Genomic DNA, 72,089 nt, shown 5'->3' with positions numbered 1-72,089 from the left:
AAATTAAATGTTGAAGGAATACTTAGTTTTCTTCCTCCTAGCATAGGAGTGAATCAGTTGATATTATTGGTTCTCAGTTGTATGTAAAAACTGTAGATATTATATAGCATAATCTTTTATTCATTTCAAGCAACTGAACAATAGAGGTGAAAAGTATTCTTTTAATGGTTGGTTCAAAAGGAAGATACTCATACCTTTGGTACATGCTAGTTAGGGAAACACAAGAGGATGTGTGGGGCGTAGTGCTATGGGGTTTTTTTGGCATAAAAGGCATATTGCTACTAGGAGAAGGAGGGAATAGGGAATCAGAAGGCAGCATGTAACATGCACCTATTTGAGAGCTCACTGGCTTTTGATTCCTCCCATTTATATTTTGCTTCTAGATTACAACACATGTAAAACATCCCAGAAAAGCAACACACATTTTATCATTTCCACTACTCCCCAAATTTGGGAATGCCAGAGAAACAGGTGGCAAGGAGACATGTCAGGATGGGCTACCATGACGACTACATTTACCTAGCTGAAGTCAAGCGAAGCAGTTCTTCTCATGTGCCAAGGACTGAGGCATGGCCATTGAATCCAGTGTGCCAGGGCATCACTGCAGGGCTTAAGCAAGAAGGAACTTTGCTAACTCAGCCCTGCATGGGGCAGGAGCTGTGGCAGGAGGGGCGCTCTGTCTGCAGTGGCCTGCTTATATCCCCACTGCAAAATCCAGGGGCTGCCCAGGAGTCGATGGGATCTTCTCCTCTGGCCTTGGGATTTGCAAGGTGCATTGGGTCGCCCTGTGATAAGACCAAGGGGACATGATGCTCCCTATTAGTGCTGCTGTGCTTCAATTAGCCTCACTGGTGACTTCTGTGGGGACTTGCTGCCTTTTGAACACCCCATGGCTGGTTCATGTCAGTGTTTGATTTGGGAACTTATTACTGCTTATTAATCTGCAAAGTAAATCACATCCTGGTGTATGGTTACACTCACTATATTATGAAATATTCTTTTTTATGAGATTCAAAACATGCATATTTTTCATTAAGGTACCTGTTACATTAGATAAAAAACTATTTTGTTTCAATGAGCTACACCTGGTACTTCATACTTATTTAGAGCTTTTTCCCAGTATAAGATTAGCTGCACATATACAGTGCCTCCTGAGACTCTTAAAGAAACATTAAAAACATAAAAATAACAGTTCCTAGGGGGCACACAGAAGCATACTGCATTCAGCCCTCCCCTCAATTTTCTTTTAAGGGGTCTTCACTGTTAATAAGATTTTTCTCTAATGAACTGTCAGGGCTAGACTCTGCTTGTCTATGCGGATGACTAAATGAGGAGCAGATTTTAATAATTTTGATGGAGATGGAAATACATTTATTCCTTCTCATCTACTTGGTCTCAGTTTTCAAAGTGACAGCAAATATTTCTGAAAGATTTTACTGGGTTTCACCTGAATGACAAGTGATACCTCAGCCCAGACCATTTATGTTTGCAAGAAGGAAGTGGTTCACATCAGACAGAAATGTGGATATGAGTAAGGCAGATACAGAGCTTTGCCAAGCCAGGACAAGAACAGTGGTGAGTGCCACATGCCAGCCTTATGTGCTGTTTCAACATCTTAGGTGCTGCCAGCTGTCTCCCTGCTTATGGCATGATGGGAGCAGCAATAGTTTGTTGGCTGTCACTCAATGAGACTGTGCTTTTATCACTAGCCAGGCCATAAGGTTGGAAATAACTTTAAAAGTACCTCGTACAGTGCTGTCAGTGCTCATCCATTTTAGTGGTGCCACATCACAGGCAGTATAAGCCTAATGGGCTCACAGCATTCTCCTTCTGCCCTGAATGAAGAGAAGCCTCTTGCCTTGCTAGCTGTGTGGCTCCTGCAGGAAATAACAAGAAAGGCATGGAAAACGTCATTTACACAGTCACATTTTGCATATGGAGTGCAGGCACCATCTCTGTTGGTATGAGCCTGCTCTGCTGCACAGTTTCCTCTGAGGAGGAGGCAGGGTGACCAGTGAGCCAGCTTTTGGAATCACGTGCACTAGGTCAACAGCTCTCCAGGGCTTCTATAAACATGGGCATTTGGGCATATTGCCATTCCTGTTTGGCCTCTCTTGCAAAGCTTCCTGACTTTGCAGGACACAGGGAGTCAGATTGCTATGAGTGCTTGTGCAACTCAGGGAAAGCACCTGAATTAGACCCACAGGTTGTCGTAACTGCTTTGAAATCAGCTGACGTCTTCTTCCAGACTCTTTGCACACAACTTTTTTCTCTAATAGGCAGTGATGTTAAGTAAGGAAAACAAGTGGTTACAGACCAGACCAAGAGATGAACTCCAGATGAGCCTGGAATTGTTTCTACTTAAGTTCCCAGCCCTAGTGCTTGCGCTGATTTCCCTGGGAGCACTCAGAGCATTTAGATCTGACCAGCAGAAGGGAAAAATTGCTAGTGTCATCTTAATTTACTTTTGGCCTTGACCCTTTAAGCCTAACAAACAAACAAACAGGCAAACAAGCAGGCAAACAAACAATTCCCCAAACCCCCACACCAGGAAAAAAGGTAGTAGAAATATTCAGACTCCAAACATAAATGTGAACTTTTCTTTGCATGCTGGCGAAAAGGAATTCTCTTCAGGGACATAGAGCCAGAAAACATTCAAAGGATGTCATCAAAGAGAGTGGCTTGAGGAAACTCACCTGCCACGTTTGATGTTTCTTGTCAAACACAGAGTAGCCCCGTTTGAAGTGTCAGGAAACAGGGAAAAGTGTGATGTGATGTGATGTGATGTGATGTGATGTGATGTGATGTGATGTGATGTGATGTGATGGACAGGGCCTGCAACCTCATGCCTGCAGACCTGCAGGTACAGGGGCCAGCAGCTGCCAGCTCTACCCTCCCCTACTCTGGCTTCCCATCTGGTCAGAAATTGCCACCCAAGTCTTCCCATAAAAGACTGCTCTGGAATTCACGGCTGGAAGTGGGAATCCTAGAGAGGTGGTGTTTCTGATTCAAAGCACCAGGGGATGCTGAAAAAAATTCTGTGTAGGGCTGAGGGAAAGGAAGGGTGTAGGGGAAATCTCTGACCTGACAATCCACTGCCTCTGACTGCGTGTGCATTTAGGGAAAGCAAAACACCAAACTATTTAGTTTCCATGTTATCTGCAAGGACTTCTGCCAACCAGGTGTCAGAAAAGGCCCCTCTAGTGTAAATGTGACACACCTACCAGCTGACATCTGCTGCAGTAAAGGAAGGTTGTGTTCAAACACAAGTGGGCATGCACTAATTTGAAATCAAATCTTTGAAGCTTGGAGCCTACACACCTGTGATTAGTTTAACTCTAGGTCATGAAGTTTAGGGTACAGGATTACTTTTCCTAATGCCATGCCTAAAATCACTGCTGATGTACTGTGCAGAGGAGTATGAATGAAACCTGAAGGCTCTGAGTCTTCATTTTTATGTTTGCAAGGTACTTGAATGAGATTATATAATATGGCATATGTGGCTGTCTGCTTTACACTAGGAACTTCAGGTAATTTATGGTCATGAAAATATTTCTTAACAAATCCTTGCAAAGGGAAGCAGTGGTATTTTTAGCTTTTAGAAAAACATGTAAGGCCTACTTTTTCTTTTTTTTTCCATTTTTAATGTTCATGAGCACTTGCTTAATCCATGTAGAGGGTGTCTTTCAAGTTTCTTTTTTTTCCCCTTTTCTTCATTTACTTTTACTTTGAATGGGGATTTCCATGTTCCTGCAATTATGTACTGTTTCTAAAACATTTTAAGTAAAGCTTTCTAAAACAACTCCTGAGAATAAAAGCTATAGGGTTATGAGAGGCAAATTTGGAAGGAGGATACAAAGATACATTTACTCATACTTATGATGTCAAAAGTCAGACTAAGAAGCAGATTTTTGGAAGTGTTCAAAGATCTAACCAATCTAAAAGTTTGGGAAGAGCAGCTTTAACAAAATGCTTGATCACCTCTGAACTAACTAATCTTTGGACTTGGAAGTTCTTGGAACTATTGCTTCCAATAAATATTAATTAAAAAAAGATTTCTATATCTGATTTATTTAATAAAGATGAAAAACAGCTGATGGCTTAGCACTTAAAAATTTCAGAATGAGCTGCTAAGGGACTATTTGCACAGTAATTGAAAATAATTATGAGTGTGTGCTTGCATTGCTTATTATTGCTTTTATGGTAAGGAGTAGTATTAACATGTTTCTTATTATTAAACTAGAGAGCTGGCCCCACAATTAATGCACTTCCACTGCCTGAGATCTCTGTGGCCACCTGCTGTAAGCCAATGTATGAGTTCAGGAATTATTACAGGACTCAGAGTATTAGCCTTGGGCTAAGAAGCCTGTCAGAGCATGATTAAATGTTCCTTTAATTTTCTGTCTTTTAACAAAAGGCGTGTTTCTGTGCAATCCATCTGTAAGAGCAGGGCTTGTGCCTTTGACATCTGTGAAATCTGCAGCTGTCAGAATCTTTCTTTCTTGTGGATTTCCAAGTTGGGGAAAAAGAATAATGCTGGATTTTCTGTCAAAAGACTGGGTATTTTGCTGTGAAATGTAGGCCTGAGTAGTATTTTATTAGCTTACTGCATTTAAAAAAAAAAGCCTGTGTATACATTCTCTTTTGCCTGCACAAGAGGTCTGTGTCCTGTGGCACTGATTTCATGATGATTCCCTTGCCCTGATGGCAAGTGATCGTAGAGACCCACAGGAACACCTTAGATATGTGCCTCTAAATCAACACTCCCCGTAATTGTTAGTGGCTTATCATGCTGGAAGCTTGGGAATGTCTGCCCTGGTTCCTCTGGATGCCCTGCATCTGGATCCCCACTGAGACAGGGAAAGCACTGAGTTCACAACATCACTCCTGGGATGCCCAGTTGCAAGCTGAGTTTTTGGCATGGAAATGTAATCCTGTTTCTCTGCATACACTTTGTGCCTTCCCCTCATGTGATGATCACAGGTTTGTGATGAACAGCAGCTCCATGTAGTAAACTGCACTGATCGCAACTTAATGCTTATTCGAACTGGGACTATGCCATAGTAAAAGTAAATCTTCCTCTCTGCAGGGAGACAGCTGATTTTAGAAAGATACTATTATTTTTATTTTCATGTGGAAGGTTAATTCAAAGAAAGTAAACAATTTTAATCACTTGAAATATAAATACTCTATTTTCAAACATAAAATCCCCTGTACTATCACTGGCAGACCATAGACTTCACTTTGTAATTAGGCGATAGTTGTCCAAAAGGTTTTCCCTTCACTAAGCACTGTGATCTGCAGCCAAACACCTTCATTTCTTATATTGGAACATTTTAAGGAGCTTGGTGATTTCACCTGGAGTTCAAATGACAATCATCTGTGCCACATATTCACAGGCACATTGCTGGTACTCCATGAGTAGGAGGCTTGAAGGAATAGGGTGGCAGTGGAACAGGGTGGCAGCATGCCCTTCAGAGGGGAGTGTGCTGGCAGATTGTCCAGGCCAGCTGGAGAGCACTCTCTGTACTCATTCTGGCATTCGGTTTCAGGAGCTTAGAGATAAACAAGATCAAATAAAAATCAGTTTTTATTTATTTCTGCAACCTGCAGTGATGTTTTATTCTCTAAACCTGTTTTTATTTCTGTTTTTGTTTCTTTTCCTGAGTCAAGAAGCATTTGCCATGGCCATGTGCTGTTGAGGGGAAAGGAGGTAGATTGCCTCCCTCTTGGAGGGAGGCATGTGCATGGCAAAGCAGTTTGAAATGGGAGTTTGAAAAAACAGTATTGTCTTACTTCTCTTTGCAGTCAGTAAAAAAAATCAGATAGAACGACAGAATAGTTTGGGTTGAAAGAGACCTTAATGATCATCTAGTCCAACCCCACTGCCATAGGAAGGAGCATCTTCCACTAACCAGGTTGCTCAGAGCCCCGTCTAACCTGGCCTTGAACATCTCCAGGGATGGGACATCCACAACTTCTCTGTGTGTGCCAGTGCCTCTCCAACACAACATTAGAGAATTTGTTCTGAAAGTTTTATCTAATCTAATCTAACCTAACCTAAGGTGAAATCACCTTCTTTCACCATTATAGGTTTTGTTGAATGCAATCTCTAAAGCCAATTATTTGTAATAAACAAATAGCAGAATTACAGAAGTTCCAACAAGCTTCAAATATTAAATCAATCTGATACTGTCAAGAAGTAACAGCTCTCTAAACTGACATGCATTCTAATTAATTGTGATTGCTGTATAAGAGAAGACAATGCATTCATTTTTACTTCTAAAATCTTGAAGAATGTGTAGTCAGTGTAAGTACAGCCGAGTATGTTACTACCATTGTCAAAGATAAAAGTGATGCTGCTCTTGATTTGATGGAGTGCTTTTCAGGATTATTGAAAAGGGGTCCATTTATCCAGCAACAAAATGCAGTACTTTCTAGGACAAAAGGTGACCACTATGACTGCTAAAGGGAACATGGTTTGGGTGCTTCAGGAAATCAGCCCTTGAGGGAAATCAGACCTCTACCACACTTTCTTTACCTCATTACTCCCAGGTGCAATATCAGCACCTGAATAGACAGAAATCTTTCTGTCAGGGTCAGGGTCTAGACCACAAAGTGAAGAAGTTTTCTGCACACAGTTGACTGTGCAGGAAAAACACAAGTCAGATGACAGGATAGTTTCCAAAGTGGCACATGGCCAGGTTGCTGGAGTTAATAAACTTACTTTGGCTAGAGAAGAAAAAAGCACTACAGGAACCTTTAAAGGAAGTATTTATTCATTAATTGCCTGAATTCCCCTGTTGCTGCGTGATGGCAGATGGCAGTGCAGGGGACAAGCCTGCCACGTGTTACCCGTACGGCACGGCCAGCCTAGCTGGTGCCTTCCGGAGAGGAGCTGCCCCTTCACTCCACTTCTCAGGCAGCTGTCAAAGCTGTTAAGTGTTTCAGTTCACCAGCAGAGTTTCTGAGGTATGGACAGGTATTTTTCAATCATTTTCCAGGGATGCAGGACCACCTGCTTCCCAGCAATAGAAAGGTTCTGTACCTGGCACTTTTAGAGATGTGATTTTTGACCTTTATGAGGGGACACTGGCAAAACATTACTTTGGTATTCAGATAAAAGCTATTTAGACAAACTAATAATTGCAGGGCCTTGGTATTTTGCTCAGCCTGCTTATTTTTCTATAGTCCAAAGAGGAATGACCAGAAATCAAGCCTTTAAAAATATTATTCAGGAAATGGGAGCATATAAATTAAATATAACTAACACAAGGACATGAAAGTAGTTATCTAATAAAACCCAATTTTTGGTGTGAGCAAATAATAAATAGGCCCTCTTGCAAATCTGAAGAAGGTGACAAGAAATCAATTTTTTTTTTCATTTATAATAAGCTCATAAAGTTCACTGCTCCTGACAACTAAACTGATTTTTCTTGTGAGGAACACTGTGGTATTTTATTTAGGTGGTAATTTTAGCACATGTGCAGACAAGTACTATTGAAAAACAGAAATGGCAGGCTGTATTTTTTTTTGTTAGTATGAAAATACATAAACAAGAAAAAAAAGTTAAACATTCCCCTGGTTAGCAAAAACCCCACTCCTTTCTACACTGAAGAAAAATGACATGTATATGTTTCTTGAAGTCTTACCACAGCAGATGAATTTGCAATTTCTAGTCTTGAAACTTTTAATTCCCCATTTGCAGGGAGGAGGAAGATATCAATTTGCTTCTTTTCAGAAGTGCCCCAGAGCTGTTCTCAGGCTGTGTTTGATGTCTGTTTATCTACCAGTCTCCTAAAAAAGCACAATCCACTTCAGCTGGACTGAGGTTTGCAAATGAGCACTCCCTTTGGAGCATCAGGCCTGTTTTCAATTGACTTATGCCTTAGAGACACAGTCAGTCAGAAGGCACAGCTTTAAAGTCCCTAACCACATCAGAAGGAGACTAAATACATGTACATAGTTTTATCACTTTTGTGAGATGCACAGACTTTTGATAGTGCCAGACAGCTTCTCTTTTACACTCTGGCTCACCAGCCCAATTTGGATCAGCAGGTATGTATGATGAACAAAAATGCCACAAGGCTAGTTTGGCTATCTTGGACTAGTATGGTTTTGAAGTTGATGGGAAGATTTTTGCATGGTGAGATGCCGTCGTGTCTTTTGTGTGGTGTAGGGCAAGGAAGGGCTGATGTGGGAGGGAGAAGAACCTATTGACCAAAGTATATTGGGGTAGAAGTGAACTGTATTTTATGTCTGAGGACTACTTGATGTGAAAGATGGGAGAAGTACCCAAGAACACAGGTCCTTTTCTCATGGAATTTCAGTTGAGAGGGATGAAAGATCAAAGAACAACAACATGCTAATATTTGTGGTGAGAATGTTTGGTACAAGACTGACTTATAGGGGAGGTAGGAAAATAATGCAAAGCCAGCAGGCTTTTGGACAGCCAGACAATAGTGTGCTTGGAAAATACACAAGAATGATCACATAGAAAATTTGTTTAAAGGTGAAAATAAAAATGCTAGTGAGAGTTAATAATCCCATAAGACAAATATAATGCTGATTCAAACTGTGGCAGTTTGGGAGGCTGGAAGTTGTAGCAACTAAATAAATCTAAATATTTACTATGAAATTGGAGATAGAAGAGATGCAAATGTTCAGGCTACTAAGAATAGGTATGAGGGAAAAGCATGAAGAGTTAGGGATGAATTGAAGGTGGTCAAGTGTGGACTGACATGAGAGTATTGAGCAGACTTCTATAAGGGCAGTGTTAGTAACAGGCAGAGTGAGAGAAGTTGTAACCCATCACTGGGTGGAAAGGGAAAGCTAGATGGTGCTAACAAGGCTAAAATGTCTGATGCTTGTTATGGTTTACTTTTTACCAGAAAGGCCAGCTGACTCAGCAGTAGAGAAGTAAGAGTTGAGGACAGACTAAAACAGAAAATATTTAGCTAAGGCAGAGATTTCCAGTTTGTCTGGACCTGACTTGAACCTGAGGACTGGCTGTGCCCAGCCTTGAGCCGCACCTTCAGTAGTGTCTGTCCTTTTTGCAGAAGGCAGGGGGCTCTAACAGGTAATGAAAGTCCACAGCTTTAAAAAAAAACACAAATGAAGAGGAGACTGATGTTATCGGCTCTGACTACAATTTCACTTCCTAGAAAAGTGCTGGAACAAATACTCAGACTGAAATACCAAGAAGATAAATACGGGATGAACAACAGACAAAATGAATGTTCTCAGGACAAACGATTTCAAATCTGTCTAATTTTCTGCCCTGGCAGCATGTCAGGCTCTGTGCACAGCAGTCAGTTTTCTTGATCTCTCAGTAGGACTGAGAGGTGACAAGCAGGTGACATCCTGATAGACAAGTTGAAGGGACAGAATCTGGAAAAATTACTCCAAAGGGAGTATTCAGCTAGGAAGCCAAGTTCTAAGTGTATTGATTAGCTGCATTGTGTCAAGCCAGAAGGGTGTGATATTGTTGCAGCCCACCCTTCTTTGCATTCTCTCGGTGTTTTTCCAAATCACTTGTAAAGTCAAGTCAAGAGCATGTTGGACAGGTTCAATTACTATTCCAGTGACAAGAGTCAGAATTCCACCTAGGAATGTGGTTAGAGCTTGCTATGATTGTGGTAAACTGGATATGGTTTTGAAAAATAATATGCAGTTTATTAAGGGAACTGCAGCAGAAAACCTTTGGAAGGAGTCATATGGAATAAATCCAGTATTTATATCACATGAGTAAAACCAGTTACAAAAAAATTCTTTGGAAAAGTCCTATCTTTTACAGCAGATCACACACTGAAGATGAGTCAACGATGTCACCCTGTTGTATAAAAGGTAAACATCCCATGGAGATATCTGACCACATCTGTTTGTTTTAAGATGCATTGTGTTCAACCCACAGCTGTCCTGAATTAGACACTGGACTTCCAGAAATAGATAACTATCTAAATAAAATCCAAAGTAAAGAAATTAGAAATAACACATGTGAGGACAAATTTATGGTACTGGAAACTGTAAAGGGAAAAAAGACCGAAGGAAGAGTAGATAATGATCCTCAAGCACAGAGTGTATGTATCTTCATAACAGAGGATATTTTTTCTTTAGAATAAGAAAGAATTGTGCTAGAAAACACGTTAAAATTGTAGTAGACAATTGACAGGAACAACTGCTAGCAAAGTCTTACTGCCAGTATGAGAGAGGAGTTGCATGGGGTATTAAAGAATGTCACAAATCTCTTTGTGCCTGGAAGAAGAGAGGAGATGGTTTGCAAGATCAATTAATACCTTTGAAACAAATGAAACAAATTTGTGAACTCAAACTGTGGATTGACAGATAAATACACACAGTTTCTTCATTATCAGAAGACTGAAGATAGCCCTCTTCACTAGAAACTTCTTTTTGACATCACTTGCAGCCTTTTTCTCTATGTTAAGAATTTTCCAACCATATGACTCTAAAGAAAAGTAAAACAGATAGAGGCTTTCCAAAGGTTTTTCACTTACCTGTTTAATCATCCTTCTTTCTGTGTTTGGTGACTATATGGACACCACACGAGTATGAGAATTTGTACTCTGCAATCTCATTGTTGTTTTCCGGAGGTTCCCTGCTGACTGCAGGATATAGTAAAATGGTTTACTGGTTTATGTATTCTTACAGAAAGACATAAATGAGATAATATGTATAACTGGCTGTGTGCTCAGAGCTATGAATAGCAGATTTGCTGACTAATAAGTTTTCAGCTACTCTTGTCTTGATGAACCAGAATAAACCAGATTAACCCAGAAATTTTGCTATACCTCTAGATTCAGCTATTAATACTTACATTGCCACATTATCACTAAGTTTCAATGAAAAGCACATATAGAAAAAGTATGAAATGTGGGCTTAACATATGAGAAGTTGATGTGCTGTATCCCCAGGTCATCAAAACACTATAGGATTTGCAGGTCTAGTGATTAAAAGTGTTCGATAAAGGCAGAGGTCAATCTTTCATAGGCTTTCAGAGCATCACTTCTGAAACTAGTCTGGTTGGTTATCTTATCTGATTTTTACAGATTTGGTTGTGCTACTCATGAGAGTTTGCACTAGGCTAAGACAGATGTACAGATTATTTTTATTTTCTTTATTAGAAGACAAAATATTGAGACAGACTTAGCCTGTTTTTCCAAGACATTCCCCACCTGAAACAGCTCCCCTTCTGGCTCTTGCTGAGGAATTGGGAGATCAGAGTGAGCAGGGTCATGCTTATTTATGCTGAATTTAAACCTCAGATAGCTTCTGTGTGCAAAACCATCAAGTTCTTGTCCATTCCAAGTCTGATGGGTTTTTTCCTGCATCTCTCTTTTTTTCTTAGGAGAGGTATAGAAAAGGTTTTATAAAAGAGCAAGGAACTTCAAGTGTTTTCTCCCTGACTCTTACCCTCAGCAGGGCTTCTCCTTCCTTGTGAGCAACTATGAGGATTCCTTCTGAATTGCATAATGTGTTACCTAGGCCTTGGTTCAGCTGATAACTAGGGTAAGGTCACTGGAAGGCTCCCAGAAGGCTTGCTTAGAGGAAGTCTTTGCTGTGCTAATACAGTTCCAAGCAGCTGCAGATTTAATTAGAAAATTTGCAAGGGAGCTGTTATTTCTGGTGGAAATAGTTCATTAGCCCCATGAAGACAATTGTCAAGTAAAGCTGTCCTGAAGATGTGTTTCCTGTCAATTCAATAAGCATCTTTAAAGTCTTGGAGATGGCTACAGTTTTATTTACAAGCTATTGCATCCCTTGCAGTCAAAGGGATGGTGTGGTAGGTGTGGTCTAGTGCATATGAAAAATTTCTGTCTTTACCTCAGGTCAAGTAATGAGATATGTATATTAAATAAGCAAGATAATTTATCTTAGGGGCAGTTGCAGCATGAGATGCAGCAAACAGGAAGAGTTTGGACTAAGCTGTCATACATTGAACAACCTCTCTCATCAAAGCCTATGAATTTTATTGGTGCAATTAATTGCTTCGGAATACATAGCCTTGCTGTTATGAGTAAAATGAGGTCAATATTTCATCTAGGACACCGAGATCTTGTGTTTTCGAGATGTGTTTAAAACATGTAGCAAGTTTGCCCTTTCTGATTTGACTTGTGTTGAAGCTCAGTTCAAAGTCCAGTAATGTAAAGAGGTTCATTTATGTTATTGTCCTGTGGCTGACAACCAAAAACTAAAAAAAGACTATGCAGACAGGAATATGTACATTCTTAAAAAGAATTTATCTATGCTGCAAGGAGTTTTCATTAAGTACTTTGCCTTTGTTATCGAGGGAGAGCCCTGATCTGCTTCCCATGGCAGATCATTAGAGTTTAGTTCTGCTGCAGCATAGGGGCTTAATCCTAAACCACTAATCTCCCTAACCTCCCCTCAGATAAATTTAAACTGAAAAAGAACAAAGAACACAGGCCAAAAAGTATGTGAGTAGGAGTGGAGGTTAATAGCTGGGTGCACTTACGATTGCAAAGCAATCATATAGACTGGCTTGCACAAGAGAGATGTCCTAGTAAATTTTAAGTTAACCTCAAAATTTTCTTAAGGGTGACTAAACATGGAAATCTGATTTTTTCATTTTAGCTCTACTTACTGTTATCTTCGGTCACTTTGCTATGCTGTTACATGGTGTGGGTGATGTAATTGGAATTGCATCAGGATCACATGAGGCAGGAGATGCACCAGCCACACATACTGTAGGAAAAGAGGGTTGGACTGAGTCATGCTGTGTACTATCTTCTGCATGGGAATGGCAGGGCTGAGCACCAGCCCCAGGCCTGGCCCTCCTGCAGCTCCAGGTCATCTTCCCTAAAGACAACCAAGTTCACACATACCCTTCCCAGCAGCCTGTCAGGGCTGTGAAATCTGAAGTGTTTCATGAGTCATCAGCACCCAATCCACTCAAAACCTAACTTCCCCTGAGAGCTTTAGGACTCTGAAAGACAAAATACCATGGGTAGCACTCCATGCTGCCATGGTTAATGCCCTCTTTTTCTATCAATATTCATTTGCATCATAGTTCTTGTAGGATTTTGATGAAGTTCAGGTAGATAATTGAGAACTTGGAGGACTTAAATCTATGGAATGAATGGGCTGGTTGCAGGCTGAAAGGAGCTATAGGAAACATGTTTCCTGAAATATATATTTAAAGGGGGAAAAAAAGAAGTGTGAATTCTTGAGATGGAAAGGAAATCACAATTCCACAATAAGTTTGGAAGTTATCCAGTGGAATATAATAATAAAGTTCAAGGAATCATCAAAAAGTTCATTATATTTGTTATTAACTGTAAGGAAAAATATTTTGCTGTTTTATAGCTCTGAGGGGAAGCATCAGCACTTTACACACAACACCAGACAGACACTTACTAAAGGCTGTAAAAGGAGTGGGCCACATCCTCATTAACACTGGCAGGTGGGTGAGGAGGTGGTGGCCATGGCAAGCCCAGGCAGCTCCTTCACTGACAATGGGTTAATCCCAAAGAGGAAGGCTCAGCAAAGAGCTTTCAACCAACATTTCAGCCATAGCAACTGCAGGCAAATTATAAAGCTGGGATGGAGGACAGAAGTTTCAACAGAAGAGGCATCATCCATCTGGGCAATGTTAAGCCATAGTGGCTTGGAATGTCTAAAAGGATAGATAAAATGATAGCTGTAACATTTGTAAAGAAGAAAGGCTAAGTATTTCTGAATCCATTAACATCTTGCCAAGATGAAGGAGGAAGAGCCAAGTTTGGTAAACATGAAAAAAGAAATCCTTTTTTTTTTTTTTTTTTTTTTACTAGAGAGGGCCCTTTTAGGAAAATGAAATTGCTTTCAAGGACAGATTTGTTAAGATCTGTGTGTTTAAAATAGGGTTTTGGGGTTGTTGTATTTTGATGGGTTTGTTTTTGGCTTTGTTATTTTGTGGGTGGATTTTTGTTTAAAAGCCTTTTAAAGCATATGGCTTTTACACTATATAGATTATCTGTTTTGAAAATTTTCTTAAGACATAATCAGAAGTCCAAATGTCAAAAATTAAACATGTTTTGTGAAGTAAAAAAAAAAAAAAAAGGATTTTACTTTTAATTTTTAGTTGCTCTAGTTTGGTATTTTCCACACGATCTGTTCATGAATTTTTCAAGATTTTAATTTTCTGCTTCCATTTCTGGCCAGGGCACTTCTTGATGTCTCAAAATCTTGTTGTCTCAAAAGAGCTGTAGGCATGCACTTGTGCTGCTAGAAAATTTTGTTGCCTTTAATAACAGCATGAAATACTGTTACAGTGTGAAATATTGTAACAGGGAACAGGAGAATTACACTATGCAAAATTTTAGATTTCTGCAAGGGCAAAGGAGACAAAGTGACAATCTGTAGTTTTAAAGATGAGGGAAAAAACATATTTTATCTGTTTAGTTTTGGATAGACTGGAGAGAAAGTTTGAGTGAGAATGGGAAAACACATACACAGACATGACTTGTCTGTGTAAAATAAACCCTGTAAGGCGCTTGATGCTGAAAAGTTTTGCTATAAGGAATGGGCTATCAGACTACAGGTTGTGAAGAATTCTTTCATACCCTTGTGAAGCTGCTGCTGCTAGGTGCCACCAAAAGGAGAAGCTGGAATAGACTCTTCTTCTCTGTCAGGCTGAGTGTGGTCTGTAACAAATAGAGAAGATACATATCATAAAGGTCAGTTTCACTGTGGACACTGCTTTTTAAATGGACTAATTACTTCAGCAGCCCAAGGAACAAACATTTTGATAATTCAGCCCTTCAATCTGGGCCTCCTGCAACAGCAGCAGTCCTCCCTCTGTCTTTGTGTGGTCTCTGGCTCTCTCCTGCCAGACCACATTGACTTTTTGTGATCAATCCATTAATCACTGCATATGTTGTACAATATTCTTATCAGCTTGAGAAGCAGCACAGCTTTTTCCAGGAAGCGCTTTGGAGGGGCCCCACATTCCATGTGAAGTCTCCTAGTACCAATATGCTCTGGTATGGAATGACATCAAACAAACTAGTGATTTCCTTGGAATGTGTCCCAGAAACTTGAGTTCTTGATGGCATCTGACATCCCATTTGCCTTGAAGTTAATATTTTGATGATGTCTAGCCTGGCTCTACCTTTATATAATTATAAGCTATGGATTTTAAGCTGTCTAAAAGAGATTAAACTGTTTTCCAACCAGCTGCTGCAGTCTGATGCTTGGCATATGGGTAATGGATAGAGTTACTAATTTGGAAATATGTGTAAAATCAGTAAACACCTTCTTAGAAAAAAGGGTAGAGAGATCAGTGAATTTTTCAGAAAACTAGGAGACAAATGCTGTTTTCTGGTAGCCATAAAAATTTTAAAGAGGAACATTTACTTCTTGCTTTCAATTTAAATTTCCATTGCATATAGCACCAGCATTGAGGGGGGACAGAAAAAAAGCTGCTGCAGGGCTATAAGGCCATACCTACACCTTGCATAATTTGTAAAGCATCTCTCAAATCAGTGGAAGGCTGCCATCTCACATGAAATGAAGTTCTGTCACACAGTCATGAGATTTTCCTGCTCTTGCAAGGGTTTCACATGGTCATTATGTGTATGCTGGTTATTTAAAATACAGGTATGACTCTCCCTTAGTTGATACTACAGCATCTCCAGCACTCAATTCTGAAAGCCATTCTTGGTGCAACAGTCATATCTGCAGAGTCTGGAACCACTTTCTATAAAATATTTTGTGCTTCTGTTTTCTGGGGGTGGGAGGGGTGGGCTCTGCATGCTTGGAAAGCAGCATTGCCTTCCCAGGGTGAGTTTCTGGGTTGGCTGCCACAGCTGGTGAAATGCAGCTGCTGGGTGGGCTGGCACCAAAGCCAGGCATGTCAGGTAGGATACTGCCTGGTGCTCTGGCACAGCTGTCTCGCAGTTTCTGTTGATGTCTTCAGAAGGACTCATATTGCTAGTTCAGAACACTCAGCATAGTTTGGAAAAGTGCTGTTCTACTCCAGAACTAGGTCACTGGGGGAAATGAGAGCAAACGGAAAAGATCAGTTTCTCAGAGGGGTGATTTCTGTTAAGGCAGTACGTGGTCTGTTTTGAAATGGCTTAGGAGAATTATTTATGCCTGTTGAGCACTACAAGCAGGTCATCATTTGCAACACATTTAGGCTTTACAAGTGACTGACAGATCGTGCTGTGACCCAGTTAGGAAAAATATAATCTCCGGTACCTGATGGTAGTTTAAATAGTTCAACACTTCAATATGAGCAATATTTTTCTTTCCTTATTAAAATATGAGTTGGCACTCACAGCTTTTCTGAGGTTCCCTGTCCCACTCTATTTCCAAAGTATTGTTTGAAGGTAGTTGCTGACAAAATGTCTGGAGAAGTTAAAATATTTTATTATCTTATTAGAGAGGAAGGAGATAAAAATGTGTTGGATGCCTGTTGGAGAGCCACCTAAACTAGGAGTTTCTTCCTGTATGCCTCCCCAAGAGGTATCCTGTGTTATGACCGTGGTATTTTCACTTCATTCTTTGTGACCTTGTCATTTGAAGGTAGGTCTGAGTCAAGGCCTTGGAGTTTAATTTGTCTGACTAATAGGTAATCCAAATCTAGTCAGCTTGAATGAAACCATGAACTAGTTGAAGCAATACTCCCACTCCCAGTCTGTTCATTGTCCTTCCCAAAGACACTGAAAACCAAAAAAACCCCTGCACAAACTAAAAGAAAACCATCCCATTGGAGGAAAATAAGTGAAGGGATGTGAGGAGCCCTACAGACCTGCATTGATGGTGACGTCTTGCATGTTCTGAAAATTCAGGTTGCAGTTCACAGTCTGCAGGTGACCCTATGCTGCTCATTCCTGCTGCAGGCAGAGCACCTGGACTCTCCACCCATCCAAGTGTGCAGGCCACATCTGCACCTCAGTGCTGAGGTTCATGTGTGATGAGGTGAGAACTGACAGTCCCAGACCCAAAACCCTTGTCCATGCATCTGATGGTTCACAGAAATGGAAAGCTGACCACAGCAAGATAGATATTTTAGAAACATAGGAATTGCTGCAGCAGTTACCAAAGCTTCTAAGAAGCTGACAAAAATCTTTGTGTAGGTTGAAATAATGACACTATGTCATACTGAATGGAAGGACAGAGGGAAGAAGTAATTTTATTTTTTTCCAGTAGAGATTGTTGAAAAGGTCCCATGAACAGAGATGGTGTTTCCTTTATAGCACTTACAGCTAAATTAAGCTAAACTTAGATAATGAGGGTATTTCTTCTCTATTTGGGGTGTAAAAAGCATGTCTATTTAACATTTAAAAATAAAAAATGGCATCAAAACACCAATTTGTGAATTATGCTACTCTGGAATTGTGCCATTTACTTCAATGGGAAATTAAATGTGATGTTAGAATAAATACTTATTAAAAAATCTGAATGTTAACAGTCATAAATATCCTATTGTTAAGAGAGCTGCAGAAAATTTCAGTCGTTTGTCTAAGGGATTCAATTAAGAGATCTGAAGTGCAACAAATGAATAAAAGAAAAGTAAGAGTCTGTAGACACAGGGGCACTCTGAAATTTACCTCTGAAGATGCAGAGACACATAACTAAAATTATTTCTATCACCTACCGTGTCTGAGAAGTTTATCATTAAAATAAGTTTTTCTGCAAACTCTGTATACCAGGCTGTGATATTGCTGGTTCTGATCCTCATTTCAACTGTCAATTAAAAGTAATTCTAGTCAGCTTCTTGTAAAATATATGCAAAAGTGAAATGAGACTTGTGGTTTCTGCTGTTGTAAAATTTCCTTGACTTTTATTAACTCTTTTACCAAGGCCTTTCACTCATTACTACCTGAATTAATGGGAAAATGTTACACATACTGTTTGAATAGTGTTTCAGGAGTCATGTTTAGACCTTTTCCATATAGCAAATCTTTCCTGTACATCAGTGTGATTGTCGAGCTCCTACTGGTTTGCATAAGAGCTGTTTGATAAGACTGTGAAATATGGTATTTCAGTATTTTGGATTTTTTTTCTGTTGAAGTGACCAGGTGGAAAACCAGCTTTTTTCTCTGTAGGTGCTGACTGAGCTCTGGAGAAGAAAGTTGCTACAGACAGATGCTTATCTCACAGGTACCCCTGCCCATGGCTTCAACCCTGGGAGCACATGGGGCACCTCAATTTTCATCCACATCAAGTTCTGCTGTATGCAATTTATGGCAGTAACTTCTGTTAGGGCCACAAGGAAGAAGAGAATCTGCACTGTGCAGGAACTCATGCCCCCCTCCTAAGTGTGTCAGTCTTGGCAGCCCAGATGTCATTCAGATGGAGATACACCAGCGGCAGCTGGGTGAACTAGTCCTTGGCGACTGAAGGGCAGCCCACCTGAACTAGTGGCAGATTGTCATACTGTAAGCTAGGTTTTCAGTCTGTCCTTTAAAGATTATGATCATTGACATCATTCAGTTGTGTACACCCTAAGGAATACATTAAAAATATTGGGGAAGATTAATTTACCTTTTTAGGAGTGAATCTGCATGGATTAATTGACTTCACTGGAATTTTTGTTCCTCTGCAACAAGCTGAGGGAAATAACATGGTTGTATGAATCAGCTGCAGCTGGACTAAAAATGAAAAATAAATCTCTGCTGTATTACAGGTTCCAGGCTGCAAGAGCCAACAAACATTTTCAGTATAGCTCATCCTTGTTCTCCTGGCACCAAACAACTCCTAAAAATCCAGATGCTGCAACTCAATCCAGCCTGCTTCTGGAATGAAGCCAAAACTCTCTTTTCAGATTGACAAGTTCCTGTTAATTTTGAAGGCTATCCCGTAGACATTGTAGACCACCAGAAGAAGTAAACCTTGCCTGTAGAAATCCATAGGATCACTAGGTTCTCAACTGATGCTGACTTCTCCATAAAATGTCATTGATCTTGGAGGGTCACTAAATCCTAGAATCATTAAGGTTGGAAAAGATCTTTAAGATCAGCTAGTCCAGTCATTGACCTAGTATGACCACCACGTTCACCATTAAACCATGTCCTCATGTTCCGTATCCATGTGTTTTTTGAACACTTCCATGGATGGTGACCCCACCATAGGCTCTGAGCAGCCTATTCTAATAATTGAGAATCCTTTCTATGGAAAAATTTTTTCCAATATTTGATGTAAAACTACCCCAGTTTAAGTATGGTGTTCTATCCATAGGTCCCTTTCTTGGCTGTGGACCCAAGGAGAAATCAGATATTTTTGTCTGTCAAAGAGGTGTCAAGGGTATGACAGCTGAGGGGCAGAACTGACAACATGCATACTGACAAGATAATTTTAATGGCCTTTTTTCATTCGGGTTGAAGAACTCAAATTTGTAGTTGACTGTTTTGCTTTGTGCCTGAGTAGACATACTAGGGATTGAGGAGGGATACCCTGAGTATGCCAAGGAGGGACTGGTGTGGGTCTGCCAAAAAGAATCTGCCGTACACTGGTGCACATTTCCATATGGAACTCCCTTCTCTGTCAAAGTACAAGATGCCTTCTCACCACCACTGTTCAGGGGGAAAGCAACTTCTGCTACATGACTAGTTTTTATTGTCTTTTCAGCTATATCACATTTCCTTCACTTGCAATATGGTCTTTTATTCTTCTGTGAGGCTTCTGTAAATTTCACATTAAAAATATATTTAATTTCCCTTCCATATATAAAACAGCTGAAAAAAATTATTTTAGCTTCTATTATTTGCACTTGCTAATGAAAATTTTCCCTTAAGTTTCCAGTAAGTGTGATAGTTCTTGATGGTAATGCTTGGCCACAAAGGTTTTGAGAATAGGATATTGCTGTCTGGTGAGTGAATAGGAGCTCCTGAAGAGATACTGCAGACTCAATGGTCAATGCCTGCAAACATTTCCTTGGCTTAATAATTTTTTAACCAATTTATTTCCTGGGTGTTGCTGCTTTTTCAGTTAGGTATGCAAAACAAGAACAACAAGGATGTGTTGTTTAAGTATTTTAACAGTGCTATTTATAGGCTTTCTGCATCAATTAATGGGAACAGATGTATTGCAAATGAAGTTTGAGAAAAGCTGTATGAGCTATGAAAAAGAGAAATCTTTTAATTAATTGTAAATTTTTCTTAGTTGTGTTTAGATGATACTTTTTTGAAGGGTCTCAATAACTCAAGTAAATAGAGATAAAAATGCTTGACTGCACTTCTACATGTACAAAATGTTGTATTTTTAGTGACTGCAAATACCTCTCCTAGGTTTTTCCTTACTTGCCTTTGAGAATAACCAATTTTTTAATGCTGTGGCATGGTTCACAAGAAGGGCATTACCTTCAAGCTGGTGACATAATTCACTTGCCTAAGGTCTTAATATTTCTTGCCAAATGAAAACATTCAGTCCTCTACAATTTTATGAGAGATGAAAATTACAAATTTTTCATTTTTCAGTATTAAGAAGGAGATGTTGCTCATGCAGGGAACACATACATTTAAAAGAAATAATCCATGATGACATTAACCTAGTCATCCATTGCTACTGCTGAACTGAAGATCTGGACCAAAACTCAGTATTTGGTCCTTTCATACTACTTTTGCAGGGATAGCTGCTCATTCTGTTAGGTTTCAAAGTAAAAAAACAAGTGAGTTAGGATCTTCTAAAGCAGTATAGGCGCTTGCATAAAGGCATGTATACTACTGCATCTGCCTATTGCCAAAGGAGAAGGTATTAGGTATTGTGGAGACCCACTTTTCTCTTGCTAACTTTCAGTCAAATTCTATATTATGTTCTGATTGAAAGAAACATTCTGTCTTCTTAACTCAAGTTAATGAGTTTGTGCAAAACTTTGTTTCATTCTGAAAGCTTTGATAAAAAGAAAACATGAAAGATTATTCCAGGGATCGATGAGTTTGTGGTGCGAGAAACTCAGATTCTCCCTCCAATCGAGATGAGAGCCAGGTACACACTGGTGTGCAAATACAGCCCTGTAATTGCAGGACGTGAGTGTGCTGTCTGCAGAGTATTGAAAAATACCCAAGAAGTAGTCTAGACACACAGATGTTTGTTCTAAAACATCATTCTGAGTCTGGACTCCTCTAAGTATGTGACACACAAACATTTAGGGTCTGAATCATGAAAATGCTGAAATCACAGGTATTGCAGAGGGATTGCATCTTTTGCTGGATATTTTCTTACCTAGAGAAATCTCCTGAGCTCTTCCTGCACCAAAAGTACGCATGGGCACCCAGGAATAGCCTGGGAAGGGGGTCTCTGCTTGTTCTACCAGCAGTTTATTATGTAGGTTGTGGAGCTCCTCCCAACACCCTTGTGGCTGTGAATACTTTGAAATATTGTGCCTGGCATAACAAAGGCTCACCTTTTTGTTTCATCCAAGTTACTCAGTGAGTGTTACATGGCTGTCCTTGTTCTGCTGGATGAGGGAGCATTTCTGGGAGTGTCACGTGCCAGAGCAGAGCAGTGGAAGTTAGCTCATGGCAGCAGAGACACACGAAGTGCAGAAAGACTTGTTTTATGATCCCTTTGTACCAGTTAGTGAGAGCAATGCATGCAATTGCCTCTTATCTCAACCTCTTCTGGTTATTACAGAACACCTTTTCTGAGAGCTCTGAGAAAGCTGGAGTCTGCAGTGTTAATTTTATTAAGCCTTTCCTTAGGAGCTAATTGAACTGGGAAAGGCTGATGCTTTGTAGAGCACTCTGCCCCAAAATGCAGAGACTGTTGAGCAGAGACCACACAGTGATGTGGCTTGGTGAGTCAAGAGTCAGTCAAATCATAATTTATGAAATGAATACGGCCAGGTAACATAAAGGTAATATCTATGCTGAGATGGGTGATTTTGCACAGCTTCAGCCCAGTCTATCTAAACCTCCCTGTAAAATGCTTGGAAGCCTCTCTTCCAAGCAGACTGCAAGATTTTTAAACAGCTTGTGGATCCAAGTTGCTTGTTAGACTGAAAGTTCTAGGAAGTGAGAAAACACATATAGTAAAATGAGATAAATCTGTAATACATGAGTTTACAAAAAATTAAGACAAAAAGCTACATTTGTGAAGGAAATTATTTTGAGATATCTCTGTAATCTGGAGTTTGAGGGATGAAATAAAAGAGGTAGAAATTAATCCAACCTTTAACACAGTCTCTGGTCATAACCTCTTTTTAGCTAAAGCAAGTGAAAACATACCATTGTCTAGTGAGCCAGGGAGCTCCAGGACACAGAGGCATTTCAGGTATTTTACAGGACTTTCAGCATTAAAGAATTTTGTGTTAAAGGTAACATCTGAAGACTACCTTTTGTTTTATGAGTGAGTGTGAGTTCTCAGGCTCTTCTGAAGACCTGACTTTGTCTTTCCCTTTAGAAAACCACAGACCCAGGAACTATTGTATCCATCTACAGGTGAATTTATTTTGTTTTGTCATTAATGCAAAGTCTCTTTGCACTTAAAAGTTCAATGTCGCTTTTAGCCCTTTAGAACAAACTCACTCCTATGGGAAATGAAAACCTTTTTAACTCAGTTCCCCAAAAATTCCCACTTAGCTTTCTTTTACCTCACCTCTACTTCATTCCTGCACCAAATGGGTGATGAGTGAGTCTTGCTCTTTTCCAGCATGTTCCAAGTTGTGCACAATATAAAATTCTTAACCCAGAAATGCTAAGTGTGCACCCACATTGCCATGTGCCATGTCAGTTTTGCCAAAGCTGTACAGACCTTTTGGGACGTAGCTATTGCAACACTCTGCTGAAAAAAAAAAGAAGAATATTTAATGTAATGTGTAATGTCACTTGGGCCATCGAGTTTTTATAGTAAAATGTGATTCCATCAATTAAAGACAGGATATAAAGGAAGACGTGTTAGTACTTCTATTTAAATACAGACTGTTCCTTGCTGTTTTCCTATAACAACTTCAAATATGCCTTCCATTTCCAAGGTCTCTAACTATAGGCTGTCATTAACAAGAGTTGAGAAAATAAATATTGACGGATCAGGATGAGCAAGCTTTGAAGACCAGGGCCTGGTGACTAAGTACTTAAAACTACAACAATGTCCACAGCTTCCTGATTTGTGAAGTATCTCAAAGCACAAAAACATAAAAACAGGGAAAAGGAGGTCTTTGTACCTCCTTTTATTTACTCATCCAGGATGGTCTCTGCTGGGTATGCACAGGAGTACCTGTGTACTTATCACACACACACAGTCTAAATATCCTTAACACTTTTTTTTAAGACGCTGGTGTGAATGAGCAAGATTTCTCTCTCCTCACTGATAACAGAGGCTTACTGGCTGCTCTCCAGGACTTTTGGAGGAAGTGGTTTTATGAGACACCTGGTTTCCTGCCCAACACTCTGGCAAGACTCCAGTCCCTGCAACTGAATCTCCAAGAAGTATTTGGAAAGAAAATTCTCACTTTTATTCTAACACTGCATTTGCTTTGATTTCTGCTTGTCATTAGGTTTGCTACATGTGGTGGAAATTTGTCAAACACTTAATGCAATTTCCTTCAGTGCTGTCTTATAACTCTCTGTGATTTTAGCTTCCCCCACTAGTATTGCAGCTGGACATCAAGGGCTTCTTCTTTGGTTTTCTTGTCTTAATTAGTTTTAAACTCTACCTTGCTTGCTATTTTTGCTCTGTTGATATCTTTTTAGCATTTCCAGAATAGCGCTGAGTAGCTGAAATTTCCTAGTAAAATACAGGCCTTGTTGGTGAAATATAGATATTGCTGGCTACACCATTTTTTATTGGTTTCATTACTACAAATAACACTAAAAAGCAGCGGAAGAATGCAGCCCAGGTTTGTCTCAGAGCAAAGGCTGCTCTGGGGTTGCTTTGCACCTCCCAGCCTGCCTGCAGATGATGATTGAAACCAGGACTTGTTAGGGAAGGGTGGTGACTGGTGCTGCTTTGAGAGCACTGGCGTGTGCGTGCTCCCTGCAGAGGGAACAGGCCTTCCCCATGGTGATATCTCAGTGAATTTGAATTTTGCTGGGGATTTGGTGAATCCCCAGCAGCTCTCCCACTGCTTGGTGTCATGCTGGAAAGATATGTGCAGTGATAACCACCAGTGAGATTTCTTTCCATTTGCAGGGATCAGTGAGATTTGCCTTCTCTGGATATTTTAATAATAATTTGATCTTTTCTACGGTGTGGGTTTTTTTTCCCTCTACACTAAATTAAAGTGGTACGGTCAAGTTGTATTTTAAGCATTGTTTCTTTATTTGATCATCTCCTATCATTTTTTTATTTTCCAGTTTCCTAGTTGCAGCACAGGATTTAAAGTTAGACAAATAAAAGTATAAGGGTAAAATTTACCATTACTGAATAATGCTTTTTTGAATTGCAATTCTGTGAAACTCAGTGAGTTAAAATGTTTGTTTCTCTAACCAAATAACATGCTAGGCTTTCTACTGAAAGGACCAATAACAATTGCATTTCCATGAAAAGAATTATATATATAATATAAATGCATCCTTGTAGTGAGAGGCTCTTCAGTGCTTTATATTTCATTACCAACAGAAACATTTCAGGAAGGATATATTGTATTAGCACATGATGAACAGAAATAATGTCATACTGTTCCTAAGGTAAGACTGAATTCAGGAGTAAAGTTAATTTGCAAATACACAAACTCCAGAACAAATGATGTTTTACAGTTTTCCCTAGATAATGCAGGAAATAGCAAGTTGGAAATCTTATGCATCTCCATGGTAGCAGGCAGTTGCTCATCTTTACGAGTTTCAACATCTCTGACACAAGTACTTTTCCAGGAAAAATTGATGTGCCTGAAATGTGTATTGACCTCACATTAATTAAGTGCTCTGACAAGCTCCATGAACCAATGACGCCAATGACAGTGCCAAAACTTAAGGATGTTTAGGGATTAAATCTATGGGTTGCATAAAACCAAAAAATGTTACGCTAGTATATTTGGACTAGGTTGAGTGCTGAGATTAAATATTCTTGATGTGGCCATTCACTGCCTTCCTCATACCTTCAGCACAATCTTTACACCATCTTTAATGTCTGTATAGGTAACAACAGTTTAGTAACTATGGCATTTATTAATATATATTAGTTGAATCACATGACAACTTAAGTTCAAAGTCCTTGGAAAATATGTATAATTATTAATTTCAAGTAGTAATAATAAAATAGTTTATGTTTGTGCCTTTGTAAATGTGCTCATTTCTGTGCAGGGTACAGTGGTTTCCAGATGGGGAAAGTTTTTAGCAAATTTGAGATTTCCTTACTTTGTACCATCTATCTAGAAATGTTATGTTGTAAGCTTATCCCCAAAATAAGTTTGTTTGCTTCAACTTAAAACCTTTCTTCCCAAACCCCTGAACTCGGAAAACAAAACAAAACATGGATCCTGTGATCAAAGATATCGTGAGTCTACAGATTTTCTGTTCTTTCCATACATATCTTTCCCTTTGATTACTATGTTTCTTTCCACTTGAACAGGACCAATATTAATTTAATTAATTTATAGGGTCAGGTAAATTGTGGAGTCTATAGCTCTCTGCCCCTTAAGAAAAGTTTTACAATGGAAAATGATCACTACATGGTGATTTTCTCAGTTTTCTCCTGAATAACATCAGCCAGCCCAAGTTCCCCTTCAGCTATTTTGTTTCTCTGTTGTCATGGGCTCTACCACTCCCCAGGACTGCCCTTAGGAGTCAGGAAAACAGCTTAATCTTTCTAAGTTAATGAACATGTTGTTACCAGTACATCATGTAATAGCTCCAACTCTCCACGCTGAGATTGTTTATAAGCATTTACTGATACGAGGTGCCGCTTTCTGATCTCTTTCTTCTAGTAAAAAAACAAAGAAACCAGCTGTGGAAATGATACTTGAATGTGATTTGGGAGATAAAAGTCTGATGAGGAAAGTTGCTCTGGAGAATATCTACTGTGCGACGAGTGGAAAGCCTCCCTCACATGGAAACAGTTCAGAAAAGTTGATTTTAGCCCAGGAAGAACAGTCAGCAGGGGACTTATCTTTCTGAAGAAAGTAAATGATCTAAAGAGGAGGTTTGACTCTGAACAAAACACAGCCTGGATGTTCCTGCATCAAGCCTCCATGAAGCACATACCCATTTCTTCAGCCCTAATAATAGAACCAGCTGATTATCCTATGGTCTAGCTTTTTATTATTAAACTATGATGCTGTGCAAAGACCTAAAAGATCAGTAGCAGAAGCAAAAACAACCTACATCTAATTTATTATACACAACTCTGGCACAGGCCACAAGACTGGCTTAGTCTTGAGCAGCACTTCAAACCCATAAAGACTAAAATCTTCAGCTGCAAGTTGCACAAGCCCCTCAAAAAGAGAATTGGGGCTTTCAGACCCGCACTGTTTTGGCATAGGATGAGAGAGTATTTAGTAAGGAAGAGTAGGAACATTGTTACAACAAGCCAGGCCACCTGGTCCTTTGGACAGAATTGTACTCTGTGGGATGTTTTTCCCATGGATTCAGCTCTCTTGCAGACTCAATCAGGTGGCAAGTTGGGTGGGTCCATGGAGAAAACAGGTCATAGCCCTATTCTGAGTTAAAACTGAAAGGGTAGTGCTAAAAAGAGCAATGTTTCTGGATACAATTGCTTCACTTACTCACAGTAACTAATGTTTGTGCTGCCTTTTCATGGCAAAAGAAAAACCCCAAACCAAACAAAAAAAAAAACAACCAAAAAAAGAGCAGATTGTGGTAACAGTGGACACAGTGGACAAGAATCAGTTAACTTATTTTCCTTTGCTGCAAGGTATAGAATTTTACAGATTATTTTAAAAGCAGAGGCAGTGCTGCATGCAGCCCTGGAAAGTAAAGGATTCTTTCCTTTAATATCTTTACCAGTTGCAGATTAACTTTATGTTTTTCCATCTTGCCATAGTGATGGCTTAAATCTATGGTAGAAGGGGTGAAATACTTATGTGTTCTAAAATGTTAGTAACTTTTTTAATAAACTCATTTTTCTTTTTCTTTTTGTATTTGTTTTGCAAACATGGAACACCTGTGAATTCATCTTTCTTCAAAAATGGACCTGGTGCAAAAAGTTGGTGGGTATGCATTATCTACAAGTGATCCATCGCTACAAGATTAGAGGGAAAGCAACTGCTTCATCCTTTATCAGAAACCATTTGTCAGTGTTGAAATATAATGCAGTTTCCACCAGGTTTTTAGAAGAAGTCTGAACAGAGCACAACATAGGTTCATATTTTCAAGTAGTCAGTTCACATTAAGAAGCTAAGAGGTGAATCAGAACTTCCTGTAATTATTAATGGATAACAGAGAGCTCTGGTTCTCAATTAGATTGCTCTTTTATGCCCCTTTTCTTCTCCCTCTGATTAATTACAGTTTCCTGAAAACATTACTCTCTTCTTGGAAATTCAAGAGATAACTGGTCAGCAACATCATATGACATTTTTGTCACATCATGCTTCAATTCACAAAGAAATGGGAAGCATTGAGTGTTTATGTTCCTTTTTTTGCAGTGAATATTTTCTCACCCAAATTATCTGTTGTCTGTATTATCCTACATCTCCTTGAATACTAGGAACATGTCCACACCCTTAGGTTTGTGCCTGGTCCATTGTGCCCAATATGCCCAACTATCTACTTGTAGTTTCCTCCTCCCAGCCATCATAAACAGTGATACCTTTTCAGAGGAGTCTGAAGAAAAAAGAGTATCAGGAAATGCCCACTGCCATACCAGTGTGGAATAGTGTAATGGCCAGAACTTTTCCAAAAGTAATGAACTATATATTTTAGCTTTTACTTGTTGGAATTAATTTCCCCTTGCATTTGTCCTTCCCTTCTTCTTCTGTGGGATACTGAAATTCTAATGAGTATGCTCAGAGCTGTGTCCCTGTGGTATGCTGCCGTGCTGTGTAACTACATTGTGCTGCTCAGAGGAGGGAGGAGTTCACTGCTATCTTATTATTATTACATATATGTCGAGGTCTATCTGATAATTTCTGAAACAGACAGAAGCCTGTCATTGACGAAAAAATTTATGACTCTTTATTTAGGCCTAAAAAATGAAGAGTCTGTCTAAAGAGAGATTGGTCAAGTGGTTCACAGGTATCAGAGATAAGTCATGTCTGTGAGTTAGATCCATGTTGCCCTTTTATTCCTGGTGGCATGAGTGCTTCCAGAATATGTCATCCCTCATACCCCTGTAAAGCATTGCAGTTGGTGCTGTAACCAAGGAGGGTCCTCAAGGCAGAGAGAGTGAGCATTCCATGGTGAGTGGTGGGCAGTGGGAAGAGACTGCCCTGCCTCTAAGTGCTCTGATGGCTCAGTGTGCCCATGGGAAGAGCCTGGGGACATCCAGTATGCAGGCCATACTGCCAAGGGCTCTCCTACAAACTTTCTCTGAAAGCAAAACCTGTATGCAACATACTGGTGAGGACAGGGATGCAGCATTATATGCCTCAGAATGAACCACATGGATCTGCACCACAACTAGGCTACAACACTTCCTTTTAGAAATAAATATTCTGCTCCAAGAAATGCTAGGTTTCCACAGAAGAAGAAAAATAAATTGTGCGTGTAAGGTAGGACAAGAGGAAAGAATTTGACAGTCAAATTGTTTCAAAAAATTGTTTCAAAGAATTGTGTTTCATTCATGAGAATGCTGTTCAAATGATAAGGAAAAAGTCTAGAATTAAAAATCAATATTTTAAATTCTGTGTCAGAGCTGTGATTCCTTGTCGGAGTTCAGAGTGTGGCAGCTACTCCTTGCTAGCTGCTCCTGCATGTGTTCCTACAACACGGTAATTGTTCAGGAATGAATGGCTCAGAGGAAGGGGTGAAGCACCTTGCATTTCGTGAACAGTGTTGCCAGGCAGAAGCATGAACCAAGGTCATGCTTTGGGCTAGTGAAGCCACTGAGAGCTGCTATCACAGCTGATATTACAGGATCTTGTTCAGTTACTTTTAAGTCTTGATTTCCTAATGGATCACTTTCATTTTTAGTAATGCTCTCCTTTCTTCTTAGGCCAGGTCCTATTAATATGCAGGAAGTAGAGGATCACGCTGTAATAGCTGGAGAGACCTCAGTTTCCAAATAGGGGAAAATGAAATTCCCTTGCATGCTAAATAAAGACAGAAGCCACAGGGTTCTGCACCACAGTCTCTTAGGCTCACTTGTGAACCACTGGTTTTGCCAAGGCATGCCCTTCAAATTGCAGCTCACACAAATAAATTTCCCTAGCTGGAGGACTCAAATCTGAAACATAAAAGTGCAAGGCTAGAAAAAACTCTCCAGGGATCATGCAAGTTGATGTGTAACCTGACAGGTGATTAACTTTTTCAAAGAACACTATTCACTATAGGAATCTTTGAGCTTCACTACCATATTTAAATACCCTTTTTCTACTCTCCCATGCTCTAACTTAAGCCTATTTTTCTCCTGGTAGCTGTGACATTGGATACCCATACAAGATGATTACCAACATGATTCTAAGACATGAGCTGAGATGGCTACTTGTAGTAGAAAAATAAGAAATGTAGTATTTAAAAATATCACATTTAATTTCAAACCTCCATAACTCCAGATCCTTTATCATTATACTAATGACCACCATTTACTACACGTTTCAAGCTTGTGCATTTCATTTCTTTAACTGCAGGCCCTTGCAGTTCTCTTTGCTGAGTTTTTTCACATTGATTTCGAATGACCTCACCTGTTTCTTGGGATCATTTTGAGCTCTGGTCCTGTCTTTGAAAAAGCTTACATTCCTCCTGTGCTCATTTTTTTTTGGAAACCGTGACAAACGCTGAGTAGGACTGCATCACACAAGCTGTTAATGAAAGCTGCCATGACAAGATGCAGGACCAGCCACTATCAGACTTGCCCATCTCTATGCCTGTGCCATACAGATTTCTGCAAACTGAACTCTTCAGTGTCAAGCAATGTGCAGACACTAAATAAAACAACTTTGTAGACTGAAAGAACTTGCTTTTTAAGTAGAAAACAAAGGCAACACACTGATGAAGCAAACTACAAGGGTTGCACAAAATGAAATTTTCAGCTTGTAAAATGGTTTCCAAATAATTGCATGCTTTGTAGGGAGAGTGCTGCTTAATGAGGAGATTTGCAATTATGTGGCTGTTCAACTTGAGAAATGGCAGAGAGAGGAGAAAGACATTTTCATATGGAAGAAGTTTTCTATCAATTTCTGGCATGGTGCAAAAGAAAATATTCCCACTTGGCAAGTAGAAGAATTATACTCTCCTTGGGAAAAGAAATAAATCAGGACTGGGTGTGTCAGCTATGGTCTTTGCTACATGAAAAGGAACAGAAGTTTCTCTGCTGCTTTTGAATAGAAAACTTGATGAAATGTTATACATTCATTGCTGGAACTTGTTAGATTTTACAGAAGGAAAGTAAGTGATAAATAGTAAAGATGGTCAGTATCATTTTAGTTCTGGAGTTTGTTTTGAGTATCTAGTTCAATAGGGGGAAAAATAGTCATGGGCCTGACAATCAACTTCTCATGCCAAAATGTACCTGCATCCTTTTTCTGTAGGTTTGGGAAATGTAATTTGTTGAGTTCTAGCAAAAACGCATAGCATGGAATTATTAACTTTTGCAGTATTGCAATATAAAATAAAATCCTGTCCCTGCATTAAATATGAGGAAGGGCACAAAGTCCCAGAATTCAAAAAAAGCTGAGTGGACCACTCATTCATACCATGGTGATATATGGCCCTGGACTTAAAAATGAAAGAGCATTTGGGATAAGTATGTATGTGGCATAACAAAATAACACTTGCTACTACCATTCTGCTGAGATCCACTAGTCCAATATAATATTAGATTTGGAGATGTTGCCCTGTGAATCAGGAGAATTACTCAGTTTGAACAACAGACTGAAGCCCAGATCATGACTGGGGAAAAAGCTACTGGTTATAGTAGTTATTATTTTGCTGGAATGACCCATGTGAAGAGGGAATGACAGTATTATTGAAAATTATGCATAGGCTGTGTTGGATTAAATGTTCTGCTTGAGAATTACTTGTTTTCCTGACTGAAGTTCTTCATATTTCCTGGATGATGCAGCACACTGCATGAGGCATTCTGTCTTATGCAACTTCATGTCACATTACACAGCTGATGCAGCCTTATGTAATTATGCTGGCATATGCTGAAAGTTAAACAAGAGGAAACACGTGTTTCTAAATATTGTAGTAGAAATAATCTTCCTTTTTTTCCTGCAGTTGTGTTGGTTGGCAGAGAACAAAGATCTAGACTTTTTTATGACAAAGCTGTAAGATGTGGGAAGTGATGACATTGGGCTGACTGGGCAATTATGCATTCATGGCCAGACTGAAGCAGGGGAATGCTTTACCAGCAGTGTTGAGAGATCAGTACCACTGAGACTGCTGTTGTTTTTCCAAGTCTCATAAAAGGGGAAAAATTCCTACTTGCTCGGCAGGACCTCAATGCCTGTGTTTGACCCAGGGCCCTATTTTAAGACCATGCATTATAAAAGCTTCATTGATTACCAATTTAGTTACATTTCTGTAGAAGACACTCTGCATGTGTCTAAGTATTTCTATACTACTCAGTATGTTTTCTGCCACTGTCTGTTCCCCTGACTGTCTTTCATTCCTGACCACTTACTGGCTCTCTCTGGAACACCTGACAATAGGTGCTTTTGCCTTTGTTCTCTTTTGTACAGGAAAAAAAAATGCTGAAGTTAGAAGACAAGCAATCTTGCAGCAGCAACAAACTGTTCTGTAATCTTTTCCCCTTCATATCCACCCCCCTCCTTATCACTCTTAGATATGGATGGTCTTCCAGGAGAAAAGAAGGAAGCTATGTGACTTGCTCATTCAAGAGGCTAAGTGAAATGCAGGACATCGATCAAGAAATTAATCTGAATGATTACTGGAGAAGGTATTCAGTCACACATCATGCGAGGTGTTGTTTTTCACAGTTTGTAATATCAGTGATCCAGGTACTTCATAAAAGTACTGATGAAATCCCTGTGTTTTTTCTTGAAAATTCTAGTTTGAGATTCACTTACCCAGCTGGGGAAGGACATATGAAACTAAATTATAATATAAAGGCTAATTAGTGTTGTGCTGTGTAGCTTCAGGAGTGGCAGGGTTGCATACCTTTCTTTGAAAGGGTACATTATCGCCTGACATTTTTAGTCACTTGGGTTTGTGGAGCTCTCAAACACACTACATATAAGGAAACAGCAAGTTACATAACTAAATCTCAAGAGTCAGTGGTATATAATGCACAGGCATCCTACAAAGATCCCTTTCAGGGCCGGATATTTCAGGGTCAGATTGGTACATACGGCTGCCGGGATTCAGCTCAGGCAGGGAGTCATAGGACTTCCATGCCATGCAAAGTTCAGGCAGCCTGTATTTAGGCCAGACTCTAAAAGAATAATGTAAGAATTACCACTGTTTGTAAACCTGCTTCAAACAGGTGTAAACATATGTATTAGGAACATGTATGTTACTTTCCCCTTTCAGCATAACAATGCCTGCTTGCAAGTTCTTATTCATCTTGCTCTCATAAAATTCCCTGCCGTAACTACAGCCCTAAATGATGCGTAGATACCTATCTATCCCAAGTACTCCTCCTACTTCTCCTCCAGCTGCTCATCTTGCAAAACATTTAACTCCACAGTGCTTCTTATGACAGCAGCCTTGAGACAGGGAGTATCCCAGGGTGTGGGAGGACTGTGGCCCTTTCTCCCACTGTGCTGCCTGGCATGCAGCTGCCAGCTTTCCTCTCCCACTTAACCAAAGATAAATGTTTAGTAGCTCAAGTCTCATTGAAAAAATGCCTAACAATAATGCCAAAATCTAAATATTTCTTTAAGAGGGCACTCTTCCTGGATAAGGGAGCCCTGCTATACCCCTGCATTCCAACGCTTAAATCCTTAGTCCACTCTTAGTGCTACTCTTTCCTTTCTGCTGGAATACCCATATAAGTCATACTACTAGGCTCCCCTCTAAGGGCATTGTTAACAAACTGGGACATAAAGCCTGCATAAAGCATAGTCAAAATTAAAATTTCTGTCTTGTATGAAGCAGGATTGAATTTCCATACAAAAAAAGGGGATCAAGTGCATCCTCAGCAAATCTGCAGCTGCACATGAGTGTGCAGTCACACCTGAAAGATGGGATGCCATCCAGAAGGACCTGGAAAGGCTTGAGAGGTGGGTCTAAGTGAATCTCATGAAGAAGACTCAGTGAATCTCATTAAGTTTAAGAACACTAAGTGCAAGGTGCTGCATCTGATTTGGGGCAAAACCTGCTATCAGCACAGGCTGGGAATGAACAGATGGAGAGCAGCCCTGTCCAGAAGGACTTGGGGGTGCTGGTGGGTGAGAGGCTGGACATGACCCAGCCATGGGCACTCCCAACCCAGAGAGCCAAACGTGTCCTGGGCTGCATCCAGAGCAGCGTGGGCAGCAGGGGAGGGAGGGGATTCTGCCCCTCTGCTCTGCTCTGGTGAGAGCCCACCTGGAACCCTGCATCCAGCTCTGGGGTCCCAGCACAGGGAGGACATGGAACTGCTGGAGTGAGTACAGAGGAGGCCATCAAGGTGACTGGAGGGATGGAACATCTCTCCTGTGAGGAAAGACTGAGAGAGCTGGGATTGTTCAGCCTGGAAGAAAGAAGTTGGGGTGATGTAATTGTGGCCTTCCAATTTCTGAAGGGAGCCTAAAGAAACATAGAGAGGAACTTTATTACCCTTTTTACAGAGGATACAGTGACAAGATAAGGGGAAAGGCCTTAAGTTGAAGTAGGGTAGCTTTCAATTAGGTATTAGGAAAAAGTTCTTTTCTGTGAGGGCGGTGCTGGAAGAGCTTGCCCAGAGAAGCTGCGGATGGCCCATCCCTGGAGGCGTTCAAGGTCAGATTGGATGGTGTCCTGAGTGACAAGTCACCTTTCACCTGGTCCAGTGAAAAGTGTCCCTAACCTCAGCAGGGGAATTGGAAATAGATGACTTTTAAGGTCCATTTCAACCCAGATGGTTCTATGATTCTATGAAAAAGTGGAAAAAAAATGTTACTGTGGAGCAAAAAGTTCTGAATGAGTGATTCATAATTAATATGCTTCACTTACATCTGTTGAAAGTGTAACAACACATTTTCAGTAATTTCAAAAATTAAACTACACTTCCTAAGAGATTTCTTTTCTCTGAGCAGTTGCTGTTCACGTGTCTTGTGTCCTAATTTCTCCCATGAGCTGGACTGTAAAGCTCCATTTCCCCAGGTTCCAAGAGGCCTTCTCTCCCTCTTTGGTTGATGTTTATGAATGTTTTTGATTTTCTCAAAATGGCATTTTCTCTTGAAAATAGAATTCCTGTTTGTGTCTACCAGTCATCCTCCCAGGCACTTTCAGAGTCTTTACCCACAGCCTTTTTTTACCCTTCTGTCTCACTGCCTCTTAGTCTTGTGCACAGTTTTGTTTGAGGATGTATCTTGCTAAACCCCAACAGTCATGTATCTACTATCCTGAAGGAGGAAATCACATCTCCCTCCTACTGATGTTACTGGGTGCTGCATTCAGTGTTCTTACAGCATCAGTTCACACAGTTCAACTGCATCTTACAGTTGAACTGTAAGATTCAGTGTTCCACTAGCAGGTCTGAATACTTTCACCTGCCTCTCTTAATTCAGAAAAAAGGTGCAATGTGTGTCTTTCAGGACTGAAGGTGCATATATTAGCAATAAAAATAAAGTTTGAGTCTCCCATTCCCTTCAATCTTTCCACTTCAGCTTGATTTTTTTCCCCCCGGTTACATCTGGTTTCCATTTTAGGGGACTGTAAAAAGAGGGTGGGTGTGTACCCAAGCACACATCCAGTTCTCTGGTAGCCCCCCACAGCCTGAAAACCCACAAAGGCCAGTTCAGCTTTCTGTTCAGAGCCTGAACAAGTCAGCTTTGCTCAGGGACAGGGTGATGGAGCTATAGCTCTCTGTCCCTGAGCAGCTGAGTGGGACAGGTTTAGTGTGCTACAGGCATGTGGTCACATTTAACCTCTGTCCCTGGCATCTCAACTCTTTGACTCTGAGCATTGCCAAAATCTCGTGCAAAGTCTCTCAGCAGGACCTGCAGGGGTGAGCTGGGAGGCCCAAGGGCATGTCCCTGTGCAATCTGGGGTAGGCAGGGACTATTATGGGCAGCCCAAAATCAGGTTTGTCTGCAGATGGCAAAAAGGTTTGTGCTCTTTGGCTCTGTATGTCACCTGCCAGCTAGCAAATCTGCACTGCATGGTATTAATTTCACTGCTTAGGTTGGGATGTAGGACTTTTTTCCCTCCTGGTGTGCTGGCTTAGCTTGCAACCAGGGACTATACCACCCAATGAGATCCCACTGTAGTTTGCAGGTGATGCCTGGGTCACCCAACACAACAGAGAACTGGATTGGGAAACCCCATTTGATGGTATTCTCTGCAATCACATCTGTTTGTGACATGTTGATAAACTGACTATTTCTGCTTCTGTTACTTATCTGACATGTTTAGAACCGACAGATTTCTTGTTTCGTCTCCTTTTTCAGCTCTCAGAAGTACATGGAAACCATTTCACTATCTGGCTCTGAAATTCCCACAGCTGCTTCTAATTACTCATTGTTTTCCTAAAAGTTATTTTTCAGATTGTGTTTTATTTCATCGTATGATATTCACACCAAATTCAAAATTAATTAAAACTTCCACCCTCAAATAATTTGAAATAGATTACATTCTAGGTTTTGTTGCACCAATATTGTATGTCTAGTCTCCTGCAAAACCTAGTATAAATTCCAAGACGTGTTCATCCTGACATTAACTGGAAATATTTCTATGTCCCATGTATAAAATGAACATTTTCATCTGATCACACAGGATTTAGTAAACCAATCTCCACAGGTCACAGGTGGGAAAAATGACCCCATTTTTCTCCTCTATTTATTTTGCATTACACAGAAACCTGTAAATAAAATAAACGAAACCTGTAGCAGATAGTTGTGTTCTCACCTCTATCTCTCTGGGCTCATTACTCTTTCACTCTGTTAATTAATGTAATTAATTATAATTAGAGTAGTTTTCAAATTATACATCAAATAGTGCATCTGCCAGAATTCTTGAATCTCCAATGGCCTTGTCTTTGCTGATACCAAAAGTTGCTGTGCAGGCCATGTAGTAGGTACCATTGGGTGCGTAATCCCTTAGAACACCTTAGCAACATCTGGATTCAATATCAATATCTGATATTGAATTGTGGGAGCTCCTGGGGCTACTACTGGCAGGCTTCTCCATACAAGCCCTTGGAGAACTGGGTGGCCATATGAATACATCATGGTGTGGGCACTTTTATTTGAAATTTAAGTTCAGTTGATATACAGTGTGTTTTGCAGAACTTGGTGATTTTCTTTCCTCTTGCAGCTGTTGCTCACTTATCCATTAGCATTAGCTGCATTTCCACCAGCATTAGCTGCATCCTTGGGCCCCCGTGAGAGTTCTGTCATCTCTTGGGGTACTTCTCAAGACAGTACTCAGGGTTGCTGCTTTTCTGGACACTAGCTTTCCCCATTTCTGGGCACATGCTGCTGGTCATCTTCTGCTTCACTCCAATTTCTCTTCTAGTTACATAGTGTTTAATTGAAGAAAAGGATCTGGAATGAGGATGGCCAAGAAAATTCAGAGCAAAAATATGAATAGCCTGATTCGGAAAGGATGCAAGAAAATCACTGAGTTGGGATCCCATGCTCTTGCTTAGCCATTGTTCAATTCAAACACATTTTGCAAGCTGTTTGACCAAATAATATTTATTTAGAAGGAGAAAAGAGAAATACTCACCGAACAGTTTCACAGCTTCAGCAAACTCTGAGCAAATGCTGAGTAGCAAAAGTCTGTCTTGTCCTTCAGAAAAAAATGAGTCTGATTCCTTCAGATCCTCTTCAAATCAGATGTAGACAGTCTGTAGCTAAAACTGTTTTTAATAGTGAAAGAAAGAAAAAAAGTAATTGCAGAAGTAGGCGAATATTTCAAGGGTTCATATTCTGCCTCAATCTGCAGAAATTGGTACAGATCTGTCTGTAAGCTCCATGTTTGTCTGACAGTGGCACATGCAATGAACAGATGTTATCTTCTATTGAGGACATATACTTTAAGGAGCAAATTTTAAACAATGGTCTCTTTTTTTTCAGCTGTAAATGTGGGTAGCAGGAATTGCAGAAGTTTGACAAGCACAAGACATTTAAGTATGTGATTGTCCCTGCAGACAAAGTACTCAGACACTTAAATTATAGGAATTACTTCATAGTTATTTGTGGATGCAGCAGTGGATAGGTAATGCCTGATAAAAACCAAGATTTTGAGGCTTTATTTTGACTTCATTTGATCATGGAAGGTTCTGTCTCATTTTTACTGATCCCATGTTATCCACTAGTAGATGGAGTTCTGGTAAACATATTGAAAAATAAGCATTATGTAAGTCCTGGCATCAAACAACTAACAAACTTGAACCCACACTATTGCCTTTATCTTGCAGGAAAACTCAATTATTCTTAATGGCCAGTAAGCTGTATTTGTCTCTCAAGAAAGATATCCACAGAGGGAGAAGGGGAATGCACCATGTGCATTAACAAAACTACATGTAGCTCAGATATGATACCTGCATGGGATTCCATCCCATTCTCCTGGGATGATTAAAGGACACTGCTTCAGCAGTATTCTGCTTCCTCATATTTATAAATTGGCTACAGCTAAAACTACCTTAAATTCATGTATTCAAAACCACAGTTGTATTCAGGTCTGTGTTTATTAATGGTCCTTACTGTATGGTACACCGACTTGGTTGTCTTCCTTCACTGCTTTCCTGGTACTTTTTCATTGTTAAATACAAAATGTCCACTAAAGCTGGTGACTGCCCTGGTAACATTTCAGAGAACTGTGTGGAATCCATACCAGAAAAAAAAAACCAAACCAGTTGATTTATTCCAGAGAGGAATCACAGAATCATAGAATTGTCTGGAAGGGACCTAAAGATCACCCCATTTCAATTCCCCTGCCACTGGCAAGGGCACCTTCCACGAGACCAGGTTAGACAAAGCCCCATTCAACCTGGTCTTGGACTCTTTCAGGGATGGGACATCCACTACTTCTTGGCACAATCTGTTCCAGTGATTCATCCCCCTCACAGTGAAGAATTTCTTCCTAAATGAGAAGCAAAGTGATGTCACTGGCCACTCGTCCTACAACACAGCAAGGTCCTACATGGCATTTGCAACACAGGTGCACGGACACTTGCTGAGAGTGTCATGGTCCTGTTCTTTATATGAATACCAAGAGAAACCAAGCAGCTCTGTCCTCTGTGAGTTTGCTTTTCTCTGAGGCATTGGTGGATGCACTGTGTTCAGTAAGTATTGCTGGTTCCTTGGCAGGTGGTCCTTTTAAGAACAGGGCTGATATCTTTTGCTAGCAAATGGTATTCATCCTCCAAATGAATGATGGCATGTTGCCCTCACAGACCTCAATGCATAACCTCTACCAGTAGATAATCACCTTCCAGGGTGTTGAATAACGTGTGTGCTCTATGTACTCTAAGATTTATCATTCAATTTGAAAAGAGAAAGCAGGAGGGCTGTGAAAGAGTCCTCTCTGTTATCCATGCCTCACCTCACTGACTTAATCCTCTTTGCACTGCATCTTATTTTTTGTCACCAACTAGTTCTTCCTAGGATTTGCAGAAGATGTATTCTCTATTGACTAGGATAGTTTGATGGGGTTGGAAAAAACCTCTACTAACAAACATTAGTACAGTAAGTTCAATCAGTGCTAGCAAGAGCAGCAGGAGGAAAGAATAAACTCAAGGGAGGTAATGTTTTGGGTAGGTGTTAAAATAGTCTGATCATTAGTGAGTCATGGGTAGTGATGTGAAAATTTCCTACTCCTGAACATAGAAATAAACATTAAAATAGCTTTTTATGAGTGCAATGGTTTGTGATCTCAGGACACATAGCTCAGTGGATACTGACACACTATAAAGTAAAATAATGAATCTGAAGAATTCATAACAGGTGAAGGAAGATTGCACTGATAGGCTACAGCTGTTTTAAGAAGAAAAGTAATGACCCACAAGATGCAGCTTATTTTTCTCATGGCTAAATGTGGCCAGTGCTTTGTTTTGTGAGGACTGTGCTGCTGCCCAGCTTTAACCTCCTTTAATGCTAAATAGAAGTATGAACATCACAGACATGTCAGAAACAGTATGAAGGTGTCAGAAATCAGTCTTGGCATCCATTTGCTTGCCAGCCTACTTCTTGACTAGGATGTTTTATGCACAGAGAGCAGTGAGCTGTGTAACACACATTGTGTGGTACCCTGGCAGTTGCAGCAGTGTGGTCAGGGCTGGGAGCAATGGGAAGGCAGCTGCAGGGATGACAGGGGTTTTGCAGCAATTCAGCATCCCTCCTGTCCTATCCTGAAGAAGATGTGCAACATGCATGGGAATAAGGAGTATTCAGTGCAGGGACTACATCCTATTTTCCTTGACCTTCTTAGGAAATCTGTCAGTGTTAAGGTTTTTTTCTTTTGGTTTTCCTAACCATTTTGTACTGTATTCACAGAACAAAGGCAGTATCATGGAATGAGAATAGTAATAAACTAAAGTTACAAGTTATATGCAAGTAACAATTTTATTTTTCTTCAAAGAAAGCTGATTTTGATTCTTCACTTGACATGTTTCAGGTAGTGTTACTGTTGCTCAGGTTACAGAACTTGTGTTGCTTTGTTAGACAAGCCAAATAATACCTCATCTTTTTTTTCTGTTAAATGTTTTGAGAAGAAATACATAGATTTATAAGGAAGGTGAAGCTTAACTGACATTCAGTAGCATTAACAGTGCAATATACCTGAGTATAAAGTGCTGCTTCAATGAAATTAGTTGCTGTAACAAAGTTTTGTTAATAGAAAGCAATCCTGTAGAACTATGCAATTACACTCAGGAACTTGTCTGGATTTGGAGTTACATTATTGGTCAGGCAAGGGTCTTAATGATGTTCAAAATAAGAATAACTCAAAGCCTATAAAAAAGCTGTCTAGGAGCCTTTTTGATTTCCAATAGGTATTTGCTATGGCAGCTCTCTGGAAACTGCTCTTAGCTTGTGTCTAACAGCTTCTACCACCTGATTGCACCAAGACAGCAGGCACAAGTGTATGGACACACACATACACCCCAATAGTGTATGGAACAGCAAGAGGAAGCAGAGGTGCCACAATAAGTCTTAAGCCGCAAATGAGACTGCTTTATGATAAACACACTTTACATATAAAACAGCAAAACAGGCAGCAGAACTTTTTTCCAGGGGACAGTGTAATTCATAAATAATGAGTAGAAGAAAACTTAGATGAATGTGTGTGCCTGCACTACGTACCTTTGTCACCTACCTGTGACAAAGGTACATAGGTACAAAGGTATGCATCTCTGCTGACTGCAAAATAAGCCCAGCTGATGTGTCAAGCAGGACAGGGCTGTCTCCATCTCCTCCTTGCTGCACTGTAGCATACCTTGCATAGATACACCTGTCTTACCTTCTCATACTCCATCCCACCCCATTTCTCATGCATCTCCATGGCACATCATAGAGCTTATTCTGGTTCTGAACTTAGGTGAAAGGAAAACCAAGCTACTTTCTGAAATAAAAGACTGCAGCAATTGAAGATGGTAAAGGATGTAGAGAGGAAGCCTTATGAGGAGCAGCTGAGATCACTTGACTTCTTTAGCCTGGAAAAAGGAGTTGCAGTCTACAACTTCATCACAATGGGAAGCAGAGGGCAAGCACTGATCTCTTTTCTCTGGTGACCAGTGACAGGACTTGAGGGAATGGCATGAAGCCAAGTCAGGAGAGCTTTGGGTTGGATATTAGAAAAAGGTTCTTTCCCCAGCGGGTGATTGGGCACTGGAACAGGCTCTCTAGGGAAGTGGTCACAGCATCAGCCTGACAGAGTTCAGTAAGTACATGCACAATGCTCTCAAGCACATTCCTGGGGTGTCCCATGCAGGGCCAGCAGTTGGACTTTGCAGATCACAGAATATTCTAAACTGAAAGGGACTCACAAGGATCATCAGGTCCATATGAAGTGAGTGGTCCATACAGAGATCAAACCCACAATTCTGATGTCATTAGCAATATGCTCTAATCTCAGGGTCAGATTGATCTGCATGCAGATTGTGAGGAGGCTGGGGAAGGAAGTCATCTGGACCCCTGCAAGGTTTTGGGTATGAACAGATACATTTGGAACCGTTAGAGGAATCTTACGTGCAGTCAGGCGTACATGTCTGTGTGTGTTTGGTTATGCCTGAGAGACTCAGGCACAGTCAAAAGAGACACAACAAAAGTGCACACAGAAAGAAAAGGCAGTGAGTAAAAGCTGAAAGCTTTGGGTGTGATACCAGACAGAAAAACACTCGAGACTCTCAAAGAACACTTGTCCTCTGGACAAGGAAACTACTGTCTATTTTTGAATTTCTAGTGCTCTGAAAAAATTTTACATTGTCTAGCTTCTTTTAAAATAAATAAGACTGCAACCATATCAAATGTATCATCCAGTTGTCCTGGTGGAATGAGTTTGCAAGACCTTGAATATCAAGAGCTTGGGTCAGGCGTTCTGATACTGATCAGAGAATATATCTGTTGATACTATAGATTAATTTTATTGAGAAAGTTGACTGCAAATCTCATGGGACAAAGTTTTCATTCAATTTCTTATATATATTACAGCTTTTTATAAGGACTTCCCAGACAAACTTTGTATTTCGAAACTTCCTATCTTTTAATATAGTGGAATTAATAAAATTACATAAGGCAGCATTCTCTGTTTACCTTTCTGATCTTGTCCTCCCTCACCATGAAAAGGTTCATTATACTTTGAGGGTCTTGAAAGTTCTATTTCCTTATAATTACTTTGCTTAGTCTTGCTTCATACAAATCAAGCCTTCTATTGTTCTCAGGGATGCAGATAGCATATTCCAATTTAATGTTTGGTTTTGCAGGCACCAGAGATATTTTTAAAAGAGACAGCAACATTTCAATAGGTGCATTTTTCAGGGCATGCTGTTAAATGCCACCAGACTACTCTGAGCTCTGTAATCTTACTAGCAAAAATTAAAAATAACAGAGCATATTCCATCTGACTGTGTTTTACCACCTGGACATTTAATGATGCTCCCACAAGTTTGTTTCCTGCGTCCCTATTTTAGAAGAAGATTACTATAGAGATCATGATATTTGTCCAGATATTCACTTGGGTTTCTGCTCTCACATTTCAGATTCTTTACCACAGAGAGCTAAAGCATGATATTTTAAAATAGTAGAGAATCTGGAACTTGAAAGAAACTTTTATTGTATTTAAAGTCATTTGTATCCAAAGGTCCAAGCTTCTTTAACTCATTACCTGACCTCATTTATGATTATAACCCAGATTTTAAGTCCAGCATGTTCCCAGCTACCTTTCCTCTGTGTTCTTAGCCAGGAGGAAAATGCTTCAGTTCTTTTTCAATTATTATAATTGTCACATCCTATGTTATTATTGGTTCTTGCTTAGGTAGAAGTATTATGTTCTGTGCCTTCATAAAATGTTTCAGGCTAATCAAATAATAATGTGGAAAAATAATTTCAAAATAAATCTAAGACAAATATTAACATATAAATCTGCCTTTAAAATCACTCTCCATTTCTCAAGATTCTGTTTTTACTTCTTTGTAAGCTTTTGTGTACTGGACTGATTACCCCAAAAAGTGGTATTTCATATTCAAGAATGTGCTGGTATCATAAAGGTAAAAGGCACAAATCAATCAGGAGAAGAATTAAACCAAATTGACAGTATATACCTAGATTGTATGTGATCAGTGCCAATGATTTAAATATAATGGCATTTTCCAGCCTGTAAGCCAAATGAATACTTTGGAAGGCATGTGTACAGCGTTTGTGTTTACAGTCTGCAAAAGGTTAATGTTCCCTGATGACTGTGACTGCTGAGTGAAGGCTGGCAGAACCTACACTCCAAAAGGCAGTCCCAGCATGGACAAAACAAAATGTTCCCATGGTCTGAAGTGAACTTTCTTCTCATGTTGGTGAGCAGCTGGGCAGAGAGCTTAATTAAGAGTCTGCTGCACACCTAAAGTGTACCCTGCAAGTGCACAGTTATCTCACAGGGGCACGCATTAGCATCTTGAGCCAACTGTGATATCAGTGCCATAATTGAAGCCCTCACCTCAGCTCTAGGAAATGCTGTGATAACAGCAGTACATGCTTTTACATGAAATATGCTGTAGCCCTAGTGAATGAACAATCTCTCAAGCCAACGTGATCTGCAAACAATGTGAAGTTGAAGCACGATCTTTCATGTATTGCCTGCAAGGGAACTTTCAATTTATTTTATGTTGTAAATAGCTTCTCCTTAAATTGTCTCCAACCTCTGTTGGAAAAGCTGGTAAGGAGCTCCTGGACCTCAAGATTTGTTAATATTCTTAATGTGGTTAATTCCTGCTAATACATAAGAAGATAAAAAAGGAGTCATAGTGACCTGACTTTTCACACAGAAATAACTGATGATGAGTTTGACTTCTTAATTTAAGCCTGACTGTGAACATCACTGTTTTGTTAAATGTCCATCAGCCCTTGTGGTAATACTGGTCTACCATTTTATTTCTAGGCTCAGTGTACAATGATGCAAAAGCAGAGCAGAGTAAAACAAAGGAGATTTGTTCCTCCAGGTCAACGTGATGGGTCTGTTTAGTATGTAGAAAGAAGCTAATATGGAGAATATCCAAATATAGGGAATATCAAGTATGGAATACCAAAATTTTGTACACACATTATGTATGGAGAATATCCAAATATAGGGAATATCAATATACATATATGTATATGTATATGTACATGTATATGTATATGTATATGTGAGTATAAAGTGAACTAAAGAAATAAATTAAACCCCTGCTGATTTAGAATATGAAAATATTTGTGAAAGTAGTGTGAAGAACTACAGTGGTGATTAAGTAGCAATTTCCTTTGGTGGGATTTCACATGGGGCTCAAACTCCTTGAATAGTTTAAATTTTCCTCGTGTTCATTTGCATATGGCTGCTTAGGCATTTTCAAAGTTTGAGACAAGAACTGTGTCAAGCTTCTCAGCAATTTAAACAAAATGAGCAATGAAGTGGTAGTAGGATGGTGGCTCAGAGGGTTAGTAGCAGCTGAGAGTGGTGTGAAAGGTTCTGAGGGCAGCAAAATGGGAATTTACAGTGATCTCAGTAAGCCATTTAGTTTTTCTGGGCTGGATATTGTATCACATTATCTTCTTACAAAGCCAGATTCAGACATATTTGCTTTATTCACTGGTCAAATTTGGCAGAAGTTTTGCCAGTATTGGAAAGGCGTCTAAAATATTTTTGTGTAGATTTGCAAAAATATGTTTCATTGATATTAATATTGCTAGGAATGTGTCTACCTCACTGTTTAAGAGACATATCCCATGCAGTTGTATTTTGCTGCTTTGATGGCATATGAAAGATACCCTGGAGTTGCCTGCTCTGGCAGCAATTCCAGGCACAGATGTTGTTACCTCTCACTATTTTTTGCATGAATCTAGCAATATGTGGTGTTTTCTTCAGACCTTTAAAATCTTGAAGATTTGTGGAACTTTTGTTTTTAACATATGTGCAATGAGAAGCTTAAAAATACAGGTTTGCATGGACCTGAAATGCTTAGCACTTCCATGCATTTTTCAAATTGTTTAGAAGTTAGTGCCCTTACAGGAACGTTGATAAAGTCAAGGCTGTGAGTAATGTGCATTATTTTACTCTGCTGCTCCCTCTTTCCCCCATCATTCTTGGCCATTATTTTACTTTTCCTTTTGGGTACTTTAGGATATTTCCAGTCTAGATTAGATCTATGGCCTGGCAATCTTGTATGAAATTTTAACAGGTTGTGACGTCTTGGAAAGGCCTGGTGAACACTGAAAAAGTTTTGAGCTACTGTATGTTTACCCCATTTGAATGGTCCAAAATTTAAATTTTTCAGAGGGTATGATAATTCATGTCATAGCTGGCAGAGACATACTTGCTGAAAAGATACCTCTCAGTGGGAGTAATTGTTGAATTTCAGCACCGTGAAAATGAATGTTTTGTAAAAAAAAATACCAGATCAGATCTGGGCTCTTGATTATAGTTAGTTATAATAAGGCATTATAAAGGCATTATATAGTTAGTTCTAATGCCTTTCAAAAAAGAAACCCAAACACTTTTGACCCCAATTAAAATTTCATATCCATATATATAGGTTGATACTGAATGTGTGACAAATATCAGAGTAGCAATTCAGTAGAGCACTGTAGTTGACTCATATTTGCAACATAGCCTTCAAGCACTCAAAGGTACTGCCACTGCATGTTCCTCTTATGACATTTATAAAACAAGATTTTGTGCTAATGGTTCTGTGTGTGCACAGAACTCTTCAAATTTGCCTATAACAAGCTTCTCCCTGCATATATGGCTACATAAAATTTATGACTACACAACCCATAAATTTTTCCTCAGGCTGGAAACTATGGTGCAGCATGTGCTCAGAGACAGCAGATCTTATCAGGTAGGATTAGCAGACAGGAGGATGAAAAGCAGTTCTTAGCAAGCTTTACTCACTTCCTGCACATTGCAGATTGCTGCAGGTCAGGAGCAATGACTTGTTATCAGCCAAGGCAGCAGGCACTCTGAGTTGAGTGAAAGAGTTGGGGAAAATTTTATAAATTATATGTTCTCAGAGGACACTTGTAGGGGATCAAACAAACTTGGACAAAAAATATTAAAAAGAAATTCCTTCTTTTAATTATGGTGACAGCTGCTGCGGGTAACCAATTAGCTTTACCATAGCATCTGTGAACCTTGGAATGGTGCATTAACTTCTCACAGTCTGTGCTGCACAAACACAAAATAAAATGAAGGCTGCTGTGGCAGGCAGAGTGAACTGCACTGTAGCTCAGCTAGGAGCATCACCTGGCACAGGGTAAAGGTGCATCGTGGGAAGTGCTCACTGTTGCTCAGCTGAAAGCACTTTTTAAACCTCTTCTACTTGCTTATTCAGATGGGAAACACTGTTCCTTTCTCAAAGGAATGAAATCTGACAGGTATATTAAAAATATTTAATATACAGAGTTAAAATAAGCAGGCTTTATATAGAGAATGTAATGGTATAATAATCACAAATAATATATAAATAAAATTGTATCACCAAGAGATGCACTGAACAAAAGAAATCAGATTCAATCAATTAAACTGCTCCAAATTACAACAGATGTAGTCACAGAGGCATGGTGAGAAAGGAATCCTGTTCCTTATGCCCATTCCAGAAAGGGTAGTGAAGCAACACTTGCTTGTGAGGTTGCTGTAACTGTCCTGGCATCTCTCAAAATCTTAAAGACCACTGTGGAGCTCTTTTCTAACAGATTTCGGTTTTTATCACTGTAGAAGTATAGAAGGTTTTCTGTACTTTGTTAGCTAAAATGAAGTAACATGACTAACATTTCATCAGGGGCAATATCAAGAAATTCTCCAGTGCTGGAACACTACATAGGAAAACGCTATTGCTCATCCACTGTCCTCTGGACTGATTTCATAATGAGATATCACATGAGAAAGACCAAACCTCTAACAAGTAGCTTGACTTCAGTTCAGAGTAAACACTACAATTATTGAGTATGATGGAATAACGTGAATACTTGTAAAGATGGCCTTGCTAGTAGTATGTGTAAAGAAGTTTTTATTATTAAATTAAATTAAATTAAATTAAATTAAGCTTGGAGCAGAAAAATGGATTGCTTCTTCTCTGACTCTTCAGCATATAGCACTTTGCATCTGACAGGGCTTTGAAATAATTTATCACATACACTTTTCAAAGCTGAAAACACTATATGCAGGATTTTAAAGGCAATGGGGTTTGCTCTCTTAAAAAGGAAGTTGCAAAATCTAGTAGTGTAATAATGTCCAGTCAAGTGCCACATGGAGGAGAAGGAGGTGATTTGAGACAGCCCATACAGCTTCACAAGGGACGGTCCTGTCTGACCAACCCAGTAGCCTTTTATAGTGGAGTAACTATGTCAGTGGATAAGGGAAGAGCTACAAGTGTCATTTAGATAGACCTCTGTAAGATCTTTGACATGATCCCCCCCCTTCTTTCTACATTGAAGAGTGATGGATTTAGGAGGATTAGGAACTGGTTGTGTGGTCACATCCAGTAGCTAGTGGTCAATGGCTCAGAATCCCAATGTGCATCTGTGATGAGTGGTGGTTCTCAAGGATCCACACTGGGACCAGTGTTATTTTATCTCTCCATCAATAACACAGATAGAGAGATCATGTGCATGCTCAGCAAGTTTGCAAGTGATATCAAGTGGAGTGGTGGCGTTGATTCACCTGAAGGACAGTATTTCTTCTAGAGGAATTTCAACAAGCTGGAGAAGTGGGCCCACAGGAATATCACGAGGTTTAAAAAGTCCAAGTGCAAAGTGCTGCATCTGATTTGGGGCAACCCCTGCTATCAGCACAGGCTGGGGGATGAACAGATGCAGAGCAGCCCTGTGAGAAGGACTTGGGGGTGCTGGTGGGTGAGAGGCTGGACATGACCCAGCCATGGGCACTCCCAGCCCAGAGAGCCAAACGTGTCCTGGGCTGCATCCAGAGCAGCGTGGGCAGCAGGGGAGGGAGGGGATTCTGCCCCTCTGCTCTGCTCTGGTGAGAGCCCACCTGGAACCCTGCATCCAGCTCTGGGGTCCCAGCACAGGAAGGACATGGAACTGTTGGGAGAAAAATCCAGAGAAGGCCACCAAGTTGATTGGAGGGCTGGAGCATCTCTCCTGTGAGGAAAGGCTGAGAGAACTGGCTTTTTTTTAGCTAGGAGAAGAGAAGGCTAATTGTGACCTTTCAGTTCCTGGAAGGAACTTATGTGAAAGATAGGGAAAGACTACTTAAAAGAGCAGGTAGTGAAAACAAAAGGGGAATAGGCTCAAATTGAAAAAGTGTAGGCTTAGATTAGATATAAGGAAAAAGATTTTTTACTGTGTGGGTGGTGAATCAGTCAAACAAGTTGCCCAGGGAAGCTGTGGATGCTCTATCAAAGATGTTTAGCCACGTTGGATGGGGCTCTGAGCAACCTCCTCTAGTGGAAGGGTTGGAACTAAATGATCTTTAAGGTGTCCTACCACTCCACACCATTCTATGATTCTGTGATTTCCTTTCTCCGCCCTGCTTCCTCTGGGTTAGGTTATTTCTGCCTAGATGCTTTATATGTATTCAAACTGGAGCTCATATGGCCTCACTTTTGTAGTTTTGTTAAGTCTTTACAGAGTTCTTTGCCAATGGCATGGCATTTCCCTACTACAAATAGTTAAGTAGCTTGTTTAGAAACCTGTTCTAAAGTCTTTACCAAAGGTGTTGAATAATCTGGTCCTTGATATTATCCAGCTCCATGGCAAGTTAGCATTAAGCCCTGCCCTTTGCTGCTTACTCTTTTATATAGCCCAAAAGACCACTTCGTCCAAACCCCTAGCAGTTTTGTTTCTTAATAACTTTTATTTTAATCCTATAGAAATTATCTTACCATTTGAGAAGTTTTGACCAACAAGTGTTATACTTATCCATCTACATAGGCATGTGTGCTCTTTTTTGTGTTCTCATTGATGTGGTTTCCTGGGGGATGTGAGTCATCCAAATATAGAACAAACCAGGGCAGAACTTTCTAACCTGGCTGCTGCTGGCATGAGTGTACTGTTGTCTCTCCTCAGCAACTTCTTGGTAGTGTGTCTGCAAATGCTCACAACATTTAACAGTGACAGCTTATAAGTCTGAAAACATCTCAGGGCTTAACATGGCTGGAGCAGAAAGGACTGGGGTTTTTATATTCTTCATGACTGCCTAACAAAAGTAAGTGAAGCAAACTTGGGTGCCTTCTGACATACAAAAATTGCCTTGTTCCATCTAAAATTCTTTCCATTTTTCTCTTTTTTTACCTGCTTTTAAGAATGAAGGAGCTGGACAGTTGAATCTTGATTCTTCAATGCCCTGTCAAACTGTATATAGTACAAGTGATTGTTTTGTGGTGTAAATGGTAACTAGTCTACCTATCCTTTTGGAACGTCATTCAGTTCGTGATGCTACAGTCTGTGAGCTTCCACTCATAACCTAAAAGGTTCAAGCAATGTCTATCTTTCTTTGTATCTGTATTATCCATTGGCTGGTAAACATATTTCTTCCTTCTATTTTGCTTTGCAGATATTTCAATGGAAAGTGATAAAAATTCTAGTTCTTAGAAAGCAAAAAACTGCATTTCAGGAATAGAAAACCATCAATTTCTGCCTAACAACTTAAAAAAAATTAAGTTAGGTACAAAGAACATGGAGGGCAAACTTCAGTTCTGAATTTAAGCTTCAATGTGTATGCTTTGGGTTAAAAATTGACAAAAAGAAGAGGACATTCTTGACTATAGCACACTGCAAACACTCAGCACTTAGACACTGGAAAAAGACCCATTTACTTTGGCTGTAAACAAAAATGTTAATAGATTTTTACTCCAAATGTGTGTTCTTCATGCAGATTCTAAGGCTGTAGTAAATGCAAGTAGATCTTAAGCATTACTTCTGCAATATGGACTCCAGCAGCTGAAGGATTATTTGTGCATGACCCTTCTCCATCTATTTTGTGTAGTAATTTTGTGGCTGGTTATGAAACTGTGAGTGGTATGGGGTCGTGGCAGTGAAGCAGGGAAGGGGTGTCTGTCAAGGGATCAATGTTCATCCAATTTAATCACTGTCTAGGTTTTAATTCCTGTTTCAAACAAATGAATATGATACTTGGAGTATTTCAATACAGACACAGTGACCTAGTCATTTCAAATCACTTAAGAGGCCTTATGTGAAACAGTAGAAAAATGACCCACCTTTTCACTCTTGCTGTTACTGGGCAATTTCCACCCTGCAGAAAGGAAATGAATTACAATTACCAGGGCTGGAAGTCATTCAGTAGGACAGAATGCGTAAGCCCAAACTCAATTTAATTTATATAGTGCATGTTTTTCTCCTTCTGTATCTCTGTATCCTACTTTTCTGCTCTTCTGTATGTGAGAGTGGGGTACAGAATTCTAAACCTGCCCTGCTTTATTTTTTTCTTTCCATGTCTGGGTTGTTTGTCCCATAGACACTTAAAAACAAAACAAAAAACCCCAAATAAATACCCTACAAGAATCAATACCTAGTCCAAGCTCTAATGTTGTCCTGTTAATGGCTAATTAAGCCAAAGGATAAGTAGCAAAAGAAAGTATTAGGAGGGCAAGAACATGCTTCAGAAAGATTTAAAGCCAACTGTAGTTAAGGCAAAACAGCACTTTGAATATGCAGCAGAGCTGAAAATATGAGGATAAACAAGAACAGAGACTGGATTCTGTCATGAGAATATCTGTTTCCATATGCTAGTATTTCATGTGGTGATGAATTGTACAGAAAGAATTGATTTCAGAAGGTCTTTCATACCTTGACTGAGTCCTTCAACAAAAAATATTTGACATAGTATTTCTGAAAAAATATATCATAGATTTTAATTAAAAATTTAAAGAGAATACAGACTGGGATTGTTCATCTACACTCACACACAGAGAATTTGGCCTGAACTAGTACTTGGACCGCCTGCAATACAGGTGAGAAAGAAAGGACAGTCCTAGTGAGCTGTGCTATAGAAAGGTCTATATGCTGAAGGCTGTCCTTTGCTTTGGCAGTTCTACTACTATCATCAGTTCCTGCTTAGAAAGCTTAATGCTCTGTCTCTCAAGACGTATGCCCTTGGGAAATTTTGGTGTTATGCTTCTTTGAAGGTCTTGCAGTATCACTAGTATAGTGGGATTCCAGATCTGTTTTCCATTGACAAATTTAACAGTCAGCACCTATTCAAATTTCTGGGATTGAACAAATCTAATGAACCTTTATACAGGTTAATAAAACAAGATGAAATAACTAAGAAAAAGTAAGTAACCCTACTGTAATTTTTCTTGCCTTTTTTTATCTGCAGTTCTTAAAGACTTTGCTATTTACCAAACCAAAGATGTTACTTTTGAAAAGATACCTGCAAGCTGAATTCAATGGCCTTTTGTCAGATCAACTCTCCTCCTGTCTAACGAGGAATCTTTTGTTTGATGCCACAGGTAGCATTCAGCATCACTTCCCAAGGTGGGAAGCTATTCTTTGTGCCCTCAGAAGGGATTCTGTGTTTTTCTAGGATGGCAAGATTACCTGACAGACAGCCATGCAGAAACAAAACACACTGTATTATAAACTGTCCTACTTGGTGATAAATTGTTAGGGACTGACTTTCTTCAGCACACAAAAGACTTTGTCTAATCTTGGCACACATAGGAGGAATTTGTAACCTCATGTTGCAAATATTTGTTGCTTTTTTTCATTGGTGATATTAGTCTAAGAAATATACTCAACAGAGGAGACATGGTTTGGGGTGTATGTTGGTGGGACACCATTATTACTACACTATTCTCTGACAAATCCAGGATCCTGGACATACAGCAGATAATACATCAGAGGGGCAGAATGAAGGAGGACATGTCCAACTTTTGCCCCACTAAGAGCTGCTTACCTCTGGATCAGCCCAGTGCACAGGCTTGCAGACACAAAGATTCAGTTGGGTCCTGATGACATCAATTTTGTTACTTTACTTTCACATCATCCTCTATCAGGATTAGACCTCTCTATGTGGAGTAAGGTCCATGAATTTGCAACCAACAAATATGTTATAGCATGAAATGGGAAATGGCTTCAGATGAAAAGTGCATTGTCACCCTAAGCCTACTGAAAGTATTTGTATTAACTGAAGAAAGCACTCCACCAACATCCATCAATGTCTTTTAATCACAGAATCACAGAATGGTCTGGGTTGGAAGGAACCATACAGATCCTCTTGTTCCAGCTCCACTGCCATGGACAAGGGACACTTTCCACTAAATCAGGTTGCTCAGAGCCTTGTCCAAACTGGCCTTGAACACTTCCAGGGATGGGGCATCTATGACTTCCCTGGACAGCCTGTTCCAGGGATTCACCACCCTTACGGTATGGAATTTCTTCCTGATATCTAATCTAAACTAACCATCCTACAACTTAAGACCATTCCCTCTTGTCCTATCACTAATGGAATAGTATCTAATTTCACATCACTTTGAAGATCCAATCAAAAAAACAAGTGTGCAATCGAGGTATTTCAAGCTTAGAGCTACTTGGTGAAACATGGTTTCAGATGAAAAGTGCATTGTCGCCCAAACAGAAAAGAGCTGCTTCAAAATTCTAATTTGGCTTTAAAACATAGGCAGTTAGAGAAAAAGCATATGTCTGAGAGTATTTTTCCAAACTAATGATTCAGCTTCTAGCTGACATCTAGAAAAACCTGGTCAAAAAATAACAGGAGAGGATACCTGTATAGAGTTCTACTGAAAATTGTTTAATTTCCAAATTAAATCTTCCAATTAGCTCTAGCTATAAGTGTTTTGGTAGAATGTGGTCTATCTTTTAGGATATGTCAGGAATAGTCTAAAAGGATGTTATAGAAAAACTAGAGGCGATGTAACACATCTGTTATGAAACAATAACCTCTTGCTGTCTCCTAGAAACAGAACTCCCCAACTGAGTTTTGTCCTACTTTAAAAAAGGCCTTTAAGAAAGCGTAATGATAAAAATGTGACAATGTGTGACAGTTCTTGAGAAAACAAGGAGGAAGGGACTCTGGCACTTAGATTTTAGCCATGTAAATATGTTATTCTCTGCAAAAAGCTGGAAATGAAAAGGTAGGGGAGTGAACACAACAGTGTGTGCAGAGTAATGAAACAAGATAAAACATATGCTCTCTATCTCAGTCAAATATGTAAGAACATTGAATTAAATCTGCAAGATGCTATGGGAAAGGAAGCAGGCTGTAAATGGCTGTTAATTGCAGGCTGCTGTTAATTAACAGAAGCATCTCTTTATTCTTGATTTTCATTGCTCTGGCAGACAACTATTTTTGCTTATATATACTTTATATTAGACAAATGTAAAGAACACAGAACAAAATGTCTTTGAGAATAAGTGGGGCAAACTGTATCAGGTTTTCTCTGATTGCCTATTTCTGAAAGTTCTGTGTTGTAACAAACCACATTTCTCCTGTAACAAGACTCTCAGATGAAGAGCCCTTATAGAAGCTGATAAAGAAAAAAGACCCTACGTTTTCTTTCTGGTATTGCAGATGTTATCAATGTGATGAGAATGTGAGAAATACTTCCACCCCAATTCTGACTACGGACGAAGGCACCCAAAAGAAAACTGTGACATCCCAAAGTCTACCCTAGTTGTCTTAATATGTCCATGAGGTCCAGTGGATCCGGTAGACATCCCTGGAGCAGGTCTGCCACTGGGGATACAATTGTTTTCCTATTGTTGCAGTATCTTCTGAAGAAGTACACTGAAGAAGGATCATAAACCTGGCAAACTGGTAAGGGGGACTGGTGACTCTCTTTTGCTGACACCAGTCAGCAAAAGAGAACAAACAAAATGAACTCACAGGAACTTCAGAACTCCAGAGAAACTTAAAATAAAATTCAGAGGTAGTGTGTGGAAGCCCCAGATGTATACCTGATATTGTTATGCTGTGTGGGCTCAGGTTACAGTTTGAATTCAACAAGTCTTGCTGATGATCAAGATTTTTTTCTGAACATAGTTTAGTCATTTTGGATGTATTTTCAAAATAGTTCATGCTATAGGTAAAAGCAAACACTGACTCAATTAATTCTTTGCTATTCTTTGTACTGTTCTAACTTGGTTTGAAAATAGAATCATCCTGGGTTTTAATTTTCCTCATATTATCAACAGCACTGTGATAAAGCAAAACAATCTGTTATGGTGAATGCTTATAAATGGGGATGAGAATTGAAGTTAAAGAATAGGAATGAACTCTTTTGGGACTCTAATTCTAGAGACATTGTCACAGACAAGGTCTCTTTAATATGTTTCAAAGAATATCTTATTGTTATTTCCTGCCTCTTTGTATCAGTTGAGCTATTTGTGTAGCTTACTTTGAAATTAAATACTGACTGAGTGGCAACCAAGTTCGCAACAGCTGGACAGCCATAGCTGGATAGATCACGTATCACCAGAAATGTTGATGAAATCACTTCACTTTTTTAACAACAGGGCAGCCTGTTTGTAAGCAGGGAGATAATGGGAAATATGAATTGAAGGCTGAAGAAAGTGATAATAACTTACCTAAAAATTGTGCTCTTAGGACTTAATTTCTTGTCAGGTACAAAAAGTTCTGGATTGGGATGCCACAAGATGGAGGAGCAATACAGTGGATGGCTCTGGGTCAGGGCGTCCTAGCAATATAGGCACAGCCAAATTTGCTCGTTGGAAAAGGGCACAAAATAACTCAATCTGATACCTTCATCAAGCAGCAAAGGTAGCTTTGTCCCATCACAAGGGAGGAAGCTGACAGGGTCAGTACAGGCTGAAGGGCCCATACTGCACGTAAGAGAGTGCAAATCCTCACAGGATTTCTCCACACAGTCACCCTTCCCAAACCCACTGGAAATTACTCTTCTCCTACACCTGCTTACCACCTTGCTCCTCCCACAGGTGTTCCATGACCTCCTGACTCCCTGAACCTCCCTGGCAGCTACGGTGAATGCTGGCTGGGAGGAAGCTGATATCCCTGTTTCTTTTGGGAAAGGAAACAGAAAGTACTAGGCTGGTATGGGACATGGCACCCATGCTACAGGGAGCAGAGAAACAAAAAAAACAGGACAATCACTGGGCTGTATGTGTGTCCTGCCATCTTTTGCCTTGCCAATGGGATAGAGAACTTGAAATTATGGGAGCAAACATCAGGGCTGGGTTCCCCAGTGCTGCGCACACAAACACACTGCTCGGGTGGCACTCCCCCTCTCCAGCCTGGGAGGGAAAAAAGGCAGTCCAAGGTGTCTGCCTCCTCCAGCCTGCATTTCATCTCACCCAGCTGAGGGGCTTTCTAAGAAGCAACCTCAAAGAGAGAAGGTGTTTAGGAAATGGAACATCAGTTTGAAACTCCAGGATTGATGGGGAAACCAATGACAACTGAAATACTGAGGGAGTAAACAGCAGTTTGGAAGGACAAGCACAAGAGAAACGCTGCAGGGTCATCCTCAAATGGTGCAAAAAGGCAGCAAGTTCTTGCAATCATTTTGATCTACATATAGAAGTCTCTTAGATAAATGGCCTCTATGGTGATCATTCTAATTTTGTTTTTCATGAAAAACATCTTGTTTCTGAATACAGAGTTCTCTCTTGAAGAACTGAACATACCGGACTTCTTTGTAGAGAACATAAAAGTGATTTATTTTTCCACTTAAATGTAATTTTTTGCAGGCTGGACCATCTTTTTCTCAGGAGATTTTTTCAGACAAACCCGACCCAAACTATGCTGCCAAGTGTTACAGTAAATCCTAGACTACGTTTGACTGAGGAAAAGTCTGAAATTAAAGAGAAGATCTCAGGTGGTGTGGCTAATGACCTGTGCCAGCACTTGATCACATCACCTCTGTCAAGGGAGCTGTGTACTTGGTTTTGTGTCCTGCTTAGCATGTGAGAGTGTGTCTTCTCTGGGGCACAACCCCAGTGGCAATACTTATACCCTGCCAACATGCTGAGCTGGGAACAAGAGGAAGTTCCAGGGGAGACTGAACCTATTTTACTTGTCTCTTAGACTGACTAATTTGACGAACTTTATCAATAATCAGAGAAAAAGCCTTTTGCAGTTTTGCCTAAATGATGTCATGATGTTCTTTTAAAATGATACGTCAATGGATAACAGGTCTCATAATAATTTTAGGAAATACAGTTAAGCCAAAAGACCATTTCAACAGAAGTACTGTGGGTTTGGAATGGACAGTCAATTACCTATAAAGTACCTTCTCAGAGATTAACACCATGTTTAAAAAAAAGTATGAGTTTTAGAATATAGTGTAACTGCTGCTGGTAGTCCTTTACTGTAGTCTATTGTCCTAAAAGGAAATTAGGAGCTAATAGTTTTGAAACACTATAAGGCCAGTAGGATACAAGTGCAGTAACTGTAATGTATAAAGACCAACTTTTAGAGGATAATAACTTGTTCTTGCTGCATCCTTATAATGCAATTTATTTATAGACAGTAAAATTAAAATTTGTTGCAACCAAACTAAAATACAGCTGGTAAAAGTTTCCCCTCCCCATTGTTGTTCTCTCTCTGTCTCTCTCTTTCTCTCTTTTTAAATCTTTAAAACCTAATCAAGAGACACTGGCATATGTTACATACAATTGTCATTATTGTCTGTCAATATCAAAATGTGTTGAGTTTGTGTGGCCAGATTTTGGTAGCGAGGAGTTACAGGACTGGATTTTGTGAGAAGCTGCCAGAAGCTTCCTTCATGTCTGGCATGGCCAGTGCCAGCTGGCTCCAGATGTCCTCCTGGATGAGGCTGAGACAATCAAACTTGGTGGTAATGCTTTGGGGATAACACATTTAAGGAAAAGAGAAGTTATTGCACAGACGTAATTGCAGACAGACAAGACTGAAGTGAGAGGATCAAGAGCCCTGCAGACACCAAGGTCAGGGCAGCAGGAGAGGCAGGAGGTGCTCCAGGCACAGAGCTGGGATTCTCTTGCAGCCCCTGGTGCAGCCCATGGTGAAGCAGCTGTGCCCCTGCAGCCCATGGAGGTCCATGGGGATGCTGAGATCCACCCACAGCCCATGGAGGAGCCCCAGGCTGGAGCAGGTGGATGCCTGAGAGGAGGCTGTGAGCCCTTGGGAGGCTGTGCTGGACCAGGCTCCTGACAGGGGCCTGAGGGCCAGTGGACAGAGCCCAGGCTGGAACAGATCTCCTGGCAGGACTTGTGACCCTGTGGGGGACCCATGCTGGAGCAGGCTGTGCCTGAAGCACTGCACCCTGTGGAACTGCTCCATGTTGGAGCAGTTTGTGGAGAACTGTTTCCATGGGATGGACTCACACTGGAGAAGTTAATGAAGAATTGTCTCCTGTGGGAGAGATTCCATGCTGGAGTGGGGGAAAGACTCTTTTTCCTGAACAGAGGTGATAAACTGACTGACATGTGATGAACTGACTGTACTCCCCATTCCGACTCCCCGCATCACTTGAGGGGAGGAGGTAGAGCTTGGGAAGGAGGGAGGGATGGGGGGCAAAGGGTTTGTAAAATTTATTTTGCTTTTCATTATCCTGCTCTGATTTTTTAGTAATTATTTCAATTGATATTCACAGTTCAAATCCATTTTGCCCTTGACAGTATTTGATGAGTGATCTCTCTCTGCCCCTTATCTCAACTCATGGGCCCTTCATTATAGTTTCTCTGCCTTGTCCAGCTGCAGAGGGGAGTTACAGAGCAGCTTTGGTGGGTGCCTGGAATCCAGCCAGGGTCAACCCACTATGGCCTTTTTGGTGCACCAGCTGGGAATTTAACCCAGGTTGAAAGAATGCTAATCTTATATGGTACCATTACCATGCAAATTCATTACTACCACAGAATGATTGGGGCTGGAAGGGATGTCTGCAGATTACCTAGTCCAACGCCTCTGTTAAAGCAGGTTTCCCTACAGCAGGTTGCTTTGGCTATCTTCAGATAAATTAGACTTTGTATTCTCTCTGGGCAGCCTGTTCCAAAACTTTGTCCCCCTCAAAGTGAAGAAGATTTTCCTCTATTCAGATACAAACTTCCTTCAGTTTGTGCCTGTTGTCCCTTATCCCCTTCCTCAAAAAAATTCTCACTGTCACCATGGTTGGTAATATTTAAGTATAGTGCTTTTCTCTCTCCTAGATTCCATGCATAATCTAAATGCTGACTTTTCACTTCTATTTCTACCTTTTTGTCCTGTGGATTCCCCTAACTCTATTTCCAAAGGTGAATTGGGGACTTCTGTTTTTTCAAAACCACTAAAGCATCACTGCTATTTATTCAGGTTTTTTAACAGAGAAGATTTCAATGTAAAATTCTGCATGCCCTAGCAGAATTTCAGAAAAACCTGCTGTGACTAGAGCAAATTTTTAAAGTTGTTATTTATTTAAAATAGGAACAGGAAAAATATGTCCTCCAATCTCAAAGAACTGGGAGAATCCTTACTGCATTTTTCAAGTTTGTGTATCTTTCAGAGTGTTTTATCATCAGATTAGACTCATATTTTAACAAGTGTAGTAGGAGACTGTTGCTGAGAAACTCTATCCTAGTAGAGCATGGTCACTGGGCATATGATCTCTGAAATCTCATTTTCTTTCCTCTGAGGAAGCTACAGAAAGTGTCTCTTGCCAACTATGCTTAAGGTAAACTGACACTGGCAGTTCCACTACAGCTTTCCAAGCTTGCTGGCAAAGAATTGGGAGGGTGAGGGAGCAAAATTATTTCCAAGCAATGGTACATTTGTGCCCTAGTTATTGCAAGAGTGAACTAGGGGGTGACAGTGAGGGATGTTTTCACTGGAGTTGGAGGCTATCTGGAATGGCAAAATTGTTTAAATGCCAATTATTTGCTTCATGAACACCTTTGTGCTTAATTATGACTACAGATGGGCAGTCAGCTGGGAAGAATGGGTGCAATATATAAAACCTAATTGGAAATTTGTTGTGTTTCTCTTTTTCATTCTCTCTATCCTTCTCCTACAGGCACAATATGCTTATCAGATGCCATTTCTGGCAGAATTTATTTTAAATAAATAAATCTGCCATTTCTGGCAGAATTTATTTTAAATAAATAAATCTCCCATTGACACTATTAAGAATTTGACCATACACATTTTGTGAAAAACTTCAATTCATTTTACAATACTGATCCTACTACTCCACTCAAGGCTTACTGTTCTTAATGCTCAATTTTGATGAAGATGTTGTGGTTTTAAGCCCAGCTGGAGATTAAACACCAGACAGACAGTCTCAACCCCATCTTCTGAGAAGAGATTAACTCTACGATGTCTGAAGCAAGGATACATGATCAGAGTGTTATTGCAAATTATGACACTCTTTGGTTCATGTAGGTCTTTGATCAACTTTTTTCACAATGTGCAGGTGATCCTTCTCTTCTGCTCAGCACTGTTAAAGGCCACAGTTGAAGCACAATACCTAGTTCTGGGCTCCCCACTACTGGAGAGAGACAGGGCTATTGGAGAGAGTGCAGCCAAAGGCTGTGTTTAGATAACAAAAGAACTGGAGTGTCTTCTGTAAGAGGAAGGTGGAGAGAGCTCAGACTCTTCTGCCTGTGGAAGAGGAGGCTATGGATAGATGTCCTCAAGATGTACAGATATCTGAAGGGATAGTGTGAAGGCAAGGGGAAAAGGCTGTTTCCAGTGGCACTCAGTGACAGGACTAAGGGAACTGGGCACAAACTGAAATATCTAGGGGAGGTTCCTCCTCAATATCAGGAAATACTTGTGTACTATGAAGGTGATCACATACTGGCACAGGTTTCCCAGAAAGCTGCTGTACTCTACTTTCTTGGAGATATTCAAAGCTGTCTGGAGGTGGTCCTGGATAAGATGCTCTACATGAGCCTCCTTGAGCATGAACATTTGACAAGTGACCTTGGCAGGTCCCTTCAAATTTGAACCACTCTGTCACCTCATGGACTTTCCCTCCAGCAATGATGGGTGCCTTCTACTCCTTTGAAGGCCCTTGTCAGAACTATGTCAAGATGCCCTGTTGGCACTGAGGAAGTGTCCAGAACTTCTCCTTTATATTGCAAGACTGCATATTGCCAGGCCTTTCAGCTGGGCCACCAGCTTTCCAGCAGAGGATCCAACAAGCCTGATCTTAAAACAGCCCCTGATCTTGCTGCTTTTCATCAGCCACAGCCTCTGTGCATGGACTCCAGTGGGCACAAATGCAAGGCATGCAGGCTCCAGAGGGACCTTCATCTTGCTCTAGCAGCTCTGGCATGGGGGAGGGCAGCAGGTCTGGGCACTGAGCAAAGGCAGCACCTTAAGTGCTCCTCCATCCTCTGCCAGGCTGCATGGAGGAAGTACTGATCTCTTCTCACTGGCATCCAGTGACAGGCCACATAAGGATGGTGCAAAGCTGCATCAGGGGAAGCCTGAACTTGATATTAGGCATCCTTGCTGCTTACATTCAGTGCCAAGTTCCACTCACCCAGCTCATGCCCAGATTCCAGCTGAGCATTTGGTGAGGTTTGAAATGCTGAATGAGGCCATAGGTACTGACACTGAGTGGGGACAGTTGTTTGTAGCAGCTCTTCACGCCCAGTCTCAGAGCTGCTGGAGGATTTTCCCCCTCCCTGCCAGGTTCAAGCATCCAGGACACCCAGGAGGTAGTCACAGCAGCAGAGGTGAGTTGGAAGGGGACATCTCATTCTGGGAGGCTGTGAGGCTTTTCTTCCTGAAGGACCTGGGCATTTCCATCACCCCTCTCCAGGTCATCTGGTGGCTATGGTGCCTCTTCCTTTGCTAGTGTGACACCCATCACTGCAATGGCAGTGAGGCAGTGAGAGGGAACCACTCATCACCAGCTCCCTGCAGGCCACTGCAGCGAATGGAGAGCATGGCCATGGAGCTGGACAACTACTGTCCCAACTTCCTGGACAGCTGGGAGGAGGCCAACTATGCGATGCATTGACTCTACCTGTTCTGCCACCTCTGCATCCTGTGTGGGCAGAGAACAAACCATGTGCCCCTTCTGCCAGACATGTTCCAGCAGTCTGCATGTCTCTCTTGTCAGGGGAAAGCACTGGGTGTCAAGGAAGCTGTGGGCAAAGGTGACTGCGGTAAAGGATGACACTCTGAGCCAGCCACCCCAGGTAGGGTCACAAAAGGCAGCAGTAGACTCCCAGGACTCCCAGTGCCCTGTCTGCCTGGGAGATAACTAAAAGGCAGTCAATGCAGCCTGCTGCATGCACAATTTCTGCTTTGCCTTTATCTGGTGATGGGAGGGAGGAGGGACACCTGCAAGCAGTCTCTGGGGAAGTTGCCATACTCAGTGGGAGGGGGCAGCCATTATGAGGAGTATGTAGTTGGCTTTTCTGCCCTCCTGCACAGCAAGATTGCCATGGAGAGGGCCTGCAGCTAATCCTTACAGCTGCACTACAACTTGCACAGGTGGCCCACCAAAAACCACTCCTCAGCTGACGAAATGAGGCTTGTGGGGACTGACATCACACAGAGGCAGTGCACAGAGGCAGGCAGAGCTCCCCTTCCAGCAGGCTCCCACACCAGATGCTTCTCTGGAGATGACCATGCCACGTGTGAGAAGCACTGGGTCAGACCTGCGTCTGCTCCAGACCCAAACGACAGCAGGATGTAGCTGCAGCCCCTCAGTATCCCCCTCTGTTGCTTCCAATAAAGACCATGGTGTGTATGTGTTTCACAAAGCTGTTGATTCTTCAAGAAACATCTGGCATACTTTTTATGGTATTTATGGGCTATCAGAAAACAGTGGCATAACTTCTACTGATTGTGCATGATCTATCTCTGGTTTTATGCTTTTCCTCCTCTCTGTGAATAGGTTGCACTACCCTGCACTTTCATGCCTTTCAGATAGACAGTATGTACTGTCAACACTTAAAACCCTGGCCTTCCTCTCATGCCATAAGCTTCTGGGTGTAGCATTTTCCTTCTTCACAGTATGCCTAAAGTACTGCTTTCCTACTTAAATTTTTCTCAGAACAACAACTAGGGGAACTTGGACTAGTTTCAGTAATGCACTAGCTGGTACAAAATGTTGTCATGTTAGCAGTAGCAGTTCAGGTCACTCACAAAAAGTGCTTGTTCTGGCTCTGTTGCCATTTGCTTTGCCCTCTTATATTGTAGCTTATCAAAAGCCCTTGAAAATGGCAAAGTTTTCTATTACGAGATTGGACGCCAGGTTATGATTACTGACAGGTACCTGAGTACTTAAGTAAGCACTTCCGAAAAGAACTTACCAGGAGGCAGCTAGGAGAGAAGAAAACACAGATGCTGGGTTCCAGTAAGCCTTCATATTAAAGGATCACGTTCCCTGTAATGGTACTTAACAAGCGTGATTAAAGCCCACATGCAGAACATTCTTTTACAACGCAGCATCCCAGCAGAGGATAATTTTGCAAGTGGGCAGTTGTATCCTTTTTTGTAAGCCGGGGACACTGCATGGGAACAGAGGATTGGAAAAAATTCTCCCTGTCATCAGTAATAAATATGACCCCCTCCTGAATAGATCTGGCTCCTTCTTCTAAGTAAACTTATTGCTGCTTTTGCTTGCTATACCTCAGGCTGCAATTGCTATTGTCCTTAGCCAGCTTCTTTGAGCTCTCAACCTCCATTTTATTGCATGATACTTTGTACTCCTCTTTTCTTTCTCCCTACTAGTTTCTTCATTTCATTTAAATACTTGGTGTTTATCTTTGTCAGGAAAGGGTGGTCAGGCATGGAAAGAGGCTGCCCAGGGATGTGGTGGAATCATGGTTCCCGAAGTTTTTGATCACTTTTTGATGCAGATATGGTGCTTAAGGACATGGTTAAGTGCTGAAACTGGCAGTGGTTAATGGTGGGACTTGTTGATTAAGAGGTCTTTCCCAGTCTTAACTATTCTACTAATCTATGTATGTGTAGCACAGCAATGACCCACTGTCCTTTCTGCCTCACAAAATAGCTCTTGCCTACAATGACACCAGGCTGAGCTCATTTTCCTGCTACATGAAATAATTCACTTTTATGATGTTTTAGAGCACTGTAATGAAAGCTTCCTTAAGTAAAGGGCAATAAAGAGATTTGGTGACCAGAGACAAACAATAGTAACATAGGGCTTGAATAATCTGTCTCTTGGTTCCCTCCTTTTCTGGTAGAATGTAAATTGTGCTTCTCTCTCCTCATGCAGCCTGCTCATAAGTAAGTTAAAGTTAGGAGTAAGGGAATGTCACCTTCCTTGGGCTCTATGGGCTAGCATAGCCAGTAACAACCTACCTTCACATTAGAGGAAGGTAAACTGAGGAGGTGCCTCAACACCCTCACAGAGAAGAATTTCCTCCTGGTATGTAACCTGAACCCACCTTTGTCAGACTGACTCCTTTAACCCGCTCTGTTGCAGTCCCTCGGCAGCTCTCCCGCAGGCTGCCTTCGGGCCCTGGCAGGCCGCCATGGGGCTCCGCCTCAGCGCTGCGCCCACTTTCTGCAGCCATGGGTCTCCCCCGCGGCCCTCCGCTCACCTCCCGCCGCCATGGGTCTCCCCCGCGGCCCTCCGCTCACCTCCCGCCGCCATGGGGCTCCCCCTCAGCTCTCTGCTCACCTCCCGCCGCCGTGGGTCTCCGTGCCCGGCCCTGTTCTCCTCATAGCAGTGTGCTTCTAGAGGGACACGGCACAAGGGGCACTTGCAGGGCTGAGATTTCTCATTTAAAGCATTTGGAGACTAATGATAGGCTGTTCTATGGGAATATTACAGACTCTGGCTGTGATTAGAGACTAACTCTCTTCAGCATATGAAACCTCTCCCTTGTGTTTTTCAGTGAAGCTGGATGTAACACATGAATAAAGTGGTGTCAGCTTGTGTTACATTGCATAGCCATTATCATGCTCTTGCGAATGAAAGTATGGTTGATTGCATGTTCAAGTAATCTCTTGCCTCTGTGTTAAGAAGCTGTTGCACCAAACACGGTCTTAATTGAACGTGCTTATTCCTACCTACATCTTAAATGTGAAGGAATGATCAAACATGAAATCTGGGGAATTTTTTTTTACACTAATGTTTCAACTTAATTTCTAATCAAAACTTAAACTGCTCACCGACTCACAGATTTCATCTAAAATGTCACTTTTGTTGTTTTCTTGAAGATCTATTTGACAATAGTGTTAGAGTTCTTTGAGCCTAAGATACTTGGCTTCCCTTATCATAAAGCACTCTGCTACTGTTACTGTGCATTTTTGCAGCTTAGCTCTTTGCCCTGCCGTGTGTTGCAGACTAATTCCCAAATATTGCAAAACAAAAGAAGAAAAACATTCTTAAGGCTTTATCTTGACCTGACTGTTCATGCTGACTTATATGATGCAAGTTTTGAGTAATTAATGTACCTTTGACAAAGCGAACACTAGGGTCAAAAAAATAATCCAATGTAAATGTTGTGATCGTCATACAGTGGCTGCCTCTGGTTAATGTAGCTTCATATTTCATTGTGTCAGGAAGGTTGCAAATAATTTTTTCTCAGAAGGTCAGAGAAAGAGGTGCAGTTTAAAAAAAAAAGGTAAACAGTTCCCTGGGAAACTAGTAAGAGAAGGCATATGAAGCCTTAACCTTCAGATGAGCCTCAGACAAGGCACTGCAGGTTTTCCCAGACTGGAAATTCTTCATGAGAGCATTCCTTCTGCAGCTGTAACATCCTTTGGCTGCCTTGTCTCAGTCAAAATGTGGCCAAGGGTTTTTGTTTTCTCTTGTGTTGACTGAGTGGTGTGAGGGTTAGGGAGACAGACACAAATCACAACAGGGAGACAAAATTCTGATCAAATGTTGAGGGCTTTTTCCCCCCGTGAGATGATCAAACAATGACAAATGTTGCCCAGAGAGTTTGTGGACTCTCCATCCTTGAGAGTACTCCGAATTCAACTGAATGTGACGGCCTGAGCAGATATGTGGTCAGGTGACCTCCAGAAATCCTTCCCAGCCTGAGCTATTCTCTGAATCTCTGTCTTATAAAGGTGACATGCCATTTTCCAGACACAGAGGGACTTAAATGAGCAAAGGGCGTAAAGAAAGTAAACAACTTCTCATAAGAGATCTGGGAAAACTCAAAAGTGAAAGTCAGGGAAAATCAATTTGTGTGAGACACAAGATCACAAATAGAGACTTGTCTCTTCTATCAACCATAGCCCAGTACTCTCATTCCTTTGGTTGATGAGGACTGTGGGGGAAAAAAAGTTTATTAGAAGAGGACAAATTTTTCTCATGGTGTTGTTTGTCAGAACAAAATAATCCTAAAGCTCATCAGTTGTGACCTTTACATGCTCTTTTTGTTTTGTGTTTGTATGAGTTTTTGGATCATTTAATTGCATGCATAAACTTTAATGCATGGGATCCTCAGTTTTTAACTTGCACAATTATTACTTTCTCCACTCTGCCAGAAAATGTGAAATAGCAGAATAATTTAAATTACAATAAAACTTTTTTCACCTCATCCCTATCTTCCTGTACAGTGTCCAGTCAAAGAAGGCTGAAAATAGCTTTGTTCAGTAAATCTGTTTCTTTAACTAAAGTGGATTGTTGTCTGGAGACAAGGAGAGTTTCTCTGAGCTAATGAAAATCTCTCTGTGGTTGGCCTTAGCTTCCATGTGTTCATTTCCTGCAGGGAAAATGCTCAGAACCAAACATGTAAACTGGCATAACTCCACTCTTTGACAGATCCTCTGTCATTTTCAGTGTCAAAACCGGGTTGTGTTGACAATGTTTCAGTGAATTTTTTGCCCATTTATTAATCAAAAGTCTGATCATATTTGTGCATGTGTCTGTAGACAAAGGGACAGTAATTATTTTCTTAGAGCCGTCCAGTTTTCTTGAGCTACACTAAATTGGCAAATTATGTTGAGGAAACAAAGAGAGGGGAATTACAAAAATTAAGATGAACATGTGCCAGAAGAATGTGCTGTCACTCTGCTACAGCAGATTAGCAGCTGTTTTGCCTCCTCCTCCCCCTCAGCCCTTGGGGGATGTACATTACATCTCCAATATTGGCCTCTTCGCCCATCAGGGAGGTCACTGACCTGACCCAGCTTTCACCAGTGTATGCTCACAACATTAAACATTTAACAAGGTGATAAGAGCTCAGGGGATTAGCATTTGGGGGAAAAGGGTATGACCTCTAAAACTAGCTCTTAATTATTAAAAATGGACATAAGCAATCTGTTTCAAAATCTCTATTTGGAAGGAACGGGATATAAAGCAGGTTCTGTTTGTTTTTGCAGGAGGGAGAGGAGAGCACGGATGGGACTTGCAATGGTCTTCTCTCCCTCCTGCAAAATGAAAGTCTTAGATCTCTTGGGGGCCAGTGTTAAGTGTTAATGTGAGAAGCAATGAACATTTTTTATTGACTGGGAACTAGTTAGCTACAGATTAATTTAACTACCTCCCTCTTCCCACAGCTGCAGAAAGCTTAATAGCAGGCCTCTCCTAACAGCTATTATTTTCTATACCATTTGTCAGAGACAGGTTTCCTGCATATGTGAATCTACCTAAAGAGTTTCCTGCTCTTAGAATGAATTTCACAGTATATGTGTCTCCTTTCTAGAAAAAGGAGATCGGGAGATTTTATTGAGACCCATTATGTAAAGCAACTTTCTTGTGGTTCATTATAATTTTTTTGTACTATTTTAGTAAAATTTTGGGTCAGTATGGTCTAAAACAATGTTTGAAAGAACCATGAATACTTTTTTGCACACAAACACCATAATTGCAAAACAGAAATAAAAACATGTAACAAGTAAATTATTTTAACAGTGCTTAATATGTACTTGGTCTTTAACATTACAGTGTTTTGATGGTTCATTATTTATAGTTCCAGTTTTTAAGTCTGAAAAAAGACTCCATTGTTATGTTTCTGTTAATGTTTACATAATTGCTGATTGAAATAAAGCAATGCATTACCTAAATGTTCTTAAAAAGAATAATGGTGCGCAATTCAATTACCACTGGAAACAAGGTAACTTTTTTTTGACTATATGGGTGTAACTGGGTCCTGTGACAGTTTTTTGAGACTTGCTTATACACTAGGTGCTACTGCCATCCCCCCCCCGATTTCTCTGCTGAGACAACTGGGCCTATGAACAGAGAGGAAGGTGCAGGACATCCTGACATGCCCCTGGTCTGACTGATGGTGTGAGCAAGGGCATGCTGCAGCACTGCTCTGCAGAAATAACAGCAAACAGCCTTTGTGATCCTCTGAAGTTTTTTTGCCCCTACTCCAGTTGCCTAAGTACTTGCAGAGTCTCCTGAAATGACTTGTATGCAGCTGTCAGAGATCAAAATTCAGCGTTTTTCCCTCCCTTTATGAAATAAACTGAGTGAATAATGGGCATTCATAGGGCACAGGCACAAACAGAGGATCTGATATTTGTAATGAAGAGCATTCATTAATCATGCAAAAAATAGTTCCCAGTATTTGTTTATTGATACTTAGAAAAGGTGAAAGCATGTTTTCATGGCTGTGTGCTTGTTTTTTTAAACACACTGATTATTCTACCTGGAAATTTTAATTTTCTTTATGCTGTCATTTTCTGCAAGGCTTTATCTCAACTCCCATGCAAATTCTGTATTACTCTGTTACTAATTTCCTTTTATGACCTGTCCTAAGGAAATAAAATCTTGGTTTTATTTATGTTTCTGTTCAGTGTCCCCATGGAGTAATTTAATAATATGTCACAAAAAACCCAGGACAGTAGTGGCACAAGTGAAAAATGCATATATACCTTCTGCTTTTTGTCCGTTTTTTGTCGGGGATAATGACTAGATTCAGCTTTTGCTGACTTTATTTTGAAAGAACTTAATGGTTTTGTGTTAGTGGAAATTAACTTGAAATGCAACTAGTATAGTTTGAGAGCAGCAAAATTGCCTAATGTACACATCATTAATGTGAATTTACAGAGAAACTCTGCTTCACAGAAAAGATTAACATTTCAGGGAAATAGCCATCCAGGAATAAACAGCTGGAAACAACCATAAGATGACACACTCCTAGAATTGTGGTTTGGTATTGAGGGGTGTGGGGGTAAGCTGGGGCTTCTGTGACTAGTCAGTGGTTTTTACCATGTGCCAGGAACAAGAGTGGCTTTTACTTCTGTGAGATTTTCACTAATGAATCATCTCTAAGGGTGGTGGTGGCAGGTGAAAGATAAAACCCAATAAGGCATAAAAATAGCAGTAATGGAAAAAACACTTAAGAGAGAAAGAAAATTATGTCTCCCAGCAATATGCACCATCAAGTGGCATGAGTTTTCTTTCTGCTGGGAGCTGCATTCCAAGCAGGTGACACTGAGGCTGGCAGAAATGACTACCAGAACCAGCCTTGGATGTCAGAAGTCAGGTCAACATGTGGCAGTGTTATGACTGAAGAATGAGACCTGAAGCAAGGCAGGCAGACAACTGGACACTGCAGGAGTTTGAATCACAAACATCTCATTAGTCCATTTTTAAGCAGCATAGCAATTAACAGGCATGAGTGTGTCTAGCATTTTGCTGTCATGGTAGCCCCTGGTAGCTCACCTTTTAGTCAGATGTGGAAGTGACTCATCCCTAGCATTTGACTGCCAACAAGAAGTCTGTGCTGCCTTACACAAGTATTAGCCCAAATGTCTTACTCTTCCCATCACTAGAGAAGAGTGAGGGTCATCCCAGCTACTTATCCAGCCAAGATACTGTGGGGAGACAAGAACAAAAAGATGGGCCAGGGGCTGTGACCACACGCTCGCCTGGCAGTACTGTGCCTGATGTTTTAGGCCTGAGATAAGGAATGCTTTTGTGAAGCCATGGGAAAGGCATTTGAATGTCTTAAATCTAATCTAGTTTGGGAAAAGCAAGATTAGCAGCAGGGTATGTCTTTAACTAGAAGCATGAAAGCTCAAAACTGACAGACCCTTTTGACTTACCCAGTTGGGCATACTACTGCCGGCAACTATGTAAAAACGCAGCCTGTGATCAGCTTGGAGTTATGCCCATCTGTTTGGATAATAGTGGCATTAACCAACTTTCCGTGTGTTTGGATAACACCCAAACACGTTGTGCTCCTCCCTGCAGGGGGCAAACACCAGGCCAAGAGGTGCCTTTTATGGAGAGTCAGGGTAGTTCTGCATGAGACATCTGTTCTCCAGGAGGTCCTGTGCGTCTGGTGTAGGGCACTGTTCATTTTGGCCACTGCATTGGGGTGGGGGGAAGTTGAGCACGTGAGTCTGGCTGCCAACAACAGTGATTGTTTTAAGAGCATCTCAGTATACCAGAATAGAGGCTGTAGGCAAATACTGTCTGCCAGTCTTGCAGTGAGAGAGCCATGCAGCTTACGAACAAAATGAGTCACAGAAAGAGACATACGGCTGAAAACCACAAAAGTTTTTTGTGACTGGTCAGGCAAGAATTTGCATAAACCTGAAAAGTAATTGTGCCTACTAGTATAGAGCAAAATGGAAAATAAATATGTGAGTCTTGGGAGTGAAAGAAGCATACGTATTGTACAAGGTGTGTCAGAAGTGTTCCCTTTCTGCTTGTGAGATTGATTGCTGTGCTAGCAGAGGGATTGCAAATGGGTCACAATACCCTTAGAGCCCAGGTTTAGTGCAGCCAGGAAAACATGAGTGTCCTAGCATCACCATGTATCCTCAACACACCTGTACACGTGGGACTACAAACTGAGGTGTGAGATGTAGCAGGAAATGTGAGGCCTTGTGACATAAATCAGTAAGTTTTCCTGCAGTAATTGATATAGTTCAGCTGTAAATTTGCTTATTGGGTATTCTGTAAATTTGCTTTGCCTGTATGCTTCTTCTTCTGCTTGCTAAATTGCTGGATGACTTCATGGCTTCTGTTATCAGCTTATAGCTGAGATGTGTATTAATCGAAAGAAAACAGACAACATAGTCAAGTCCTTACTAGATAATGTAAGCAGTGTTTGTCAAGTATAGCTACTATTTTTCTATAATAATTCTTCAAACCTTTATTGTTTTAAGAAAAAACAGCTTGTGTTTTTTATTACTTTGACTAAGAAAACACAATGTATTTGTGCTGGAGCCATCAGTTTCCTAGATTTATCTTGTTGTTCTAAGAAAAAATAAAATACAAGAACTTTTGCTCCTTGACATTTGAAAAGTGAGATTCAACACACTGATGAAAATGCAGACCTGATTTTCAGGCACTTGTTTCTTAAAATTTAAGTCTGAATGTTTGTACTGTTTTATGTTACTTGTTGGCTTGTAGTCAGCAAAGCTTAAAAAAGAGAAAAAGAGGAACAGATTTCATAACTGAAGGAACAGCTGCATTGGTTCTCTACTACGGCAAAACTAAGCAAAATATCAGAAAGCACCAGGTAATTTAATAAGGCAATTGCATATGAGGCTTAAGCTAAACGTATCGGACAGATATGAATGATGCTATTGTGTTATGCTGCTGGTTTGCTAGGAAAGCAAAGCATATTTTAAAAGACTATGTAATTCTAAGGTTCAATTTGATAGAAAAGATTTCAAGCCCCCAACACATGAAAATGACTTTGAATTGATTTATAGGATTTAGTATATATTTTTCTAGAGCAGATCAGCTAACTTTTAAGGGTATATTTCATTCTTCTTTACTTTGGCACATCCAGTGATATTTCACAAACAGGGATAATATTTTCAGTTTGAAGGCTTCTTCCAGAAGAAGGTAAAGGTAGTAATGTCTCTCTTAAGCAAATATCTCTTCTAATAGTCCGTCTACAGTGATAACTACATAGATTGCAGCATGTGTTTAAGTTGTAGAATTTTTTGTCCATACTAAGCATCAGAGTGAATTCCCTAAAGTGAATTCTGGTTTAATACCTGTGTTTATTTGTACAAACCTTGTTGATGAAATGGTAAATGTATAGCTGACTCTGAAGTGATGGAAACTTTCAGCTGAGTTTTACTTGAGTTCTGTTATTAAAGGAAGAATTTAGAAAAATACAAGAAAAAGTCAAAGGTGATGGCTTTTGTATACAGAAATACAGACCAACATGTCAAACCAATCATAATACTTTGGTTGAGGTCTATATGTTTTATCTATAGCTAATCCCCTAGACCACTGTAGACTAAAGGAAGCAAATAGACCCCAAAGGCAAGAAATGTCTGTAAAAGTAAACAGCTTTCAGATGAAGAGAGCAACAGAAGTGCTTTCATTTTTAGACTTTGTGAAACAGTTTCCACCACTTACACACTTGAGTTTTATTACGTCTGCACTAGATTTCCACACCTTAAAGTATAATGAAGGTATGAGCAGTTTTGTTTGGTCCAGAGTTAAGAGACTGGACTGCTGTGCCTTGACATGAGCATATCATCACTCCAGACATGAAGAGCAGGGCTCTCTAGGTTTTTAAAATATGTGAATGTACTTCACTTACTATATAACACTTTGGTGTGTGTTGTATGGTAGGTATACTTACTGAAAGGGTGCTGGACAGCTTCTTGGGACAGGAATCCACTGAAGATTACTAAATACACTGAGAACATCTGTATTTCAATAAATGGCCCAGGCACATGGTGTTTGGGGCTGGGAGATCATGTGGGGCAAGTTCTGTGCATGCTTTTTCTGTGTTTCTTTTTCTGACTGTTGTCAATACCAACTGCTGCCTGTGATCACCTCTAGCTTCACATGCTGTGACACAATTGCACCTCTACATTAACTGAAACTTTTACTTTCTTCCTCACTGATTAGTCAGATCTATAGGTCTAGTGGAGCTATATAAGAAAATATGAAGGAATTTGGATCTGAAGTAGGTCATGAATGGACAAAGCTGGATACTTCAGAAGGAGAATCTCAAAGTCCATCAAGCTCATTAGGTATTTACAAATGCTAATGAAGAATCGGTAGCCTGAATCATGTCTGTCATCTTGGGATCCACAAACCTGAGCTTCCTAGGTAGTCACCTTTATCTGTTATTTTAATCATCTGAGCAGGGGGTCACTGTTTCTTTGTAGAAAAAAATGGGAGAGCATTACTCAATATTTCTAGAATAGCCTTATAATAAAAAAAACTTGGTTTGGAAGTAGAAGGACAGGGTTAATTTCCTCTTTCCAATCAAAGCATTTAAAAAACACACTGATCTTCTCTCCAGATTAATAGTTAAACCATCAGCTGATGGGATATTTTTGTTTGGAGGGATCCTTCCTGCTGACATAGTGTCCTTCTGCAGGAAGAACAAAAGAGTAAATAGCATAGCAAATGGAAAGCAATATTATTTATCCCAGTGGTTAGCCTGTTCAGCTGAGGCAAGGGAATTTGGCAAATAATCTTAATTATAAGACCAGAATCACATAATCTTTATTACTTTCAGTAAAATGTCAGTCATTTTC

At 40.4% G+C, this 72,089-nt stretch overlaps 1 long non-coding RNA gene across 1 annotated transcript; it reads right to left on the bottom strand.

Annotated features, from left to right (window-relative positions):
- Window positions 1–12,853: 12,853 nt before the first annotated feature.
- On the bottom strand, window positions 12,854–50,002 carry LOC136569339 (uncharacterized). The gene is made up of 4 exons (XR_010785339.1): window positions 49,966–50,002; window positions 36,837–36,969; window positions 14,583–14,663; window positions 12,854–13,654 (listed from the first exon to the last, which is right to left on the bottom strand). It is a non-coding gene; the product is annotated as an uncharacterized lncRNA (long non-coding RNA).
- Window positions 50,003–72,089: the final 22,087 nt, after the last annotated feature.

The sequence above is a fragment of the Molothrus aeneus genome, chromosome Z (genome assembly GCF_037042795.1).
Source record: "Molothrus aeneus isolate 106 chromosome Z, BPBGC_Maene_1.0, whole genome shotgun sequence".
Taxonomy (NCBI): Eukaryota; Metazoa; Chordata; class Aves; order Passeriformes; family Icteridae; genus Molothrus; species Molothrus aeneus.
Note: the sequence above shows the minus strand (reverse complement) of the source record. Positions and strands in the feature narration are given on the sequence as shown.